Source organism: Oncorhynchus keta, chromosome 2 (assembly GCF_023373465.1).
Source record: "Oncorhynchus keta strain PuntledgeMale-10-30-2019 chromosome 2, Oket_V2, whole genome shotgun sequence".
NCBI classification, from domain to species: domain Eukaryota; kingdom Metazoa; phylum Chordata; class Actinopteri; order Salmoniformes; family Salmonidae; genus Oncorhynchus; species Oncorhynchus keta.
The window spans coordinates 49,870,578-49,942,666 of record NC_068422.1 but is presented as its reverse complement, the minus strand read 5'-3'; the positions used below and the strand labels follow the sequence as shown (position 1 = coordinate 49,942,666).

General features: G+C 41.0%; 2 protein-coding genes and 1 long non-coding RNA gene across 5 annotated transcripts; 2 read left to right on the top strand and 1 right to left on the bottom strand.

The window, feature by feature from the left end:
- Positions 1–18,480: 18,480 nt before the first annotated feature.
- LOC118402068 (pterin-4-alpha-carbinolamine dehydratase-like) lies at positions 18,481–21,392 on the top strand. Its single transcript, XM_035799938.2, has 4 exons — positions 18,481–18,637; positions 20,081–20,212; positions 20,525–20,605; positions 20,831–21,392. Exons 1-4 carry the CDS (start codon positions 18,635–18,637, stop codon positions 20,921–20,923), a joined length of 309 nt encoding a protein of 102 aa, XP_035655831.1. The 5' UTR covers positions 18,481–18,634; the 3' UTR covers positions 20,924–21,392.
- LOC118402054 (sphingosine-1-phosphate lyase 1-like) lies at positions 21,058–41,121 on the bottom strand. Of its 3 annotated transcripts, XR_004829425.2 has the most exons (15): positions 36,652–36,800; positions 36,061–36,226; positions 34,755–34,822; positions 32,484–32,631; positions 31,398–31,477; positions 31,081–31,209; positions 30,857–30,945; positions 30,560–30,668; positions 30,063–30,161; positions 29,288–29,434; positions 28,898–29,136; positions 28,267–28,413; positions 27,955–28,075; positions 27,615–27,831; positions 21,058–27,532 (listed from the first exon to the last, which is right to left on the bottom strand). XR_004829425.2 is itself a non-coding variant. In XM_035799926.2 (14 exons), exons 1-14 carry the CDS (start codon positions 40,964–40,966, stop codon positions 27,679–27,681), a joined length of 1,707 nt encoding a protein of 568 aa, XP_035655819.1. In that variant the 5' UTR covers positions 40,967–41,121; the 3' UTR covers positions 21,058–27,678. The 3 variants fall into 3 exon arrangements, 2 of the variants coding, with proteins under 2 accessions (XP_035655819.1, XP_035655805.1); XM_035799926.2 differs by lacking the exon at positions 36,652–36,800 and adding an exon at positions 40,955–41,121 and having other exon boundaries at positions 21,058–27,831; XM_035799912.2 differs by having other exon boundaries at positions 21,058–27,831.
- A 1,337-nt stretch (positions 41,122–42,458) lies between these two features.
- On the top strand, positions 42,459–43,293 carry LOC127909301 (uncharacterized). Its single transcript, XR_008070687.1, has 2 exons — positions 42,459–42,521; positions 42,666–43,293. It is a non-coding gene; the product is annotated as an uncharacterized LOC127909301 (long non-coding RNA).
- Positions 43,294–72,089: the final 28,796 nt, after the last annotated feature.

The window sequence follows — 72,089 nt, the reverse complement described above, 5'->3', positions numbered from 1 at the left end:
GATGTACGCCTACCACGCTGCACCTTGATCTACTCCTTCCAACGATCGTAACAGAAGATCCTACCACAAACGGACCAAGCAGCATGGCCAGGAGGAGCAGGGATTGGAGGACTTCCTGGACGTGGTAGGAGATCATGGCAGGAGACGAGCCTGCCATGGAAGCAGGCGGAGGCAGCGAACGAGGATCAACGACGACTCCGGGGTTCGCAACCACGACGGGAGCCTGAGAGGCAGCCCCCCCCCCCCAAGAAAAATTGGGAGGGGAGGCACACGGGGTGGTTGGCGGAGCCAGGGGTTGAACCAGAGCCAACTCCCCGTACTCATCGTGGGGAGCATGTGACAGGTCAGGCACCATGTTTTGCAGTGATACGCACTGTGTCTCCAGTGCGCATCCACAGCCCGGTGCGTTCTGTGCCAGCTCCACGCATTTTCCGTGCAAAAATGGGCATCTGTCCAGGACAGGTGGTGTCGGCTCAGCACGCCTGGTTTCCAGTGCGCCTCCATGGCCCAGTATATCCTGCGCCGGCCAAACGCACTGTGTCTCTGGTGCGCCTTCACAGCCCAGTGCGTCCTGTGCCAGCTCCCCGCACTTGCCGTTGCGAGGGTTGTCCTTTGTCCAGGATGTGTGGTGCCAGCTCAATGCTCCAGACCTCCAGTGATGATCCATCGCCCGAGGCCTCCAGTGATGATCCATGGCCCGAGGCCTCCAGTGATGATCCATGGCCCGAGGCCTCCAGTGATGATCCATGGCCCGAGGCCTCCAGTGATGATCCATGGCCCGAGGCCTCCCATGGCCCGAGGCCTCCAGTGATGATCCATGGCCCGAGGACTCCAGTGATGATCCATGGCCCGAGGACTCCAGTGATGATCCATGGCCCGGACCCTCCAGCGACGGATCCCAGCCTGGAGCCTTCTGCGACGATCTACAGTCCGGAATCCCCGGCAATGATCCACGGTTCGATTCTTCCGCCGATGATTCATGGTCCGGAGCCTCCGGCGACGATCCCCGCACCAGAGGCGCCACCAAAGTTGACGGAGCCACTAGCGGAGCGGGGTCTGCGTCCCGCACCAGAGCCGCCACCGAGGGTAGATGCCCACCCAGACCCTCCCCTATAGGTTCAGGTTTGTGGCCGGAATCCGCACCTTTTGGGTGGGGGGGGTACTGTCATGACCTGATCTTTTATTCTCTATTTGGTTAGGTCAGGGTGGGCAATCTATGTTGTCTATTTCTTTGTTGGCCGGGTATGGTTCCCAATCAGAGGCAGCCACCTATCGTTGTCTCTGATTGGGGATCATACTTAGGCAGCCTTTTTTTCACCTTAATTTGTGAGATCTTTGTACTGTTGCTTTCCAGCCCTACAGAACTGTGCGTTTCATTTTGTATTTGTTGTTTTTCCGGTGTCATCGATATATGAAAGATGTACGCCTACCACGCTGCACCTTGGTCTACTCCTTCCAACGACGAGCGTAACATTTAAACATAGTGGTTGTATTCCCTAACCCTATGCATTAACATGTCCCCAAACACACTGTGACATGTCATCTTAGGTGACATACTATATAACTGCAAGGGTTAAATGTCACTACTTTGACATTCTAATGAGACCATGTTTATATTTCAGTCCCTTGGTACCTTTTGTAATTGACACCATCCTGTTTTGCTGTATTGCTGCGTCTCCTAATATATTACAATAATATTTAGGTACGTATTCTTCAAAATACGTGAAATTGCTGCAGGCTTTTAGCAGTGGACACAAGATAAAAATGAAGGTCATTTTAGAATTGTTTTTACGCAGTCTAGCTGTTCTCTATAACTCATGTCAGTGGAGTCTGAGGAATGAGCTGAAAAGTCTTTCAGAGGAGACGAAACCATTTTGGCTTCAAAAAAATGTAGCTTCATGACAGATGACTGATGCCTCCTCTCCTCAATGGAAAGTTGTTACTGGCATCTGGATCATAACTCAGCCTGTTGAGGTGCATTGGAATATGAATTTTGAGCCCTGAGTCAGGTTTTGATTAAGCATGAGAACATCAATATTTTACAGGTTGTCTCAGCAGTATATCCTTTGACATCTTTACATTTGTATTACATAGGATATGAGAAAATACAGTAACACTTTACTTGAAGGGGGTATACATAAGGCATTCATAACACCTTTATGAAACCCGTCATAACACGTGTTGAACACATGTTGTAGTATCATTCATTCACATTGCCGATTATAGCATTTGAATCTTGGTGGGGCAAACTCAACATGTTTTTTTTTTAGATGCATGCCAGCAAAGCCACAACACAACACTAAACAATACATTAGTTGCACTATAGTGGTGACAAATGGTGCCCACAAACTGTTAAGCCCTACATAAATCTGTCCCAACAACAGAGCTTTCTTTTCAGCACCGTGGAGTGAAACCTTACCACTGATGCACCTGGCTATCAGCAGAGCCTTGTCTGGCAGCAAAACAGTTATTCAGACTAATTTTACTCCCTTTATAAAAAAGGCATAACTGATATGGCTGACTTGCTTAAACACATGTGGTTTCTACTGACAATCGAGATGTACAAACTATGGCATAAGGGGATGACGAGTGGATAAGAGACAATCCGTCATTTTGATTAAGAAATTAATGAGCAAGCTACGATGGACGTAGCCTATATAACTGTTTCTTGAGCACTTTCAAAATGTACAGCAACAGAATTCAGAACATGGGCCGTTCTTACAGTATTCTCCCAGCACACCAAGTCAGGACCGTAGGATAAATAAAGGGGTCATATGAGCATACAATGAAAGCTCTTAAAATATTAGATGAAATTTCTTTAAAACAGGCTATAGGCTACGTGTGCACCACCAAGTCAGAACAGTAGGCTAAGTGATGAGGGGGATAGGGACCAAATTATTGGGTGCCGCACATGGACTACTAACAGATTACCACACAACATACTGTACACTTAATATTACTTTCTTAGATACAGTATACATATTTCCCTGGCATATAACAATTTATGAAGCAGCATTACAATACATTTTTGGACTTTTTTGGACTGTGCTCACTTGAACAGGAAGGTGGCGCAGCAGTCCTTCTTGTGGGCAAATTGTCATCAAAGTCTGGCATTCTCTGGATTTATGGTGCTTTCAAGACAACTGGGAACTCTGGGGGAAAAAACAAGGTCGAATCATGACCTCAGTGATCTTCAGGTCGGAGCTTTAGAAAGAGACCAGAGTTCCCGACTTGGATGACCATTCAAAATGTATTTTTCCAGTCGGAGCTAGTTTTTTTCCCATCCTATTCTGGCCCATGTCGTTTCTGGTGAATGTTTATCCTTTTAAGCTTTGAAAAGAGACTCTTAAACCCAGACTTGGACTACACACCCTCTCCAATGAATAGCAGGGGAAGAAAAATAGTCATTCAAATCAAATCAAATCAAATTTTATTTGTCACATACACATGGTTAGCAGATGTTAAATGCGAGTGTAGCGAAATGCTTGTGCTTCTAGTTCCGACAATGCAGTGATAACCAACAAGTAATCTAACTAACAATTCCAAAACTACTGTCTTATACACAGTGTAAGGGGATAAGGAACATGTACATAAGGATATATGAATGAGTGATGGTACAGAGCAGCATACAGTAGATGGTATCGAGTACAGTATATACATATGAGATGAGTGTGTAGACAAAGTAAACAAAGTGGCATAGTTAAAGTGGCTAGTGATACATGTGTTACATAAGGATGCAGTCGATGATGTAGAGTACAGTATATACATATGCATATGAGATGAATAATGTAGGGTAAGTAACATTATATAAGGTAGCATTGTTTAAAGTGGCTAGTGATATATTTACATAATTCCCATCAATTCCCATTATTAAAATGGCTGGAGTAGGGTCAGTGTCAATGACAGTGTGTTGGCAGCAGCCACTCAATGTTAGTGGTGGCTGTTTAACAGTCTGATGGCCTTGAGATAGAAGCTGTTTTTCAGTCTCTCGGTCCCAGCTTTGATGCACCTGTACTGACCTCGCCTTCTGGATGATAGCGGGGTGAACAGGCAGTGGTTCGGGTGGTTGATGTCCTTGATGATCTTTATGGCCTTCCTGTAACAACGGGTGGTGTAGGTGTCCTGGAGGGCAGGTAGTTTGCCCCCGGTGATGCGTTGTGCAGTCCTCACTACCCTCTGGAGAGCCTTACGGTTGAGGGCGGAGCAGTTGCCGTACCAGGCGGTGATACAGCCCGCCAGGATGCTCTCGATTGTGCATCTGTAGAAGTTTGTGAGTGCTTTTGGTGACAAGCCGAATTTCTTCAGCCTCCTGAGGTTGAATAGGCGCTGCTGCGCCTTCTTCACGACGCTGTCAGTGTGAGTGGACCAATTCAGTTTGTCTGTGATGTGTATGCCGAGGAACTTAAAACTAGCTACCCTCTCCACTACTGTTCCATCGATGTGGATAGGGGGTGTTCCCTCTGCTGTTTCCTGAAGTCCACAATCATCTCCTTAGTTTTGTTGACGTTGAGTGTGAGGTTATTTTCCTGACACCACACTCCGAGGGCCCTCACCTCCTCCCTGTAGGCCGTCTCGTCGTTGTTGGTAATCAAGCCTACCACTGTTGTGTCGTCCGCAAACTTGATGATTGAGTTGGAGCGTGCGTGGCCACGCAGTCGTGGGTGAACAGGGAGTACAGGAGAGGGCTCAGAACGCACCCTTGTGGGGCCCCCGTGTTGAGGATCAGCGGGGAGGAGATGTTGTTGCCTACCCTCACCACCTGGGGGCGGCCCGTCAGGAAGTCCAGTACCCAGTTGCACAGGGCGGGGTCGAGACCCAGGGTCTCGAGCTTGATGACGAGCTTGGAGGGTACTATGGTGTTGAATGCCGAGCTGTAGTCGATGAACAGCATTCTCACATAGGTATTCCTCTTGTCCAGGTGGGTTAGGGCAGTGTGCAGTGTGGTTGAGATTGCATCGTCTGTGGACCTATTTGGGCGGTAAGCAAATTGGAGTGGGTCTAGGGTGTCAGGTAGGGTGGAGGTGATATGGTCCTTGACTAGTCTCTCAAAGCACTTCATGATGACGGAAGTGAGTGCTACGGGGCGGTAGTCGTTTAGCTCAGTTACCTTAGCTTTCTTGGGAACAGGAACAATGGTGGCCCTCTTGAAGCATGTGGGAACAGCAGACTGGTATAGGGATTGATTGAATATGTCCGTAAACACACCGGCCAGCTGGTCTGCGCATGCTCTGAGGGCGCGGCTGGGGATGCCGTCTGGGCCTGCAGCCTTGCGAGGGTTAACACGTTTAAATGTCTTACTCACCTCGGCTGCAGTGAAGGAGAGACCGCATGTTTCCATTGCAGGCCGTGTCAGTGGCACTGTATTGTCCTCAAAGCGGGCAAAAAAGTTATTTAGTCTGCCTGGGAGCAAGACATCCTGGTCCGTGACTGGGCTGGATTTCATCTTGTAGTCCGTGATTGACTGTAGACCCTGCCACATGCCTCTTGTGTCTGAGCCATTGAATTGAGATTCCACTTTGTCTCTGTACTGACGCTTAGCTTGTTTAATAGCCTTGCGGAGGGAATAGCTGCACTGTTTGTATTCAGACATGTTGCCAGACACCTTGCCCTGATTAAAAGCAGTGGTTCGCGCTTTCAGTTTCACGCGAATGCTGCCATCAATCCACGGTTTCTGGTTAGGGAATGTTTTTATCGTTGCTATGGGAACGACATCTTCGACGCACGTTCTAATGAACTCGCACACCGAATCAGCGTATTCGTCAATATTCCCATCTGACGCAATACGAAACATGTCCCAGTCCACGTGATGGAAGCAGTCTTGGAGTGTAGAGTCAGCTTGGTCTGACCAGCGTTGGACAGACCTCAGCGTGGGAGCCTCTTGTTTTAATTTCTGCCTGTAGGCAGGGATCAGCAAAATGGAGTCGTGGTCAGCTTTTCCGAAAGGGGGCGGGGCAGGGCCTTATATGCGTCGCGGAAGTTAGAGTAACAATGATCCAAGGTTTTACCACCCCTGGTTGCGCAATCGATATGCTGATAAAATTTAGGGAGTCTTGTTTTCAGATTGGCTTTGTTAAAATCCCCAGCTACAATGAATGCAGCCTCCGGATAAATGTTTTCCAGTTTGCAAAGAGTTAAATAAAGTTCGTTCAGAGCCATTGTCTGCTTGGGGGGGATATATACGGCTGTGATTATAATCGAAGAGAATTCTCTTGGAAGATAATGCGGTCTACATTTGATTGTGAGGAATTCTAAATCAAGTGGAGGCCAGGTCATCTGATGCTTGCCGTTAGCCACTGATTCCTTCCAAACCACTCATTGTTGAATTTGTGATTTCCAACTTGTTGTGTAATGTTTGTCAAATGGCCAATGACCACCAATAAATGTTGTCTATATTTTTTCTTCATATGACTAGGATTGAAAAGGATTTGCCAGTAGATTGTCGACGTGATCCATGTTGATTTTCTAGCTTGCTAGCTAAGATTTTGAAAGTATGATGTTGACATGATGATCAGTCCAAGCAAAGCTACGGTAGATAAAATTAATTCAAATCACGTTATATCTGTGGCCAATTACCTTGAGCCTTCTTGGATGGGCACTTCTAATGTAAATCTATGGCAGCACCCAAGTTGGCTTGAACTTTCTCGCTCTCCCTGTAGATTTTGCGGTGAAGTTGTGTCCTCATGAGTGACAGAACACTGAGCCAATCATGGCGCAACTAGAGAAGATTACTAACCCCTACGCCTTGTTAACTGCTTTTCCTTCACTCTGCGGTCCAACTCATCCCAAACCATCTCAATTTGGGTTGAGGGCGGGTGATTGTGGAGGCCAGGTCATCTGATGCAGCACTCCATCTTTTTCCTTCTTGGTCAAATAGCCCTTACACAGCTTTGAGGTGTGTTGGGTCATTGTCCTGGTGAAAAACAAATGATAGACCCACTAAGCCCAAACCAGATGGGATGGAGATTCGCTGCAGAATGCTGTGGTAGCCATGCTGGTTAAGTGTGCCTCGAATTCTAAAGAAATCAGACAGTGTCACCAGAAAATCACCCCCACGCCATCATACCTCCTCCTTCATGCTTCACGGTGGGATCCACACATGCAGAGAACATCCGTTCACCTACTCTGCGTCTCACAAAGCCATGGAGGTTGGAACTAAAAATGTCAAATTTGGACTCATCAGACCAAAGGACAGATTTCTACTGGTCTAATGTTCATTGTTTGTGTTTCTTGGCCCAAACAAGTCTCTTCTTCTTATTGATGTCCTTTAGAAGTGGTTTCTTTGCAGCAAGTTGACCATGAAGGCCTGATTCACAGTCTCCTCTGAACAGTTGATGTTGAGATGTGTCTGTTACTTTAAATCTGTGAAGCATTTATTTGGACTGAAATTTCTGAGGCTGGTAACTAATGAACTTATCCTCTGCAGCAGAGGTAACTCTGGGTCTTCCTTTCCTGTGGCGGTCCTCACGAGAGCCAGTTTCATCACAGCACTTGATGGTTTTTGCGACTGCAGTTGAAGAAACTTTAAAAGTCCATGAAATGTTCTGTATTGACTGACCTTCATGTCAGTAGTGATGTACTTTCGTTTCTCTTCGCTTATTTGAGCAGTTCTTGCCATAATATGGACTTAGTCTTTTACCAAATAGGGCTATTTTCTGTATACCAGCCCTCCCTTGTCACAATACAACTGATTGGCTTAAAGCTGTCCTCAAGGCAAAGGGTGGCTACTTTTTAATCTTTCAACATTTGAACATTCTTTAATTGTTTTGATAAAAATAAAAAAATTATTTCAGGGAAAGTAAACAGTTTTGGACAAATAACAATTGCATTGTTAGAGCACATCCAACACATTTCAACATTCTGACATATTTCTAATGAGAGGTCTGTTGTTGACTATATGTGAAAAGCCCAGAGAAAAGTTAGGCTACTGGTTCGTATCAGGGAACAGCAGTTAGAACACTTGTTTTCACAAGCTTCTAATTTGGCTTTTAACTTGTACTTGTCTTCTCTAGAGCATTTGAAAATGTGATTCATTTAGATGTATTATACGGTATCTACATCACGGTCATTTCCTGGTACCTAAAAGCATTTTGAAACAACGTGATGTTGAGCAATTTAATTTCTCCAGTTGAGGAAGACTTGGTATGTTGATTTGAAGATATACAATGTTACCTTTTTGTACTTTCTGATGAAAGCCTATACTGAAATCCTTCTGAGTTTTAAAATCTTTGTTCCATGCCGTAACAATAAAGGCATTTTAAGTACATGAAACCCTTGGTCCTCGTTTTTGTTGATGACCAATTAAACCCTTTACCAAAACAGATAGGACAACCGCCAACACAAAACACTGCAAGTTCTTTTTAAAGATCCTTACTGTCATTGTTCTTTTTTGTCATTTTAATTAGTCTAAGTCTGTCTATTTCTAAGTCTTTTTGTTAAATGATTGTAAAGCCCAATTTATTTTTATTTTTTATCCTAGCAGCGCTCCCTTTCTTATTTTTTGTTCTATGACAATATTAAGTCAGATTGAGCGGACACAGTGAATGAGATTTCAACATTTCCAAAATAATCTGTCCAATATATTCTTACAGCTGACAAATCATTTCCCCACATTAAAGTGAAGGGAGCAGACATGGAGCAGTCTGCACGGTACTAAAAACCTCGCTCTGGGAAGCTCTTTCCTTTCTATCTCAGCTGTAGATCTATGGTTCAGTGAATGTGTGCTGATATGTTGACGGTATTATTACATCAATTATTTGGCAAGGGGGAGGTAAAACCCACACCAGCTTCCTGTTTCCAGAGAGAAGAGCAGGGATCCGAGATTAAATCACATCACTCCTGTCCAACAGAAATACACTCGTCTCAACGGTAGATAGACAACAAGAGATATTACAAATCGTGCCCAAAGCGATTGCATGAAAACAAAGGCTTAAGTGACCATGTAACCAGACAGTGACCCCAATGATCTTTCATTATACAATACACACTATGTTTTGTGTTCTGTACAACTTCAGCATGCTTTTATGATTAGCCTGAAATCAATTAGCTTGTAAACATGTGTATGTGGCGCTAGAGAGAAACAATTATCCATGTACATACCCTCAGAAAGTATCAAGGGAGTGCAGTCGTGTTGATTTTGGTTTGGCAGTGTTAGCCTCATCCACACAACCTTGGGTTTCATCCTGAACAAAAACATTTCAGTCAACAAAGTTTCATTTTTGGGTACTTCTTTATGATACTTAGGCCTTATATCAAAGTAACAACCAGTTATAACCATGTAACAAGCTTGTAAGTACATGCCATGACTTAAACACATTACATAAGTTAGGCCCTAGTAAATAAATACCCTGTAATAATGTAAACAGCATGTAATGTTCAGTGTTGCCAAAAACATGATTCTGTTTATTTTACAATCGTCAAATCATGCTTACTTGATAGTATTGCCTCTGCTAATGTGTAACAAATGCAAACAAAACTTGAATTTGCAGTTTCAGAGTACCAAAATGAGTCAGATGGATCGAGTTGGACTTGTATGTCTCTATCCTTCCTTCTAGCTGTGGTGAGTAGTAGTTGGCCACTACTTCCTTGTTTTTTGATTAGCAGGCTTGGATTACTCTGGCCCTCTGCTCTCCCAGTTTGATTACCCTGGCCTGTTGGCCTCCATGCTGCAGTTTGTAGGGCCAGAGCAGGAAGACACTAGCACTAATTCTGTATGATGGATCTGACTGCCATCATGAGAGCATATGGGAGATGAAGGCCTCTTCCTCCAGAAGATGAGAGGAGCTATTCATGCTCTCCAAAAATACATATGAACCTGTCAGGCTGTCACGTTATGGACTAAAACAAGAGGATAGACACAATGCTTGATCTATCACTCTAATGTAGGTCTGCTGACTCCGCTAGCATTTTTTTAATCAATTATCATATTAGCATCTCACAAATGACTTTGACTGGAGTCTGGAGGCTTTCAGTAATTTCAAATGCCTCTCAAATGTCATAGAATAAGTTGACGAAAACGTCTCAATGCATTTGGTAAATCTCAGCTCGTTGAGTTTTGATTCCAAAGGTCAATGCGTTCTTTAAGACGAGTGATGTTTTGGATGTATAAACATAATATATTGTATAGAGAACATAGTAGGGTGAAAGATCCAATGCAACTTTTTTTTCATCTCAATGTCTAAACACAGAAAAATCATGTTTTTGACTGCACTTTCCCTTTAAATCCTAACTTGAGATTTGCATTGCAATAAGTGAATATTAATATTATTACCAACATCCATTGCATACTGTGGGCCTTTGCAGCAAACGGTCTCGATACGCTTTGTCATACAGCACCTCCTGTAAACAGATAACAAGGAGCATTTACAAAGTCTTCTGTAGAATTAATCAAATACAGTACCTGTACAGGTAGGGAGCAATGACACATAGGCGAGCAATGTGTCAGCAGCACAATCAAAAAGGTAAGCGTCTTCCTGTGCAGATGGGAAGCGGAGAATGGACCTCCCTTGTAAATTTGGAAGATATAAAAATAAAAATAAACATATATATTTTTAAATAATTCAAAAAAAAAACTATAAACGATGAATACATAAAGTTTAAAAGACCCAAAGCCTTTCCGACTGAACTGAACAGAGAAACCAGACAACAAGTTCCTAGGTTACATCACAGCCCTGTCTGGATGTCCATGTCAGGAGTGTTATATACTTCTCTATCAAACCAGGATCTGACTAGAGCTGACTACCACTTCCAGGCCAGCTCAAATGATTTTCTCCCTATCGTCTGTTTCTAGGCTCCCCAGTGGCGTTCTGTCACCCAACCAGTGTCACAGGGGGTCCCTTGAGGGAGAGAAACAGCCCTAATATGAAACACTAGACCAATCCATCACAGAGCAGTCAATCTAGGTAATCTGAGCCTTAAGGTATCCAAAAATGAACATTCTCTTAGGCTACTTTATAACAGAACAAGGAAACAAAGATAGATTGAGTGTAGTGGACTGTCATCAATGATACAGAATGCTTTTGGGGAATACTTATATGTATGTGCAGTAGACTAATATGTGTCAGTGGCAGGGCACAGACAGAATAGCGATACTGCTTTTTTGGATAGGTTTCAAATCTTAATAATGTTAATCTGTGAAATCCTATGAATCACCTACAGATAAATTTATATCAGCAACAAAAATCTGCAATCACTACACTGGTTTATTATGACTGCTGTCTTGTTTAGTAAGAAACAGTGAAGTTTAAACCACTGCATTAACACCTTAATGTGCTGTTGTCACATATACTCTCTCTCCGGCCTCTAGGTCAGGCTTCTGATTATCCCACACACCTGTCACCATCGTGTCGCGTACCTGCGCCCCATGACACTCGCCTGGACTCAATCACCTCCTTGATCATCTTCCCTATATCTGTCACTCCCGCTGGTTATTTCCTCAGGTGTTATTGTCTCTGTTTTCATGTCGGTGAGTTGTTTGTGTTTCGTGTTTATTTTATTTATTAAAACACTCACTCCCTGAACTTGCTTCCCGACTCTCAGAGCACTCGTTACAGCTATATTGAAAGATAATAGCCATATAATATAAAAGGTCAACTACAATAAATTGGCCAAACAAGTGTCATTGACCTGTAGAATTTGAAAACAGCTATGTTATTAGAGGCATCAAAGCAGAGGTTGAAAGTAAACAAGGTGCTCCCTGTCTGTCGTAGAGTGGAAAAACAATGAGTGGACATTTAATCTTTGGTTGAATAAACCCTATGACATCCACTCTGAACAAAGAATGCGCACTAGATCACTTCTGAAAAAGTCCAACCTCTCTGTCAGTCACTCATTAAAAAGCCATATTACTCTCAATACATGCTGGGGTAAATGTGGGCATGGTGCGTTGGCCCTAGTTCCTTATCCTGATATGAAAGGAAATTGTGTCTTTGCTAAAGTCATTTAAACCCTTGACATATGTACAGTAGAGTCATCTTTATTGTCAGCTAAATAGCTGACAGAGTCTGTGTCACGTTCTGTCCATCGTTCGTATGTGTTTTCCTTGTTTTAGTGTTGGTCAGGACGTGAGCTGGGTGGGCATTCTATGTTGTGTGTCTGGTTTGTCTATTTCTATGTTTGGCCTGATATGGTTCTCAATCAGAGGCAGGTGTTAGTCATTGTCTCTGATTGGGAACCATATTTAGGTAGCCTGTTTTGTGTTGGGTTTTGTGGGTGATTGTTCCTGTCTCTGTGTTGTGCACCAGATAGGGCTGTTTTTGGTTTTCCATGTTTATTGTTTTGTAGTGTTCATGTTTATCTGTTTTTATTAAACATGAATCAATATAACCATGCTGCGTTTTGGTCCTCCTCTACTTCACCACAGGAAAACCCTTACAGTCTGGATACATTTAAACTCAAAAATGGTATTGGACATGGAAATTAGATCCTAAAATGACTTTGTCATGTATATTAGTTTAATTAATACTGAATAATCGTCACTATATCACAAACCACTCTGGAAGCATTGTGGCTTACGTTAACCTGGCAGGTGACTTGTGGTCTGAGGTACTGTATGTGCAACACAAGTCTCCTAGCAACAAATTCCATGAGCTCCTCCTTAAATAGCATTTTCTTGTTGTAAAAAACACATTATATTTGAACAGTTGAGTCATGTTAGTGCATTGCTATGTTCTGCACATCTAGAGGAATTGGGAGAAACTTGTATTTTGTGGAAACAGTTTGGAGAGATTGATCGACTTGGTTCTTGCAAGGCTCATCTACTGAATCATCAGGCAACACAAGGAAGGAATGGGATTGGGGGACTCTAAACCCAACAAGGACAACAATAAGAATTAGGACATAGATAAACAAACACAAAACCAACAGAGGGAGAAAGAGGAAGGATTCCTGAGGGATCTCTGAACGATAGTTCAGGCCGTGGTAGTGAAACAAGCTTTCAGACAAACAAACACAAAAGTAAACGAGCACTTGGAAAGGAGGAAGGAACATTCTGAACATTGGGAGAGTATCTTCATTTGTGTGTAATGTGTTGTTTATAGAATTTCAAAACCGCTATGAAAATAGAGGCCTCAAAGCAGAGGGGACAGGAAACACAGTGCTCCCTGTCTGTCATAGAGTTGAAAAACAAACAATGAGAGGCCATTTAATACTTGTTTTAATGGGCACCATGACATCCACTCTGAACAAAGAATGCACACTAGATCACTTCTGAAAAAGTCCAACCTCTGTCGGTCACTCATTAAAAAGCCATATTACTCTCAATACATGCTGGGGTAAATGTGGGTATGGCGCGTTGGCCCTAGTTTCTTATCCTCCTGATAGAAATGTGACATGAAAGGAAATTGTGTCTTGGCTAAAGTAATTAAAACCCTTTATATATGTACTGTACAGTAGAGTCATCTTTGTTATCAGCTAAATAGCTTACGGCGTAGGGATACATTTAAACTCAAAAACAGCATTGGACATGGAAATTAGATCCAAAAATGACTAAGTCATGTGTATTAGTTTAATTAATACTTAATAATCGTCACTATATCACAAACCACTCTGGAAGCATTGTTGCTTACATTAACCTGGCAGGTGACTTGTGGTTTGAGCTACTGTAAGTGCAACACAAGTCTCATAGCAACCAATTCCATGAGCTCCTCCTTAAATGTCACTGTTTTGATAAATGATTTTAGTATATGTGAACAGTTTATTTTAGTGTATTGTTGTGTTCTGCACATCTAGAGGAATTGGAAGATACTTTTATTTTGTGGAAACGGTTTGGAGAGACGTTGAGAGATTGATCGACTTGGTTAAGTCAAAAGTTAAGTTAAGTTGTAAGTCGCTCTGGATAAGAGCGTCTGCTAAATGACTTAAATGTAAATGTAATGTAAATGGTTAGTGCCTATTCAAACAGGAATGGGATTGGGGGACTGTAAACCCAACAAGGACCACAACAAGAATTAGGACATAGATAACCAACAGAAGGAGAAAGAGGAAGGATTTTTGAGGTATTTCTGGAAGATAGTTCAGACAAACAAACAAACAAGAAGGCAAAAGAGCACTTGGAAAGGAGGTGGGAACATTCTGAACATTGAGAGCGTATCTTATGTGTAATGTGTTATATATATAAATATATTTATTTGTATTATTCCTAAAAAAAAGTGCATTTATCTATAGGCACATTATTTAAATAGGTGCTTTCATCAATAGGCACGTGCACATCATTCTATAGCAGAGTGCATTTTTAAAATAGGTCACCATGGAGATGAAGATGGATGTATTCTCTAAGCATTTCTATCATGCAGATAAATGAAAGTCAGATAAATTAAAATACAATTTTTTGCTGGGGTCTCGAGACTGATAGGGTTAAAGTTAACTTTTAAATTGCAAAGGCTAACTCTAACCTGCTCCTCTGCCTTTAGCTTCTGCTGATGACCAGCCCATTACTTAATGCTGTGAGAGCCCTATGGGGCCTGACTATAATCACCAGACAGTGAAGCTAATGGAAGCTCATAATACTGTGGGGGGGTGCTGTCACACTAGCCATATATCTGTCAGATAATGGCTACTTGGCCTTAAAAGTCTGATCTACAACATAATCTGAAATATTGTTAAGTAGAGTGTACATTATGGAGTGACGCTTTCAAAATCCCATTACGGCTTAATCCCTCCATGCTCCCTAATGTATAACCCACAATCCCTTTCCTGTGCAGAGCACCATCCAAAACAAACAGAAAATCTTTTATTTTATCCGCTTCAAGAAAGACTGTCTTATCTAATCGATACACATCTTGTCCCATGAGAGGAGAGAGAATTACTTCTCAATAGGAGTGTACAACACGGCTCCTCTTTGCTGACTCAATTAGGAACTGTGAGGATCAAAGTCTCAGGCTTAGCCTTACTCCTAGAAGGATTCACAAGTACTTTAGTACTGTCTACTTTCACTTTTGTTGGCATTTGCCATTATTAACAGTTATCATCCACTGTACTAAGTAATTGTGATGTCACAAAAAGTACATAAAACGTAAATAAAAGTCCATATCTTAAATCATCTTGTCCAGTTGATTGGACATTGTCAGTAAAATTATTTATCTATAGTTAAAAAAAAGTATCCAAAGTAAAAAATATTTTCTACGGATGCTGTTCTAAATATTTTGTTTTCAAAATGACAGGAAATTGTTTTTGTTTACACAAGCAAATTAGTGTTACTTGGACTGACATGCACAGTATGGTAGCAGGTGACATTGATGGGAGACTACGCCTGTATCAACAACAATGCACTCCATAGGGGGAAGACACAAAGGCAACGAACGACCAGCTCATCATTACGATTTTTTCAGTGATCATCAAAAAGCATGCATTTGATTGTCCTTTGTATCTGTCACACATTCACTCGACATTGCTGCAGTACACATTTGTATGAATTTCCCATAGTGGTAAATGGTCCTTTCCACACCCTCCCCTCTGAAGGGTCCTCACAGGAACCAATGTATAGCTCGTGGGGGACACCTAGTGTCCATAAGCCAGTAGTGCAGCCTTCAGCTGTATCCTATATGTCTCCAGTTTCACCCCCCTCCCCCAAAAAATGTGCATTACAAGCTCCTCCTATTGATCGACTGGTGGATGACATACTAGCTATCACTTGGAGTGTTTTTCTTAAGGGGGAAAGGAATTCGATAGTGGCTCACTCTGGTTAGGGACCTCGGCATTGATCTATAGGAAGTCCAAGACTAGACCCATACTGAAGAGGAGAAGATAAACCTGCCTTGTCCTGTGAAACCAGATCCCTTGGAGCACGTTTAAGGTGACCCCCAAATGTCAATGCTCTACCCTGATGTCTTGTAACGCTCTGATTGTTTATAAATACGGCCACTGCCGTAACATGCCTTCTGAGGTTTCCACCGGTATCTTCGCAGGCTTAATGTCTCTTTCCATCATTATTGGCGTGTCAGCTCCTATTAACCCCACAAAGGGCCTCTGATCAATACGTGGCGAGGTAGTTTCAGCAGAAGCATCTGTCAGGCTCAGAAAGCAGGTCAGGATTACACTCCCACCTCAGGAAATAATCTCATGGATTGCAAATGCAATCATCAGAATGCCAAAGCAGTATATTCTGCTCTGTGTCAGGATCTGGGAAGGTTACAGACCTGCAGCCAAGAGAGAGGACTCTTATTATCAAAAACACAAGGAACTAGAATGTGTAGTGATTTACTTACAAATCATGATGTTATGTGGAATGTTCAGTATACTAATTCAAGTCTATGTATATCATGTTTTAAGTCATGTATGTTGCTCATTGTGGGCAACAATGCCTACGGCAGTTGATATGTTTTGCTTGTGTAGATGTTATTGTCTTATGTTTAATTCTGTGCTCAATATCTGTGAATACATTACCTGCAGAGAGTTGTGTCACCCCCCCATTGGTTGTAACAGCAAAGCTGTGACAAACACTGACCAAGGGCTGGTACAGACCCTGCATGGAAGAGAACAGGTTAAGTAGATTCTAAAAATGCACTGGTTTGTGATGTTTGGGCATGATGTCACCGTCAAACACTGTATGCATGAAGTTCTTTGTTTTATACAAATATGCAAGCATGTGCACTCAGAACCAGATTTACTGAGCATTGTTACACCTGTGAACGAAGCTAAAATATGAAACTGTCTTTTTGCATTTTTATCTAACAATATTGTTACCTCTCTGTAAATCTCTAGTTGACATTTGTACCCCTTTTCAACCTTGTAGAATTTATAGACAAACACTGTACCTTGTAACAGTAGTCAAAGATGTCGAGGACATCAACTTTGGTTGGTAGAAGGTTATGGAGTGTAAAGCCATGTCTGGTCCATTTTCAATGCAGGCAGTCCTAAAACAATGGATTCATAAAAATATGAATACAGTCATTTACAATTCCACGAAAAAGCTTTATCTGAATCATAACGATAAAGCAGGCTTAAAACACTGTAAATAACATGCTTATATAACGAAGATGACCGCGCAGTAAATTAAGTGAAATTAGTCACAACTGACAACAAATGACAATTTGCAAATTCTCTTTCCTCTTTTAAATTATATTCCATGTAAAATCTACACATTTCATTTTACTTTAAGATATGGCAAAGCTGTGACAATATTTTTTTTTTTAAAGTTGGTTAAAAAATGGTAACAGTAAGTACAGAAAAGTAAACTGACACATCATTTTATGCTGCCTTGAAGAAAATGATCTAATATGTAAAAACGTTGCTCATTTTGGTTACAGTTGATAAAGTGAAGCCACGGTACTGTATATACAGCCACGTGGATTGAACTTTGCTGTTCTACTATGCAAACACAGTCTTACACATTCTCTGTTGGACATCAAAATAAGACCACCTCTTTCGCCCTTACCCCTGAATGAGAACACTCACCTGAATACAACTTTGCATTATGCTTTTCTTCATTTAGCTTGGTTGTATAAGAAGGAGCAGAAAAACGGTGTCTGTGTTGGAATTCTTCTAAGCTCCATTTCCTACTACAAAACAATTCCACTGCCACTCGTCTTTATGACAGACAGTTACAAATAGTGTTTAAAGGGCAGTATGCATGCGTGCAGAGTAGTTCCCCTCGTTTGGCTTGGAGTGTCTTTGGGTTTGGATTGAGAAGATAAGACAACATAAACAGTCACATAAGGAGTTATACATGTGCTTATCATGTATTATGAAGGGGGTATTCATAGTACATGTTACCTAAAGGTTTTACCCACACATTTGAAACCCATTGCAATATGAACATGAATGTGTACATTGATATGATGGTACTAAGACTCTATTGGTGTACCATCCCAGGGAGCCATATTCTAAGGTGATATCATTTGGGGGAAAGAAGAGAGCTCAAACAACCCTCTATCAGTACAACAACCCCCATTACCCATCTACCTCGAGTTCTAGCCACTCAATATATGCACATTAACAAATCCTTTGCAGTGCAAATCAAACCAAACCACTGAAGCAGCATATTCATTTCCCACACTCATTCAGCCATTTAACATTATCCCTTGTCACATCCTCTCCCTCGGTTAATTTCATTAACTAGTTAATTTCCATGAGCGCTCCCCGTGAGGGCTGAGTTCACAGGGGTCATCTCACAGTAGGGCAACTCATTAAACTTTGACCTGCATTGGACCATGACAGTGGGACAGAGGTAACCGTCGACTGGCTCAGAGACATATACTCGCTCAGACATCATTTAGCTAAGTCTACGTCTCCATCGCAGTAAACCATTGAACATTATTATACTGCACTCATGTGAATGACATCAATCAGTGATTTTTGTTTACAGTGAGTGCTGTTGTATATGAGCACATAATGTGTGATCATCCTTTCATGAAGAAAACATAATCCTACATGGATGCCCTTTTCAATTTTCCCTCATAAAGACTGGCTAGAGAAATGGCGTTGTTATGGGCAACGGCAGAGGATTTATGATGATTGCCATGCTGAAGACAAGCTGGGCAGTATAACCAGAAGAGGGCATTTCTCTTCAGGCTTCTGCATGGACAGCTGAAACAGGACCCCCGCTTGCATTCCAGCTGCTAACTGCAATAGCAGATTGACTCACTGCAAGTGAAACGAGCAGAAGCCGAGCCCTCTGTCTCTCTGAGAATAGACAAAAACCATGGTGAGTGAATTGCTTCAATCTTATCAGGGGGCGCTGCTCATAGCCAAGTGCCAACTGTATTGTTATGTTGCTGCGTTGTCTTCAATAGATATTGAAGATGAAGCAATATGAGTTTTTACTGTTGATTGATAATTTGATCGTGCCAAATAGAATATTTGACGAACAGAATACTAACTCAATATTATAACATGAGATGGCACCTAAAGTGTATACGTTGTTTTGCAATAAAACATATTATTGTCCTGACAGGAACTGTCTCTATGCAGCCAATCATTGGATGAAATGAGATGAGGTTGAAGCCTCAGGTTATTGTATGCCTGTGCTCAATGTGCTGTCCCCAAAATCTGTCAGCGTTTCTCAGATAGAACAGATTAGCCTGTTGCTAAGATACCTGTTGACTTCGTTCCACTTTATCAGCAGTATCGACTACTTCATTGTGACATGTTTGCTTTGTGTCTATGTTGGCATAACACCATTACGTTCATTTGGGGGCATTGACAAATCCTCTAAAAATATCCCCCTTCATTCATTCAGTTGCATGCCTTTTAATCTATAACACAAATTAGTTGAAGATGAGTAATTTGCTTATTATTGCACTCCATAGTCTGTGCCTTTTCCGTTCACAACTGCAGCTGACATAAGCCTCCTTTTTTGATTTACCTTTCAGAATGAACTGAGTTTTAAGCTCATGTGATACCACATCATGTGTGAAGCGCTGTGGGATTCCCATAGACTTAGACATTGCATCATTATATCTGTCCCATTATGGTGTCTGAGAGCATGGGCAGCACCTTTGATGCCATCTCCATTTTGAAATGGCCCATTTTCTTCTTCCACTACTTCTATGAGTTGGTAAACAAACTGAAAGTGTGCACACTGCCAGCTAGAGTGTGTTGTTTGAACAGGTATAAAGACAAGGTTGGCGATTTACTGCCATCTGCAGTTATGGAATGTTTCATCACAAGTATAATTAATTGGCTGAGCCCTCCTGGTGACCAGGATGGAATTGTTGATCCTTCCTTATCCCATAGGAAGTCCCACCCAGTTGACTACTTCCAAATGGTGAAAGTCCTCGACCCATCCTAAAATGGGCTTTTGGGCACTTGAGTCCTCTATCTCTATGGGAATTCTATTGAAGCGATATGGAGAAAGCAATGAAGCCTCCCCCTTTTTGAAAACCAGGGTGTTTGCAGTTAGGGTGAATTTTTATTTTTATTAATAAAGCTGACACAATTCCCAATTCTACATAACAGGTACTTGTTCTACAAAACACATTTCTATCTGAACGTTCTGTAACATTGCACCCTTATGAACAGGCCTTGGGAATGCTATGCACCACTCTATTGATTCCAGATGGGCTTCTTTGTAACCAATCACAGTTTGCATTTGTGCAACTGCCCCCTTTACATTGGAATCCGGTGAATGTTTGCTTTGCTCTTCCAGGCCAGTAAAATCCAGGGTTTGAGTGAGGAGGAGAGGGACCACTTACTCCCCCTGCTACGGAACGCCCAATGGGTGGAGGTTGTGGGCAGGGATGCCATCTACAAAGAGTTCATCTTCAAAGACTTTAACCAGGTCAGAAAGGCTTGGACAATATACTCAAACTAGAGCTCAGGGCCCATTATTTATAAAGTGTCTTTTATCTAAGATCAGGTGCTCTCTGTCCATGCTATATTATTCATTATGTTCTAAAAGTCAACACTGATCCTAGCTAGATCAGCACTCCTACTCTGAGATACTTTTTGAATACAGGCATAGATTATTTTCTGACAATGTGACGTCAAACAAAATAAGAAACTTGCTAATAAATGGCTGTAGGCTATACAATGCATATTACTTGACTGTGACAATAAGACCTTGGAAGTATAATCTGCTACTTTATCACAGGCCTTTGGTTTCATGTCCAGGGTGGCACTACAAGCTGAGAAGATGGACCATCACCCTGAGTGGTTTAACGTGTACAACAAGGTATTTTAATAAGCCCCTGCACAAGGCCCACTGCCTGGGGTAAAATAGGTATAGACAAACCTGTTAGCATCACTCGTTGTAAAAGGTATGTTGTGACTTGACATTTTTTAAATGTAAATGTCCATCTCTCATTCTCACCCATTCCTGTCATTCTGGTTTCCATTTACCATGTCTTGCCTGCAGTCTCTCATCCTTATCCTCACTCCATCTTCCCCTTTCCCCCAGGTCCAAATCACACTCAGCACACACGACTGTGGGGGCCTCTCTCAGAGAGACATCACTTTGGCTACCTTCGTTGACCAAGCATCGGTCCTCTAAACAACTCGTGGCCTGCTGCCATTTCAGTGGTGGAACCCAGAGCAGAGCCTGCCTATTAATCGCTCTCCATACATACATTCATTCAGATGACTAACCTTTAACAGGAACAGGAAATCATCAAACAGGAAATTACATCAGAATCCCAATTAATATTTAATGTTTACAGGTCACTTTTAATTCAAACATTTTGCTGGTGTGGTGTTTGTTGCTTGACTGATGAAGCCAAATATACCTTTTTAAAAAATGCTTTGGTGGAAAGTGGATTTATTAGCAACCAGTGATTAGCCAGTAAAAATACCATAGATACTGTATATCAAACATTCCTCTGTCCCCAACTGAGCAGAATCAGGTAATGTAAAATCAAGTGTCTAATGTACATAACTCTAGCTCAGACTCGAAACCTTTGAAATCTGGGGAAAATCGATTTGATCATTCCAACAATTGCTATATAAAACACTGACTTTGTCTAGTCTGTGTGTCTGAAATGGTTTTCTTGTGTAATGTTTTGTAAGTGACAAATAGTTGTTTGAATAACCAGTAAGTGTCTGTTTATTCATTTGTCCAAAGTGTAGCCTACAGACAAATGGGGTCAGCCTCAATATTTCACCCCTCCTAGAAATCATATTATAAAAACAAGGTTATCACATTGAATGAATCTCTAAAAACAACAAATGGAACAGCTGTTGTAGGTTTATTGTAATTGTTATGGTGCTCAGCTTCCTGTGAGCTGAAAGTATTTTGGAATCAATTGTTGTGCTGAAAGGAGTGTAACCATGGCCAACAAATGCTTTCCAAAGGGTTTTTTTCTGGAATAATGAAGGGTAGCAAGAAACTACAAATAGCTACAAATTCATGCTACTATATTTTTAGATTTTCAAAAACATTTAATGATATTAAAATTGACATGTACAGTATAAATTAACTGGACCTTACTGAACTTGATGTTGCGAAGCCAAATCCCTAAGGCTGATCGATACATATAAATAGAATCTACATTGAGATTCTATACATTGCTATTACCCAACAGCCCTCATTAATCTGGGCTCGAAGGCATACAGGTGAATGTGATTTATTGCTGTGAAGATTATTCCCTTAGACAATAACAGAAGGCATGATCTTAACCCTACCTCCTTGAGGGCAAGGCGCTTTAAGATTTACACTGTACAATTTAGACTATAGTGGGGTAAGCACTAAGCAGCAATTCAGGTACTATCACAATTTACATTAAATTACCTTTGTTTCTTTTGCAATTTAATATACTCCTGGCTATTAATGTCAACAGTGGTTATTTCTCCATTGATGGCTCCACCTAGAAAATAGAAACTACCCATTGTCAGATCTTTGACCCTTTTGTTCAGTGGTACTGTATGGTTCCACTAACTACTATATTTACTGTATATTTTCAGGTAATCCAGCTAGTGTCCTCAACTCGTCTGAGGGCCACCCTGTCTATTGGTTGTCATAGTTGCTATATAATCAAGCATTGATTTTAAAATAGAAAACCAATCAAAAGAACAAACTAGACACCGCAGCCTTCAAGGACCAGGATTGACCCACAAATTAGTATTTACCCCAAAACACAATCGTTGCAGATAAGAAAAATCACAGTGATTAATAAGAATAAAAAAAGTGGTCACACAAAAAATGCTTAAGAATTATACAACAGGACTGGGCTAAAAGTTAAATGGTATGATTTAAAAGCCATCGCATCATCATAACATTGTCAGGTTATTTCCCTTTTTATGACTCCAGAAGGTAAAACATCTACGACACAAACCACATTTCTATCCACAGTTTTGTGAGTAAAGTAAAAGTATTTTTTTTTTAATGGAAGTTTCGGTACAATTTTATAAATACGACAGATCATATGTTTGTTCGGCATGGTGTGATCTTTTTGTGTCTGTAAAATGTACGATGAGAGAAATGGCGGTGGAAACGCCTTTATGCGCCAAATAGAAATATAATAATAGTGTGTGGTCCTCCCACTACGACTTGGAAAACCATACCGTTTATTAAATTACAGATTAAATAAATGGTGATGAACATCACAGCGTGGTGAAAGTGCACGGTGAGCATGATGCTCCTTCCCATTAAATATCGATGGTTATTATCTGGTAACATGATCATCGATGCTTGACAAATAAAACATTCATATGCATAATATCGTCATGTAGACTAGCCTACCCGCACTTTATCTGTGAGCTGTTGGCTATAGCGGAAGTGTCAAGACCATATTGCTAATTAACGCAACAGTTTGTGACAAAACTATCAGTAGAGTTGAAGATTGCGATGGAAACACATTGAACTTTAGATTATTTTTTGTCGGTACATAAATTTCAGCGAAAAATAAAAGTTGTGCCCTACGTCATCACGCAATGAGTTTTATCCGCAACAGGTCTGTTTGGTGGAAACATAACTGGTGGGAAAATGAGCATGCAATATTTTCTTTGTTAATTTTTTAAATATTCGTATGAATCTGTCAATTGGATAGAAACCTAGCTACAGACATGGAAAGAAAAGTGGATATTCACTTAAGTTTGACTGCAAACACAAATGTGAAAGCACATGGAACATTTTAATGGAAAGATCATTTGAAGTGTGTTTTGGGGGCATACCAAGTGTACATCCAGTAGTTTTTGTTTTTTTGCGAACAGTTTTATACCAGTATTGCTTTTTTAAGAACACTGCAGTTTCTCAAATGCCATACGTTTAAATGTTACATGAAAAACTGAGGCAGGCTTTTCCGGTATTCTTTAGACCTATAATGACTGAACAAGCAACACAATTGCATTGAACAGAAACTGAGGTAGATAAAATTAGAAGCCAAATCAATTAGCTACAAGAACACATAATTGAGATGGAGACTTTACAACTTCTAAAGATATTTCAGTGTGTATTCTGTTCTTTGAGATCATTTCAGGTCTAAACCATTCAATTAAGGGCTAAACCATTGTCTCAAAGAATAGAGGGGGTAATGAATATGTTGTCAAATCAGTGGATTGCAGTCTCAGATTCATAATAACATAGTGGCGGTGTACAGTATACTAGGTAATGTGTTACAGCAGCCAGGGTTTCTTGCAGTCTAAATTATTACTGAAAGATTGCAATTAGCCACAAACAGACCGCAATTAGTCATACATGTATATATGCAATATAGTACAAGAGCCTAGGTAGGTAATGTTAAATTCAAAATGGGCTCAAGTCTTAAATGATTCAAGTATGTTGTCCTTACAAATACATGCAGAGAACATTGCTCCCTCCTGTTCACTGGGTAAGTATTTATTTCACTAGGACATTAGTGCTTTTCAGTTAACCATTATTTGTTGTAGAAGAATCAGAGACTGACAAACACGGTTGTTTGTACCTGGAACATTGAGTATGAAATGTTTTACTGTTAAAGTGATATCCCAAAGTACACACTAAAGGGTAAAAAAAATTAAGTCAGCCTCTCCCTTGCTTGAGGAAAAGTAGAGGCGCAATAGAGAAACATAGGAAAGTCCCCCTTTAGCGATATCATGATTTACCTGAACCACCTATTTTTGTTAAGTAAATCAGGTGTTAAACAAGGCAACAATGAACATGTGATCCTCCACAAATGATGCAGTGCAGTTGTCTGATATATCGCATGTGACTAATGTACATACAGTTGATTACTGTAGTGCCTCCCTTGGGCCAATGAGTAATTCTGTAAATGCTACATCTCTAGGGCAAGACATTTTGATAAAGAGGGAGTTGGCTTTAGCACCGACCTATAGGGAGCCGGCGGAACAGGAATTCCCTGTTACGCAGAGATAGGGGGGCTCATAAGGGTGTAAGCTATCAGCCAATACAGTGCCTTGTAAAAGTGTTCATCCCCCTTGGCATTTTTCCCATTTTGTTGCATTACAACCTGTAATTTAAGTGGATTTTTTTTTATTTGGATTACATATAATGGACATATATATACAAAATAGTCTAAATTGTTGAAGTGAAATGAAAAAGGTTATGCCTTGAAGAATGGGCAAAAATCCCAGTAGCTAGATGTGCCAAGCTAATAGAGACAACCCAAGAGACTTGCAGCTGTAATTGCTGCAAAAGGTAGCTCTACAAAGTATTGACTTTTTTTTTTTGGGGGGTCTTCTTTCTTGCTTAGTTTCACAAAAAAATATTTTTCATCTTCAAAATGGTAGGCATGTTGGGTAAATCAAATGATACAAACACCCCCCCAAAAAAAGAAAAATATATTTTAATTCCAGGTTGCAAGGCAACAAAATAGGAAAAATGCCAAGGGGGGTGAATATTTTGGCAAGCCTGTACAGTCGCATACACAGGATCTGTAGTACACAGAGTGATTATGACAAACAAGCACATGGTCTGGATGAGCACTTCAGACAGCAAGGTAACCCAGAGGAATGGCTGCATGGGACCGTTACAAAAATATGACCCAGGATGACACTCACTCCCAAACCATCCCGCCCCCGACTAACGAGTCCAATTGTTCCAATTACTCCCCACTAGACAAACAGTTCAACAATATCTTAAATTTAAAATGAAAAAAAAATCCACATCTTGAGCACTGACCCCACGACTGGAAAAGACATTTAAAGAACCCTCCCGGGGAGTCTTCGGACAAGTCTCCAAAAATCAGCCAAATGGTGGTGAGGTCTGATCTTCCACCGTGTGTCACGTAGTACTTTCCTAGACAATGTGCTGGATGGTAATTAAAGATGTGGCCGATGTATCCCGTGTAATTTCACTAACAAATGCACAATTTTCAATCACCCCATTAAGATTAACGGTATCATTACCTGTTCTACTAATGTGGTATACCTGAGAAAGTGTATTTGTGGTCTATGCTATGTAGAAAAAAACAAAACGATCTCTGAAAACAAGGATAGCAGAACACAGGAGTAATATCAGGACCCTTGATCAGAGAAACACCGTGGCTGCGCATTTCACCGAGGCTCGTCACTATCAAAACAAAGTCTCACACTCCCAGTAATTTATCGGGTAAAAAAAAACACCAATGTTTTGGCAATCACTGTGCCTTCTTCAGGGTAATGTCATGAATGTTTGAACCAGGTTATGTAGACAAACAAATGCACAACGTTAAATTACCCCATCACAGACAAGGCCATTGAGATGAAGGGTATCATTACGTGTTCTACAAATGTGGTATATCTGATAAGTGTATTTGTGGTGTATGGTATGTAGGGAAAAATGAAATGTTCTCTGAAAACAAGGATAGCAGAACACAGGAATAATAGTAGATCTCTTGATCAGAGAAACCCTGTGGCTGTACATTTCATGGAGGTTCGTCACAACATCAGATCTCTGAGATGCATTGGTATTGAACATGTTAAGGTTACTAGGAGCAGGGGAGATACTGATAATCTATTACCGAGAAGAGAATTGTATTGGATTCACCGTTTGCCCACCATTTCTCCTAAAGGTTTGAACCAAGAGTTTGATAACAGACCATTTCTTACATGAATATGCTACGTTCAATTCGTCTTGCCATCCAGGTCTCCACTTGGTCATTTTGTACATTTGATTTTCTGTAACTACTACTACATGTGCCCATCTCATTGATATCAAATTATTAGAGGTAGGCAAGTTGTTTTAAAAAAAAAATAGGTAATTGTAATTATATCTACGGCCACTGCACGACCTGCGCGTAATGGTCATATGGTTGGGTATTCCAACAGTTTCCAAATCTTTTTACTGTTACCCATGTTTTAATTTGTATGCATTTAATCCTTTATGACCACGAGTACCTCTGGGATTAATTATATGATTGACTATACGCAAAAGTTAATTGAATTGTTTCCACACCCACCATGCGTCATGTGATGTGAAATGTGTATATTTTGGGATGTGAGCACTCAGTCTGTTTGACTGGATGAAGATCTGTTTTGGATCGAAACATTGTAAATAAAACTGCGAATTGGGAGCTTTAACAGGGTGCAGGCTTTCCTGTTCTTTACACATTCTTTATTAGCCCAGCCCCTACGTTGTTAAGGATGTGCGTATGACCACAAACTTTTCTAAAAGACATAATTCCCCCAAGTTCCATCAAAATATTGCGAGGGTTAGCTAGACTCAATAGTGGCCATGTTGTTTTAGGTACTAGTCTGGAAAATATTGCGCCGAGAGACCTTTGTTCATAGATGTTTCATGCAGATCGCTCATTTGGTGTCAGAAGAGTAGCATTAAGTGTTTTTTATCACGGCAGACGCTTCATTCACACAAGTTGTCAAAATCGGGCCAGTGCTGTCGGAGATATCGCGTGTGACTAACGTATGAACGTACGGAGACAGATCAATCGTCCCATCGCTGATTTCATCGTGGGGGACATTTAATACAACCAGACCAAAACCCCCAAATGGTTAGAGCAACTATTCTATATATTTTTGTACAATAGGTGCTTTCACTTTCTACATATTTGAAGAATTCTCCTCACGATAGCTAAAAACAATGGCTTGTGCTTCAGAACATATCTGAAAAAAGTAGGTAGATAAAAGGTGGGCAGGATAAGGCAAATGTTGAGTGATGTAGTGGGTGGACCAGAGGTGAGGCAGGCTGGTAACCAGGGCCGTGTTCATTAGTCACCGACCTGAAGAAAATGGACTGAAACATGGAAGGACTACTTGAGCTTATCCAGTAAATGCTCCTTTTCATTTTCCGTTGCAAAACGTTTCACAACGCTTACCATTATGTTCCCTAATGAACATGACCCAGGTGTGTGTCCAGGCCACAGCCAGCCTTCTCCTGACTCAGTGGGCCTTGCCGTTGCCATTCATATGGGTCTTCTGAGGCTGAGACGACTTGGGCTCCTCTGTGCTGTAGAGGCAGTCCAAGAAGCCTCGGGAGATCTCGGTCACCATGGATCTGTCAGGAATGGACTGGGCCATGCCATAGATTGCTCCCTAGAACATGAACACATGAATGTAGAGCCATTTATGCAATTTATACGACATAAAATGAATGGATTAATATGGTGCACTGCTGTGTAGTGTATTCCAGGTAACGGAGTCAGCATTAAAAATCACCATTCCAGTGGTCTTCTCATTGGGGTTTTTCAAAATGAGAGCCACCTGCTCTTTGATGTCATTGATTAACTGTTTGGCCACACCTTCATGTGTGTGCAGTACAGTACAACAGATATGGATGCTGTGATGGGAAAGAGAATTTGGTTTAAAAACACAAAAGTACTTTTAAAAAAAAAATCAACATGGTGATGTCTTTGCTTGCTGGTATTACTTCAAAATAAAGTGCATAGTCAATATTCTATGAAATGTATACATTATAACTGATAAGTATGACTGAATTTCAAAGATGAGAAAAAGGCGAGGAAAACATACCTGGATGGATACTGTAGCATGTTGAGATTCCAACCCTTTGAAGTCAGTGCGTTGGATAAACGAAAAACGTCGAAGACGTCAGAGCCTATTGCCACCACAGACACTTCAGGGTCTCCAAACACAAACACCCCATTTATCTTTCGGATTCTGTCCGGAAATAAACAAAAACAAAACATGTTTATCTCATCCAAAAATAGTGAGATCACAATGTGCTTGCCAAGAGCTCTTATAAACAGTCAAATTTAACAACATTTTATATATAGGTTGACAGACGGTTTAGGAATCAACACAAAGAATATCAACACAGGTAGCCTAGCAGTTAAGAGTGTTGGGCCAGCAAACTGAAAGGTCCCCATTTCGAATCCCTGCCCAACTAGGCGAAGAAAAAAAAAATCTGTCAATGTGCCCTTGTGCAAGGCAATTAACCCTAATTGCTCCTGTAAAATCGCTCTGGATTAGAGCGTCTGCTAAATTACTAAAATGTTAATATCTTGATGAGAAAAACTACCATAATGTTTCAGATTATACCTATAATAGTCTCGCTTTACCATACATCCAAGTCTTGTTCAGTGAGAAAGCCAGAAATCAAGGTTCTGCCAATAAAGACTGCAGTAAAAGATGGGTCTCTTACTCGGTCTTGATGGTACGTGCAGTGTCAATTATCTTCTTGGTGGCCTTTATGTAGCCATCCTCTCCCATGTGCATCATGGTAGCCCAGCACGCTGCGATGATACCGCCTGGCCGAGATCCTGCCACTGATGGGGACGCATAGATGCCCCCTTGCCAGTCTGGAGCCACAAAGTACTGGTAGTGCCTGTACTTCTTGTCACTATACAGGATCACTGATGAACCTTTAGGGGCGTAGCCATACTGGAGAGTAGAGGTAGATCAACAAAAACTATTCTTAGTCAACACCATAACTGGTTAAACGACAAGTCTATGGAACAATGAGCCTCTTATGATCGAAAATCAAGAGGGACAAAATGTTTGGTAAGACAGCCTGGGATCCACACCCTCTTACCTTGTGTGTGTCTGCAGATATACTAGTCACACCCTTTACCCTGAAGTCAAAGGGAGCCAGTGGATAATTGGCTTTGGCCATGAACACGATGAGAAACCCTCCCAAACAAGCATCCACATGCAGAGGGATGTTGTACTTTAAAGCCAGCTGAAAAACACCATGTGGGATGGATTAGGTCATTTCATGTAAAGTACTATGCCACAACAATGTTGTTATTACAGTGTTACTACAGTACTCAGGTATACAAGCAACTTAATGTTAAAGATTCAATGCACACATTTTTGGTTCAATATCAAATCATTTCTGGGTAACATTAAATACCTTACTGTGATTATTTTCAAGAAAAATTGTTACAATTTTTGTTACAATTTATTTTTATTTTTTTAGCAAAGAGTAATTTCTCAAGCGATAATTTTGCTACAACTATGTGGGAGTAGTCTGAGTGGGAAGTGGAAAACTGAAAATTTGCTGTTATCGGCAGAGAGGTTGGGAACTTAAATAATTTACCATATGGGGATGTCGCCATGAAAGGCCAAAACTCCCTCCCACCAAAATAGGCTGAAATTTCAGGCGGCCTTTTCAAAACAGCCTCGACACTAAAAGGCCCTTGTCATTATTTTCACAATTTCACAGTATTATTCCGACCTCCTAGTGTGAAAATATATATAAAACCACAGGAACATTACTGCACTGGACCTTTAAGCATTACCAAAAAATAGAAACTTTACTTACCATGACTTTCCTTTTACAAGTACATAACAATGAGACAATTTACCTTTCCTACTTCCTCAATAGGATCAATGATTCCATGCGGGAACTGGGGTGCGGAGCATACAAGCATGGCTGTGTTCTTGCTGATAGCTCTCCTCATCGCCTATACAAAACAAGTTGGAGTTATAAGGAGTTGAATGTGTCACAATATTGCTTTAAGACAAATTATTATGGTGATGATAAGTCTCATCTACACTCACTAAGAACGAGTAATTCTAGTTGTTGCCACCATGTTTTTTGTAACTACTGCGGTCATGTCTGAAATGTTCATCTTGAACAGTCCAAACTGAGGATGTGATCCCCAGTCAGTAACGGAGGTGCCATATACATCACACCATACTCTCGTTACCTAGAGTAGGCTGGGGTCTAGGCTACAGTTCAATTGGGAATTTGTACACCAACAAACGTACATTTACTCGGACTTTTTCAGCGCATGTTGAGCACCGATTGAATTTATTCTTTAGAATAACCATTTGTACAGGAACTAATAAATATACACACCTTAACATCCACTTTCATTGTATTCTTGTCCAGGGGGATGTGAACAAGCTTCATTCCAAAGTAGTTTGCTGCTTTGTCAAAGGCGGCATGGACACTGATTGGTGCAATGCTGCAAAATTAGGGGAGGAAATACAACACAAATGATTCCCAGTACTATATAAAATGTATTTCACAGGTGATATTACCATTTATGAGACAGACAACATCTCAACAATGCAAATCAAGCTTGTTCTGAGGTCATCTAGTGTGCCAGTTCAAAGAAAGAGAATCTGGAGGCTACATTGACAGTGAACTTACATTTCAGGATGTTTCACACCGCGCTCATAGGCCATGTCTCTGTACGCCTTGCATGCCATCAATATGCTTTCAGTTCCCCCAGAGGTGACCTGAACAAAGTAGAAACAACAAGGAACCATCAGTGTTCAGAATGTGCCAGTGCATAGGTTGATTATTCTCTCAAGTAGAATATTTCCCAAGCCCTGGGTCAGTGAGTCTTGTGGGAGTACTGAAGGTAAACTCACTGTGCCACAAGTGTTGGGCCCACCGTGGAAGAGGGTACACGTCATTCTTACAACCTCTGCCTCCATCTTCCTCACACCAGGAAAGATGTCTGGGTGAAGTGGGTTGCTCCATGCAAAGTCTCCATACACCTAGCGACAAGAGGAAGAATATCAAAGGGAATCAGTAAGATATGGGATTTGTCATACAAACAACAAGGCATATTCTGACTGTAGTATGAGCTCTACATTCCACGTATTTCAGGGAAAACGTATTACTCAGAATACTACACACAGAAGTTTAACAAGACAAAAACGGTTGGTTTGTGGACTAGACATACCTTCACCAAAAGTTTGGTAAGTGTCTGATCTCCCCAATACACTGCACCGGACACTCGTCCATTCTCCCAATCCACTTCATCTATGAAGAGCAGACAACAGCAATGCCTCAGGAAACAACTATATACTGTAACTCCACATCAACTACAAATTTAAAAATAAAATATGCTAAAAACACCCTGGCACACATGTCACATATTCTAAGGATAAAAGTAGTCAATACAAAAAGGCACTGTAGGTCATTGGCTCCATAATAGTCATTAAATTGCATTATGGCTCCACAGAAGAAGAAAAAAAAGCAGTCTAGAACTTGCCAAAGCAACTTATTAATTAACCAGGTTCCCATCCAAACTCTTTATCCGAGTAAAGTACATGTTGTATAACAAAAATGTTTTAATGACAGGCCTGAAAAATGTTGACAAAACACGCTATAGACAAGGTGGGATCTATTTGTCTGTAAAATGCATTATGCAAAAAATGTAGGTGAAAATGCTTTTATGCGCATATATTGATATAATAACCATCATATCGAAGTAAACTTGGATTCACATTATGACATGTTGTGTGGTCTTCCCACTACCACTCGTTGGGAAAGCATGCAGTTTATTAGGCTAAAGACATAATAATGTGATCATTTAGGCTATATGTGTGCTCTAGCCAACAAGCGTGAGCACACGTGCCAATACCAGAATGGGCACACTTGCTATATTACACAACAATTGTGAGAAAACCATCAGTAGAGTTGAAAATGCAATGGAAACCCATTTTTCATTAAAAAACAAAATGTATTTGGTACATGGGAATATAACCGCAAAAGGTATTTTTAAGTGCACTATGTCATCACGCACAGCCTTTTATCTGCAAACAGGGAATTTGATGGAAACACATCTCTGGTGGGAAAAGATTGTTGAATTATTGCATGAAAATCTGTCACCAATTGGATGGAAACTTAGATTAAGTTTCATTTTCTAGGATCTAGTCAATACAAAACATATTAGGGCAGTAGGGCACTGTAGGTCATCGGCCCCATTTAACTACAAAGAAACAATGCACTCCAGAACATGCCCTGGGATAACTCTGTCACTTACTCAGTGTTTCGTACTCGCTGATCCTGTCTAGAACTTCAGCTTGCGTTAGCCCTTGTTCAGGCAGCTGTTTGGTGTAGTTCATGCCCTCCTTCAGTGCACAAAGACTGACAGACATGTCATACAGGGCCTTGTTCAGCTGGGTCTGGATCTGTCACAAAGACACACCGAGTCAGTCACATTACACACATCACTGCTCAGACAACACAAACCATTTCCTAGAAGCAGTGACCCATTATGGCATTGAGAATGTCTAGGCTACAACACTCTGGCATTGACAACTTATCTAAAATATGGAAAAATCAATGAAAGCAATCAAAACTGGCTTGTTTGTTTTTGTGAAAGTAGAGGTGATAGCAGTGTTGTGTTCGAGACCAACTAAAGCAAGACCAGTTCCAGACCAAGATCGGTGTAAATCAAGACCAAGACCGGAGGGGTAGGCGAGACAGAGTCAAGACCGGTAGGGGGGCAAGGGTTCAGAGACCCGAAAAAGTCAAATTCAAGACCATGATTGTAATTGTCAAAACAACACCATAAGAGTCTAAAATGTCCAGTATTCCTGTGTTCAAAATTCAGAATGGTGAAGACATTCAGAATGGTGAAAAAAAAATATGTTGAAGGACAAGGACATTCCTGTTTTTGTATTGGAGCTCGCTTGCCGTTAATCATATCTTTGAAAATAACTTGTGTGAAACACTGTTGCATTGAAACTTTAGGTCACTGTGTGCTAAACATTAAACCTTTTTTTTTGCAATGGGAAGTAATAGTTGCACATTTAGATTAGGAAACGTTTAGCCTAATGGTTGTTTGTGTGTTTTGTATTCTTATGATTGGGACCCACTGGCTTATTATGTCCGAGTGAATGGACAGTTTATCATTTAACATCATGCTGTGTGTGACTGCTGTCTTTCCATCATCCCTATGCAGGGTAGTGGTGCCTGGAGAAGTAGGTATAGTCAAATTGTAGGTATATTCAAATTGTACATAAAAAAAATCCCAAACAGACTGCCCAGTTTTCCATTTATTTTTTATTTTTTACACAAATTAGTTTTCATAGTCGCGCTCTCAAAACCCCACCTTTTTTTATGTGACATCCACAACAATTCTTAAACCACATCAAGAGACTATTTTTCGAGGACTGGGAATATAATAATGTAGTCTTTTTTTTGCTCAAACCTACACCCCTGATGCAAACAGGTTATGATGACTGAATTGCGCAACAGAAAATAGCCCACTAACCAAGACCACTGATCAAACTTTCTCAATACCTGGTTTGCATGCCCATTGTTGCCTTAGTTAACATTTAGTGGTAGATATCATGAATTGAAACGTTTTTCCTACCTACCGGCTACCAATATCATTCTTCTGTGAGCTACTCCATGCTAAAACCAGTGCGCTCTCTGCCTGCAGATTATATTCTGCTGAAACAAGGCTGAGTGCAGCACGCATGTGAATATATTTCATTTTGTGTGCGATTGTGTAGGCTACTTTGCACATGATTTCTCGATTGTACTACATCATTGATAAATCGTATACTTCCACTACACCACTTTGATACGTATCAGTGGGGATTAAGGAGTATACGCAATGCCCGTAAAAAAGTGTGTATACGGCGACTGCAGGTATTCATGTTTAAAGAAAGGAGTGAATACATTTGACCTGGCAAAGAAGTTTCTTTATTATCGTTTTTATTTAACCTTTATTTGACCTGACTAGGCAAGTCAGTTAACAATAAATTATTATTTACAATGTCGGACTACACGCATTTATGCGTTTACTGAATGGAATCTGATAATTATGAGTTTTTTTTAAAAACTCTGCTGGTTTTGGGAAGAAATAGTCCTCACTGCCCGAGACAGAGTCAAGGCCGAGTACAAATGTATCCGACACAAGACCGAGACACTCAAAATGTGGTCTCGAGTACTACAACACTGGGTGATAGCATACCAGGAAGATCTGGGCTAGTATTTGTGGCAAGAGAGCATTTAAAATAAGATATGCAAAATCAGTTATGTGAATATACCCATTTGATTAAAGTGTAGCCTATTCACACTCTTCAGTTGAATCAAAATACAGTTTAGTCATTCCGTTAGGTTAGACAGTAATGACCAATAGTAACCCAGCATTATCACAAATCCATGATGTAAACCGTGTCAAAGGTCTCACCACAATGCCGACACTCAGTCATTAGTGAGTGACTCAACCCACACTAGACAAGGAAGAGTACGAGCACATCTGTAGAATAGAGGAACAAAATAACCGCTTGAAACTTACTGCTGCGCCAACAAAGGGTATTTTTCTGATGAGTCGAAAGCACTGCTTCTTGATTCGGGATGTCAGGGCTATTAAGCAACAAAGAAAGAGACGATTGTGTTGAAAGAATGCTAGATGAGCACGGGAGAAAACCACAAGCTGAATTCAATGGGGACTTTTTGATTAATAAAAACAGCTGATTGGAGATGGCAGACAAATCAAAAAGGCCAACAGCTGGCCCAAAAGCTAATACTGGAACACCGTTTCTTGCCAACAATCCTGCCAAATGAGATTCAAAAAAAAAAAAAAAAGTAATTTCCCCTGATTTGGAATATGAATATCACTAATCTGTGGAATTCTAGAAAACGCACAAAACATCAGTGGGAACACAACATGTCTGACATGGCTATGTCACTTGTAATAGCTGTAAAACACATGTACTGTACAAAGAGAGCCAAACTGAAGTTTGGAGCAAGAAGAAAAATAGCTACTAAAGTTCAAACGTATTTCAAATTGCTGGCCAGCACACCTCTGATTAAACCAAAAACAACTCTCCTTAAAGTGCTTTAACTGATCACAGAGATTGTTTTGTCAGCTGATCTTTGCTCACAATTGTATCAGGAATAAGTATTCAAGGCCATACAGGGATTGACATTAAGGGTTGCCCTATTGCTCAGGGCAAGTGATAAGTGCAGTTGTGCAAGTTGAGCCTGCTCTGAGGTTGGGGATTGACAATAAGGGTTGCCCTATTGCCCTGGATAAGTGATCTGAGCAGTTGTACAAGTTGAGCCTGCTCCCATTGAGCAGGGGATTTTGACTGATAACAACCAAAAAGGAATGAATTCTCAAAATCTGTTTTTTCTGATTCCTCCTCTGTGAGTAGCCAAAAATAGCTACTTCAAACAAGTAACCATAGTCTTCAGGCAACCCCAAAATACTCCTGTGCCTTTCGGACCTTAATGTCAATCCCTGCCATCATTCAAATTCAACTCTGGGTGTTTTAATGCTGACACCTTTCCCTGCGTCTAAATTCTCTACCAGCCTACACTTGAGCACTTCACCCAACACATTTTCAAGCATTGGATTGACATAAGCATGAGCTAGAGAGAGTTTATACCATATTATTGTGCCAGTCCTTTTAAATCCATGAGAGGAAGTGAACAAGTGCACACTTACTCAGACTGGTAAAGAATCATGAAGCAGCATTGTCTGAATAAACTAACAACAAAAAAAACCTCCCCATAATGTAGAACACAAAAACACCCACGTCACTTTTTATCCATGCATATAATAAACACATGCCTCATTAATAAATCTGAAAACGTACTTTCTTGCTGAAACAGGAAGCCTTTGACCCAGACTGCTCCTAAGGTAGATATGAGAGTGGCTCCAATGATCTGCCATGGTTCCAACGCCTCACAGTTGGTGTTCACAAGCCGCCTGCCTTCCTCCAGGTAGAGCAACAACATCTCCTTGTACACCTCCAAGGCACTCTAGAAACAGAGAGAGATTACATTGCAAATTAACAATGGTCTAACAATTGCAGATCCATCTGCACTGCTATGCAACGTGTAAGGATGTCATGGAGGATTCCAAGGACTACACATGCATATAGATAAAACTGCTGAGAAAAGGAAAATATGGTCACGGCTATATAAAAAAATAGACTTTGTTTTAAAGATCGTACAAAAGTAAAGCTTTCATCCTACAGTGTCTTGCTTTGGGTTGAATATTTTCCCCTTATATGATCAAAATAGTGCAAGACAGAAACATGTCCCAGCATGGACATCAGAGACACTGACTGTCCCCGCACATCATAGTCAATTATTCACATGAGTACTCATAGCAGCTTCACATCCCATGCACAAAATGTTAATGGAAAAGTCACAACACACATATTACAATGCAATTTGCCTACCTTGTAATCAATTGACATGTTCACCACACTTTCAATCATATACAGTTCCACACACCATCTGTCAACTAAACATTTGTGAAAGTGGGAATACAATGCCCAACAAGCAATAACAAGTCTACTTCTGATTAGATTTCAATTGCTGTGGAAACGTGACATAATTGCAGTTGTGAAATTTGGTCAGAGAGAGAGAGAGAACGTGACTAGGACTGACATATAGCTAATATTCCTGAACCAGGACCAGGTGAGGAGGAGGAATAAGAGTCAGCTGACTAAACTCTGCCCCTATCAACCATTCGACATAACATATGTAGCCAATGGATAGGAGAAACCTTTCCCCTCCAAACAAATTCTAATACAGAGAAAGTGCAATAACTTTTGCAGTCGCATGTTCGTTATCAATCGACTTAAAAGCTCATCGCTATCTGTGAACATTGAAAGAAGTGTCACTATAATGTATTCCAAATACAAAGCACAGCATGAAAGAGAAATACACTGTTTTAGGTGTGGACTATTGACTAACTGCTCGTATCATATTTGCATTTGACAAATAAACAGGAAATAGGCATAATGTCATTAATTTTATGAAGCAGTAAAGATGAGCACATCTATTCTCTCTTCACTTCTCTATCGATCACTGGTTTTTACAACACTATGCTTGATAACAAAAAAAAAGATTGCATCCATAAAAGGTTCACATAATCAAATAGAGAAAAGCTTAAGGTCCATAGGACCGTAAGCTTACACAACCACTATTCATAACCACTGGAACTAACATCACATAATGCTTTGGTGGGGATATATAACGTACTGGTGATGCATTCCCATGACATCATGCAAACTAACCATGCTAAACTCAAAAGTATTTGTTTGCAATGCAAACACTGAGGTACTTTGTTTGAAATGTAGGCTTTAATTGACTTGATGACTCATTGCTTAAGTGGAAGCACATCATTCCAGGTCTAGTAAAGTCACAGAAAACAAAATAGCAACAGTATGACATAAACAAAAGGTTTACATAATAAAGAGTACTGACATTTTACAGACGGAGCCTTTGTGTCTTTGCATAATGACAAACCCAAATTCGACAATGAATGAACCTGAATAGAAGCTTTGCCTTTCAATGACAATACACCCCCTGACGACAGTTACTCAGTCTACTTGTCTGTGTAACATGCTCTACGACAGGTTTGCCAAGGTTAGACAAGTAGAGCAGAGTCGGGAGCAACGAAAGAACCATACCATGTGACCAGCCATGTTTCAGATGGGCAGCTTATCTAAATGCCTTATCATAAGATTAGGCTTCACTGTCCATCTTAAATAGTGTTACATGTTTGTTTTTTTAATTACATTTTGGACTCTGAACACTCAGGACTCTGAAATATGTATGCAAAAGCTGTAGTACCATTTGAGTTCAGTGCTGTAGCACAGACAACAGAGCTGAGCATCCAGTGCCAAATCTCAGTTTTCATCTTTCATAAACTGGAGAGATTACATTTTGTCATCATGCTTCAGGGCAAAAGGCAAGTCCTGATGCAACAGGTACATGAACCATTCGCCACATATACTGAGTGTACGCAACATTAGGAAAACCTGCTCTTTCCTTGACATAGACTTGTGAATCCAGGTGAAAGCTATGATTCCTGATTGATGTGACTTGTTAAATCCACTTCTATCAGTGTAGATGAAGGGGAGACAGGTTAAAGAAGAACGAACTTTTAAGCCTTGAGACAATTGAGATATGGATTGGAGTATGTGTGCCATTCAGAGGGTGAATGGGCAAGACAAAAGATTTAAGTGCCTTTGAAAGGGGTATGGTAATAAGTGCCAGGGTTTTTCATGCTCAACCGTTTCTGATCCCACAGGACATCCAGCCAACTTGACACAACTGTGGGAAGCATTGGAGTCAACATGGGCCAGCATCCCAGTGGAACTCTTGACACCATTTAGATTCCATGCCCCGATTAATTTAGGCTTTTCCGAGGGCAAAAGGGGGTGCAACTCAATATTAGGAAGGCGTTCCTAATGTTTTGTACACTCAGTGTACATGCTCCAAGTTATCCAACACATTTCTTTCTGACATTTTTCAAATAACCTACTTTGCCTGTTACAAAACATTTGTTCCGGCCATCTTTGTATTAGGAGAGCAATGCAGTGCTGTAGCCCGGCCTTCACGCCTATTTTGTTCTCCCTATTGTTGCGTAAACACCCATGCCCCTGGTTTCCCAGGCCAGCCGTATTCTGTAAGGAGACCTTTGTTGTGTCCAAAGGGAGGTCATATTTCTCCTGGGAATGTGCTGGGTGTGAGGAGGAGGCTACTGCTATGGAAGACATCAAGGAGAAAATGGTGTGATAACATACACACACTCAGAGTTTTTTCTGGATCAAAAAGAGGCTTAGGGGGTGGGCGCAGAAATGTCTGCGGCTGGCCCGTAAGCACGGCTGAACTTAGGATATATTTTTTAGAGGCCCCCCATCTTGGCGGTGTAGAGACATTTTTAAGCCAATTTCTTGCAGATCAAGGCATTTTGTCAAGGCTAAATGCTGTTTTTTTGCTCAAACATAATAAAATCAATACTCCTAAATTAATTGTTTTTGGAATTGTTTTCTTCTCCACAACTGTCTAGCTTTTATTTTGGTGATTGTTAGTTCTCAGAAATGATATTATAAAAACATACAGATGCCCATTATCTTTTCTACATACTTTTTAATCTGATTTTAGTCATTTAAATTTACACTTGAAGTGTCCCCCAAAAAAGTTCAACTTAAATGTATTTTTTAACACGGTTTGGAGTTATGCGGTCCACCCAATGACATTAGTATCAACACTGGTTTGGAAAACACATTCTATGAATTCTTAGGTCTGTATCTTATGGAAATTAGACCTTGTACAAATAATCATGTCAAATAGCAACATCTGAGTGTGTGCAATACTTAAGAAAATATCCGTTATAATCAGTAACATGCATAACATTCCACATTGTACTAGGAATGTGATTATACAGAATCACTTTCGTGGTTTTGGCACATTTCCTTTTCTTTTCATTTAATGTCGACTGGATTCGTTGTATGACCGTAATACAGTCGGGGTTTGACCTAGAGTAGAGTACAACACACCACATGAAGAGTGGTTTCTGGGAATTTACAAAACTGAGCAAATCCATGAAATTCAGAATGGGGGGGGAATTTCTTTGCCTTTAGTGCCTGGGTTTGGAGGCTGCATTCACTATGACCTAGATAATACAGTGCTGTACAAGTGATAAAAAAAAAATTTAAAAAGCAAAGTTCCATAGCAAAAAAAAAAAAAAAAAAGTGTTGAAGGTACTGATGTCCAAAGACGAACATGTGGCTGCTGATATCTGTATCCACCGTATTACAGTATATAAGCCTATAGCCACATAGTATGTTGGTGCTAAACAGGAAGTCTAATGATAGGCAGTGTAGTAGGTAGGGTACAGTACAATACAATGAGGCTCAGTGTGGAAATCTCAGTGTAAACCTCTCTTCATTTGTCTTCAATCACTGCAAATGAGATTGCCTGCAAGTTTTGTGGCGCAAAACCTGTCAAGCTACAGCATTAGTGATGGCTATACTCCATAATAAGAACACTGAATTTTATGACAATTTTGCCCCATTTCTATAATGTATTTGGCCAATTATTCACTTGAACAAATGTAATAACACCCTGCATTATACTGCAAACGCAGGGGTTATAAAATTAAAATAAAACCTACAACTAGAAGGCTATGCCTACAAGCATGAATGGTTGTTGAGGCAGTTAAAACCAAATGTTGTTCACAAGAATCAACACCTCTGGAAGATGCTTGAGGTTTCCATATCAGATTCATTTATATTTGTTGTTATGCCACATTATTCTCTCTGAATATATACAAAATAAAAACTACCCTAAAAAAAATTATCCTCACACTTGAAAAAGGTTCGACCTCGAAATAATTATAAATGCCGGGGGTGTTATTCAACTCGTAAGTCAATAGAAACGTGCTATAGTCACTGTAACAATGCGCGAGCAATGGCAACATTGTAGCGCTCCAGGGCAAGCAATATGATTGTGTAGACAAACTTCTCTCACTCCACTGTTCTAGACACTTTACTAGGCTATAGGTTGCAGCAATACTGTAAACATCATGATTATAATGTAAATAATTTGTCAACAAGACCTACTGCTCGTATTCTTTGACACACGGAGGTAGCAACATGGCTCAAGCTAACGTTAATTGTACATGTATTCAATACCATGTAGGCTACTTAGAGAAAGAACATGCATCTGGGTATATTATTTACTTACCCAATAGTCCATAGTTAGTGTCAAGGCAAGCCTTCAGCAAATGGTTGTCTTCACTTTTTAGTGGTAGCGAAAGTCACTCCAATATCTTTGTATAGCGTGCTTTGTGATCGAGGATCTGATTTACATGGCACTATATCACAGACAATCGTAACCTAAATTCAGGAAGCGACAAGCAAGCAAGGAAACAACCGTGTCCCGTCTTAAAGGGGAAGTTCACCAATTGGAATATGTAGACTTATTTTCACTCCTTCTGTGATTGTAGTTGATCACTAAAACCGTTTTTTTTTTATATATTTTGTTTCATTACAGAGAAAATTGGCAGACACATTGTGCTAAATTATCACTTTCCGTTGACTACAATCCATTATGAAAATATGTCTACCAATGTGTCTACCTCTACATAGCCCTTGATCATAACCCAGTTCCATTTAAACATTTTTTTTAACATTTAACCATTTTTATGTAACCGTTATTTAACTAGGCAATTCAGTTACGAACAAATTCTTATTTACAATGATGGCCTTCCCAGGCCAAACCCGGAAGACGCTGGGCCTATTGTGCGCCACCCTTTGGGTGTGCCACCCTACGAACCAGGGACTGCAGTGACGCTTCTTGCACTGAGATGCAGTGCCTTAGACTGCTGCGCCTCTCAGGAACCCATTACACATAACATGCTGACCACACCGTGCACGAGCGTTGCAAAAGAAATGTACACGTACATGTTATTCAATCATTGCACCCACACTGCTCCTGCGCGTCAACGAGCGTATGCGTAGCCAGGCACGCTAAAATAGAACTTGATTCTATTTGTGACGCTTGTCCCGCCTCTCCCGGCTCCTCAACAGTTTTTAGGAGCCTATACCCACTCCCGGCTCCTCAACAGTTTTTAGGAGCCTATACCCACGTGGGTGATTGAAAGATAAACGGAGGTCCACACTTCAGTCGATTGAAAGATAAACGGAGGTCCACACTTCAGTCGAGTTGGTGGTGGTAATGCACCTTAAAGTTGGTTGCCAACCGCCATATAAAGTCCAAAGAAGAAGAAGAAGAAGAAGAGAAATAAAAACATACAAAATCATCTGGTCAAAAAGAGTATAGCATTGAATGTAAGGGAAGCCAGCGATCATTTGGCCTCCCTTGATAAAAAAATAAATAATAATAATAGCCAATTAGCATTGAGATCGGCCCTTTCCTAAATTAGCCAAGGATGAAGATAGAGATTTGGACTTTGGGTTTTACTTAATTTACCTTACTCACCAATGGTTATAATGGCGATTCTGATCCTTCCATAAATTCATACATTGTGCCCCTGGCCTGAAAGGGAGGAAGTTTAACATGTAGCTAGATATAGTAGGCTAATATTAACTAGCTGGCCTGGTGCATCATTGCCCATGAAAGGAAGAGGAAGTTGGTGATTGAAGATATCCCTCTAGTGGTGTGGGGGCTGTACTTTAGCAAAGTGGGTGGGGTTATATCCTGACTGTTTGGCCCTGTCCGGAGGTATCATCGGATGGGGCCACAGTGTCTCCTGACCCCTCCTGTCTCAGCCTCCAGTATTTATGCTGCAGTAATTTATGTGTCGGGGGGCTAGGGTCAGTCTGTTATATCTGGAGTACTTCTCCTGTCTTTATCCAGTGTCCTGTGTGAATTTAAGTATGCTCTCTCTAATTCTCTCTCTCTCTCTCTCTCTCTCTCTCTCTCTCTCTCGGAGGACCTGAGCCCTAGGACCATGCCTCAGGACTACCTGGCATGATGACACCTTGCTGTCCCCAGTCCACCTGGCCGTGCTGCTGCTCCAGTTTCAACTGTTCTGCCTGCGGCTATGGAACCCTGACCTGTTCACCGGACATGCTACCTGTCCCAGACCTGCTGTTTTCAACTCTCTAGAGACAGCAGGAGCGGTAGAGATACTCTTAATGGTCGGCTATGAAAAATTAACTGACATTTACTCCTGATGTGCTGACTTGCTGCACCCTCGACAATTAATGTGATTATTATTATTTGACCAAAATGGTCATTTATGAACATTTGAACATCTTGGCCATGTTCTGTTATAATCTCCACCCGGCACAGCCAGAAGAGGACTGGCCACACCTCATAGCCTGGTTCCTCTCTAGGTTTCTTCCTAGGTTTTGGCCTTTCTAGGGAGTTTTTCCTAGCCACCGTGCTTCTAAACCTGCATTGCTTGCTGTTTGGGGTTTTAGGCTGGGTTTCTGTACAGCACTTTGAGATATCAGCTGATGTAAGAAGGGCTATATAAATACATTTGATTTGATTTGATTTGCCAGTGAGCAATCATTTTAGGCAGGTAGCCTAGGACAATAAAAAATTTAAATGTGTACTGTATGACAGAGTCATAAACCGTTTAAGCAACGTGAAAGAGGATGGCATTGGCAATTCTCTACAAATAGGTTGAGTCAACATGTTTTTTCTACTTGCAAGCATGCACACAAGTGCATACACACACATACAGAAATCAGTACCATCGACACCGACATCATATTTAGCTGACATTTATTGGACTAAATCGTTTTTTACATGTTTTTGTTGTCATTGTATCAGACTATGCATAGGTGATTAGATTATTTTAACATTTTGAAGTTGAAATGATGCTGGATTAGTGGAGGCAGCTCTTGTTTTCTTTGCGACTTGTAATAACTCTCCATTGTTATAAATCAATAGTGATTTAGTAGTCTAAAAATGTCGGAAACATTAACTTTCTTGATCATGCTGTAGGTCATGTAACGGTTTATTACATGCCAAATGTTTTGTGGACTTCACCAGACAGATGTTGCTCTCCGGATTTGTGATGAAACAAAGGTGTGGTTGAATTTATTCTGCCACTGTGTCTTCTTATTGTCTCAGCCTTAAGCCTACATATCCTGGTGTCAAGGCATATCATTGGACTAACAGGTTATAGAGCAAACAATGCAAATACCACAACACATAGGTTGTAATATTACTTTTCTCCCCCTGGAATGGCTTCCCCAGGGATTTTACCCACACACCTCTACTGAGTAAGTGCATATTTTGCATTTGTGAAATTATTTTGATGTGACATGAAAGTAAAGGGCTTTACGTTTCTAGAACCGTATCGCAATTGACAATCGATTCAGACCAGTCTGCCTCTGAAAAGACCACAGAAGTTCCTTGGACATTAAGGAGTAACAGTAGGCTCCATAAGAGTACATCTTGGGCTAACCTCTACCTAACCCAATAATGGACTAAAGTAGCCTAACGTTAATAATCCTTATAGTAGAAGGATCTTTACATGCTTGTCCTGCCTATCCTATCTCCTCAACAGTTTTTAGGAGCATATACCCGCATGGGTGGTTGAAAGATGAACTGAGGTCCACACTCCAGTCGAGTTGGTGGTGGTAATGCACCTTAAAACCTCTTAAGGATTGGACCCTTTTTTTAAATTGTCACCTGAAATGACATACCTAAATCTAACCTCCTGTAGCTCAGGCCCTGAAGCAACGATATGCATATTCTTGGTACCATTTGAAAGGAAACACTTTGAAGTTTGTGGAAATGTGAAAGGAATGTAGGAGAATATAACACCTTAGATCTGGTAAAAGATAATACAAAGAAGAAAAAAAACGTTCTTTTGTCTTTTGTATTTGGGAACTGCACCCCTTGATTTGGCATTGTTTTTTGGCTTGCTCCTCAAGAAATAGTGGCCATGACAGAAGCCAAATGTGAGTTGGCTTGGGGGTGTGGTTTGTTGTGGGCATTTTCTTGGGTGTGTCCTTGCCACCACAGACACACCCTCTCAATTAGCCACCTGCAGGTTGAGTTCAATAACAGTCAGGACTCCATCACATTTTCTTGAAAGTATCCAAGTGCTGCCAACTTTGAAAGCTCATGCCCCTCTTCCTGTGTGATATAGAGTCATGAAGTTTGGTACATAGGTCCCTGTCCTCACAAGGAACACATTTGCCTCAAGAACTCACAAGGTCTGCCATGATGGATCTTCCAGCAATTAGAGCTTTGTGAAAAACACGTAAAAACGCTACTCCTCCGGCACCAAATGACCGATCTTCATAGAACTTGATATAGAGCATCTATGATCAAGTTTTCTAAACACACTATAATCCTTACTAGTATGTCAAACAACATGGCTGCAACTGATGAATAAACATTGACGTGGGCATGGTCTGTCACATACATGCATTTAAAACAGTCATGGATATTTCTATTGTAACAAAACTTGATATACATGTTCCAAACACTGTGAATACTCTACACTCAAGCACATTCATATCAACTACATAGTGGCGCTATAACGGGCACATTTTTATATATCTTGATCTATTTGACTTAGAGTGATGCAATTTGTCACACGTGTGTGAAGCTAACTTGAGTCAAGCTAACTTGTAAAATATGGTTGAGTTTGGCTACATTGTGACGCTGTTGGACAGGAAATATCACATTCTGTCACATTCTGACCTTTATTTCCTTTGTTTTGTCATTATTTAGTATAGTCAGGGCGTGAGTTGGTGTGGGCAGTCTATGTTTGTTTTTCTATGATTTGGGTAATTTCTATGTTTCGGCCTAGTATGGTTCTCAATCAGAGGCAGGTGTCATTAGTTGTCTCTGATTGAGAATCATACTTAGGTAGCCTGGGTTTCACTGTGTGTTTGTGGGTGATTGTTCCTGTCTCTGTGTTTGCACCAGATAGGGCTGTTTAGGTTTTCTTACGTTTATTGTTTTGTTAGTCTATTAATGTATAGTTTTCTTTATTAAAGAACCATGAATAGAAACCATGCTGCATTTTGGTCCTCCTCTCCTTCACCACAAGAAAACCGTTACAGGAAAAAACATTCATGCAAGCTCATTGGCTCACAGCAGCCATATTGTTTCAGCTCGAGTCTTGGAAAATAGCATGTTTAAAGATGTCGATTCATAGATGCTGTATACAACATTTTGTTCCAATCGGCCCAGCGGTTTTGGAGAAGCTGACGTTTGAAGTAGTTAATCATCATTGAAATGGTCCAACATACATCAAACGCATATTATATTGCATCAACAGTTTGAGTTCTGATGTATCTTTTTGATGTTGAGTTCTGAGATTTGGCAGGCGTGGTAAACAGTACAGAAGTAGCTCATCCTGGACCAATGTGTCCAATTTGTCCTGATCGTGGCACAGTGCACAGCTGAACCCAGCAGCTTTGCAGCTTCAATTATTATTATTATACCAGTTCTTGCGAAGAAAATTAACATGCAAATTCCTGTGAGATGGTAAGGCCGTGGAGGGTGGAACTTGACATGATGGTAAAGGCCGAAAGTCCACACCTTCTCATGCAATGCCATGCCAATTGGCCAAAAGGTGTCGCAATAAAAGATGATTAAAATGGCAAACTTTGAAAGATCACAACCCTCAACCCATATGACCTAAAGTCCTGAAATTCAGCGCATAGGTCCCTCTTCTCACAAGGAATACATTTGCCTAATGGACCCAGGTCTGTCATATTGGATTTTCCACCATTTAGAATTTTGTGAATAACACTTAATTAAGGATTCGCTTAAAATGACATACCCAAATCTAACTGTCTGTAGCTCAGGACCTGAAGCAAGGATATACCCATTCTTGATACCATTTGAAAGGAAACACTTTGAAGTTTGTGGAAACGTCAAATGAATGTAGGAGAATATAACACATTAGATCTGGTAAAAAGTAATACAAAGAAAAAACTATCCATTTATAAAAACAAATTGTACCATCATCTTTGAAATGCAAGAGAAAGGCCCTAATGTATTGTTCCAGCCCAGGCACAATTTAGATGTTGGCCACTAGAGGGCAGCAGTGTATGTGCAAAGTTTTAGACTGATCCAATGAACCATTGCATTTCTGTTCAAAATTTAGTATCAAGACTGCCCAAATGTGCCTAATTGGTTAATTAATAAATTTTCAAGTTCATAACTATGCACTCTCCTCAAACAATAACATTGTATTATTTCACTGCAATAGCTACTGTAAGTTGGACAGTGCAGTTAGATTAACAATAATTTAAGCTTTTTGCCAATATCAGATATGTCTATGTCCTGGAAAATGTTCTTGTTACTTACAACCTCATGCTAATCGCATTAGCCTATGTTAGCTCAAACGTCCCGCAGGGGACCCACCGATCCTGTAGAGGTTTTAAATGACATCTCCGGAACCACTGGGCCAATCCGGATGAGCATTGACATATGGCATCTATGGTCCAAGGTCTCTCAATACAATATCTTCCAGACTAGTATGTCAAACCACATGGCTGCTACTGACCAATAAACATTAATGTGGGCATGGTCTGGTACATTAATGCATATAAATCAGACACAGATATTTGTATTGTAACCAAACTTGGTACAGATGTTCCAATACTGTAAAGGCTCAACATATTTAAGCATATTTCGAGAACATGTTTATATCTCTTGATCTGTATGACTCAGAGTGATTTGGCTCACATGCTAAGAGATATGACTCTAGCTAATCTGTAAAATATGGTTAAGTTTGGCTGCATGGGGGCGTTGTTGGATAGGAAAAATCATTCCATTTGCATGTTGCAGCCATATTGCTTGAGCAAGAGTCTTGGAAAATGTAGTGCCGATAGGTCCTGGAGAAGAAGATATTTAAAGCAGTCAACGTTATAACATGTTTTCCAAAATACGCATATTGCATGATCTGTTTAATTTTGAGTTGTGATATTTGACAAACTTGGTAAGGAGTACAGAAGTAGCTCCTCCTAGGGCGATGTGTCCAATTGTCCTGATGGTGATACAGTGGGTCCACAGCTTGAACCCCAACATTGCTGCTGGCAGCTATATTTACTATTGTTCCTGTTCTTCAATCATGGAAAATTAACATGCAAATTCCTCTGAGATGGTAACGTTTAAGAGGGTGTAACTAGGCATGATGTTAAATACCCATAGTCTACATGCTCTCTGGCAATGCCATGCCAATTAGCCACATGGTGGTGCTATAACAAGCAATTGTAAATGCAAACTCACCCTGCGTGACCTAGAGTCATGAAATTCGGTACATAGGTCTAGGCCTCACATTAAAAATATTTGCCTAAGGGACTATAAAGTCTGCCATGATGGAGTTTCAACCATTTTTAATTTTGTGAAAAACACTTAAAACGCTACTCCTCTGGCACTGAATGACCGATCTGCAGGAAACTTGATATATAGCATCTATGGACCAAGGCAACATTTTCCAGGCTGGCTTCTCCAACAGTATGGCAGCTATTGACCAATAAACATTTACATGGGTGTAGTCTGGCACACAAATGCATGTAAATCAGACACGGTTATTCGAATCATAACATAACTTGATGTACATGTTCAAAACACTGTACTACATAAAGCCATGACTACATGGAATCTATTCCACATCAAGTAACTCATGCAAGCAATAAAATTAGGGAACAAAAACTGAGAAAATACACCTTAATGTAACAGCGGGGACTGTGAAGCAACACAAACATAGGCACAGACATATGCATACAAACACACGATAACATACGCAATATACACACACACGTACACATGGTTTGTGTTGTAGATATGTGGTAGTAGAATAGGGGTCTGAGGGCACACAACTAATGTGTTGGGGGAGATGTCGCAGGAATACTATCCACCAGTCCTGGGATTCATCATTACGCATAACTGGCACTCATCATTACGTGCACCTGTTAATCATTATGTTTCACACCTGGTCTTCATTACCTTCATCATTTCCTCCCCTTTATACAGTTGAAGTCGGAAGTTTACATACACCTTAGCCAAATACATTTAAACTCCGTTTTTCCCAATTCATGACATTCAATCCTAGGAAAAATGCCCTGTCTTAGTTCAGTTAGGATCACCACTTTATTTTAAGAATGTGAAATGTCAGAATAATAGTAGAGAGAATGATTTCTTTCAGATTTGATTTCTTTCATCACATTCCCAGTGGGTCAGAAGTTTACATACACTCAATTAGTATTTGCTAGTATTGCCTTTAAATTGTTTAACTTGGGTCAAACATTTCGGGTAGCCTTCCACAAGCTTCCCAAAATACATTGTGTGATTTTTGGCCCATTCCTCCTGACAGAGCTGGTGTAACTGAGTCAGGTTTGTAGGCCTCCTTGCTCGCACATGATTTATCAGTACTGCCCACAAATGTTGTATAGGATTGAGGTCAGGGCTTTGTGATGGCCACTCCAATACCTTGACTTTGTTGTCCTTAAACCATTTTGCCACAAATTTGGAAGTATGCTTGGGGTCATTGTCCATTTGGAAGACTCATTTGCGACCAAGCTTTAACTTCCTGACTGATGTCTTGAGATGTTGCTTCAATATATCCACTATAATTTTCCTACCTCATGCTGCCATCTATTTTGTGAAGTCCACCAGTCCATCCTGCAGCAAAGCACCCCCACAACATGATGCTGCCACCCCCGTGCTTCACGAGTTGGGATGGTGTTCTTCAGCTTGCAAGCATCCCCTTTTATCCTCCAAACATAACGATGGTCATTATGGCCAAACAGTTCTATTTTTGTTTCATCAGACCAGAGGACATTTCTCCAAAAAGTACAATCTTTGTCCCCATGTGCAGTTGCAAACCATAGTCTGGCTTTTTTTATGGTGGTTTTGGAGCAGTGGCTTCTTCCTTGCTGAGCGGCCTTTCAGGTTATGTCGATATAGGACTGTTTCCTCCAGCATCTTCACAAGGTCCTTTGCAGTTGTTCTGGGATTAATTTGCACTTTTCGTACCAAAGTATGTTCATCTCTCCGCTTCCTAAGCGGTATGAAGGAGGAAACTTTGTAACATTGCAAAAATCAGAAACCTGTCCAAAAATGACGAAGAAAAGTTAATCCATGCTTTTGTCACTTCTAGATTAGACTACTGCATTGCCCTACTTTCCGGGTTACCCGGATAAAGCACTAAATAAACTTCAGTTAGTGCTAAACATGGCTGCTAGAATCTTGACTAGAACCAAAAAATGTGATCATATTACTCCAGTGCTAGCCTCTCTACACTGGCTTCCTGTTAAGGCTAGGGTGATTTCAAGGTTTTACTGATAACCTACAAAGCATTACATGGGCATGCTCCTACCTGTCTGTCAGATTTGGTCCTGCTGTACATACCTACACATACACTATGGTGTCACGATCGTCATAATAACTGGACCAAAGCACAGCGTGATCTGGGTTTCACATCTTCTATTACTATGTGAAACTCAAAGCAAAACAATAAACGAAACGTGACGAAAATGCAGTGCTCACATGAACTCACAAAAACATGATCCCACAAAGCACAAAGGGGAAATGGCTTCCTAAATATGACCTTCAATCAGAGACAATGATAAACAGCTGCCTCTGATTGGGAACTATACCAGGCCAACATAGAAATATAATTACCTAGATGACCCACCCTAGTCACAACCCGACCTAACCAACATAGAGAATAAAAAGCTCTCTATGGTCAGGGTGTGACAGTGTGACCCCCCAAAGGTACGGACTCCGACCGCAAAACCTGACTCAATAGGGGAGGGTCCGGGTGGGCATCTACCGTCGGGGGTGGCTCGCGAATACCTCATCTTCAATGGCGGCTCTGGTGTGGGGATCGTCGCCGGAGGCACCGGCCCAAGGATCGTCGCCGGAGGCACCAGAACGTGGATCGTCGCCGGGGACTCCGAACCGTAGATCGTTGCCAGGGACTCCGAACCGTCGATCGTTGCCAGGGACTCCGGACCGGGAACCTTCGCTGGAGGCTCCGGACCGCCGACCGTCTCTGGAGGTTCCGGACCCGTGGACAGTCTCAGGAGGTTCCGGACCGTGGACCGTCTCAGGAGGTTCCGGACTGTGGACCATCGTTGGAGGTTCCGGATTGTGAAATGTCGCCGGAAGTCCGGACTGGGAACTGTCGCCGGGAGCTCTGGGCTGGGAACTGTCGCAGGAAGCTGTGGACTTGGGGCACAGTAATTCACTTAATTTACTGCCAATGTGCGGCTGCCTGCTGGAATAATGCAGTAGCCAATTGATTTTATGGGAATGCTCACAGCACATCAATTATTTTTTGCTGCTGGTGTTATGTTAAACTATGCTGGGTTTCATAACATGGGGAGTTATACTATTCCTAGAATAGTATTGGCCTGATAGGAGCATTTATATGACACCATAAAGGCCTACATGACCTTTCAATGTGTGCCATGTAGGCTATCTGCCACTGTTCTCTGATGTTGATATCCTGTCTGAGCCATGTTCAAGAGGAACAACAATAATGCCACCTACTGGCCTTACTAACACCATTAGAGCAAGTTGATAGTAAATAGTCTCCCATGAGAGTAAACAACCAAGCCAGGCCATATTGCTAGAGACGAAGAGAAGTACAGGCTATTGATTCCATAACAAATCATTAGCAATAAAAATATACTAAATTAAATCTATTTGCATTTTTTTCCTGTTTATTTGAATTTGCAGGATTTGGTTACAAAAGCAACAAAAGTTTGGATTTTACAGTCATAATGATTAAGTCATTTTCACAGTCACTCCTAGTTTAATTTGGTAGGCCTACAGCTCAGTCAATTTCAAGGCATATCAAGCATAATCCATCAACATTTCAGATGTACAGTACCAGTCAAAAGTTTGGACACGCCTACTCATTTCAGGGGTTTTCTTTATTTTTACTATTGTCTACATTGTAGAATAATAGTGAAGACATCAAAACAATGAAATAACACATTTGGAATCATGTAGTAACCAAAAAAGTGTTAAACAAATCAAAATATATTTTATATTTGAGATTCTTCAAAGTAGCTACCCTTCACCTTAATGACAGCTTTGCACACTCTTGGCATTCTCTCAGCGTCATGAGGTAGTCACCTGGAATGCATTTCAATTAACAGGTGTGCCTTGTTAAAAGTTTATTTGTGGAATTTCTTCTGAGGCAGTCGGTTGTGTTAGGACAAGGTAGGATTGGTACTGTATACAGAAGATAGCCCTATTTGGTAAAAGACCAAGTCTATATTAAGGCAAGAACAGCTCAAATACGCAAAGAGAAACAACAGTCAATCATTTATATATTAAGACACGAAGGTCAGTTAATCCGGAAAATGTCAAGAACTTTGAAAGGTTCTTCAAGTGCAGTCTCAAAAACCATCAAGCGCTATGATGAAACTGGCTCTCACGAGGACAATCACAGGAAAGGAAGACCCAGAGTTACCTCTGCAGCATTGGAAATATTCATTAGAGTTACCAGCCTCAGAAATTGCAGCTCAAATAAATGCTTCACAGAGTTCAAATAATAGACACATCTCAACATCAACTATTCAGAGGAGACTGCGTGAATCAGGCCTTCGTGGGCGATTTGCTGCAAAGAAAACACTACTGAAGGACACCAATAAGAACAAGAGACTTTCTTGGGTCAAGAAACACGAGCAATGGACATTACACTGGTGGAAATCTGTCCTTTCGTCTGATGAGTCCAAATTTGAGGTTTTTGGTTCCAACCGCCTTGTTTTTGTGAGACACGGAGTAGGTGAGCGGATGATCTCTGCATGTGTGGTTCCCAACGTAAAGCATGGAGGAAGAGGTGTGAAGGTGTGGCTGTGCTTTGCTGGTGACTCTGTCGTTGATTTATTTAGAATTCAAGGCACACTTAGCCAGCATTGCTACCACAGCATTCTGCAGCGATACGTCATCCCATCTGGTTTGCGCTTAGTGGGACTATTTTTTTGTTTTTCAACAGGACAATGACCTAACACACCCACAGGCTGTGTAAGGGCAACAGTATTTGACCAAGAAGGAGAGTGATGGAGTGGTGCATCAGATGACCTGGCCTCCACAATCACCTGACCTCAACCCAATTGAGATGGTTTGGGATGAGTTGGACCGCAGAGTGAAGCAAAAGCAGCCGACAAGTGCTCAGCATTACATTTACATTACATTTAAGTCATTTAGCAGACGCTCTTATCCAGAGCGACTTACAAATTGGTGCATTCACCTTATGACATCCAGTGGAACAGCCACTTTACAATAGTGCATCTAAATCTTTTAAGAGGGGGGTGAGAAGGATTACTTTATCCTATCCTAGGTATTCCTTAAAGAGGTGGGGTTTCAGATGTCTCCGGAAGGTGGTGATTGACTCCGCTGTCCTGGCGTCGTGAGGGAGTGTGTTCCACCATTGGGGAGCCAGAGCAGCGAACAGTTTTGACTGGGCTGAGCGGGAACTGTACTTCCTCAGTGGTAGGGAGGCGAGCAGGCCAGAGGTGGATGAACGCAGTGCCCTTGTTTGGGTGTAGGGCCTGATCAGAGCCTGGAGGTACTGAGGTGCCGTTCCCCTCACAGCTCCGTAGGCAAGCACCATGGTCTTGTAGCGGATGCGAGCTTCAACTGGAAGCCAGTGGAGAGAGCGGAGGAGCGGGGTGACGTGAGAGAACTTGGGAAGGTTGAACACCAGACGGGCTGCGGCGTTCTGGATGAGTTGTAGGGGTTTAATGGCACAGGCAGGGAGCCCAGCCAACAGCGAGTTGCAGTAATCCAGACGGGAGATGACAAGTGCCTGGATTAGGACCTGCGCCGCTTCCTGTGTGAGGCAGGGTCGTACTCTGCGGATGTTGTAGAGCATGAACCTACAGGAACGGGCCACCGCCTTGATGTTAGTTGAGAACGACAGGGTGTTGTCCAGGATCACGCCAAGGTTCTTAGCGCTCTGGGAGGAGGACACAATGGAGTTGTCAACCGTGATGGCGAGATCATGGAACGGGCAGTCCTTCCCCGGGAGGAAGAGCAGCTCCGTCTTGCCGAGGTTCAGCTTGAGGTGGTGATCCGTCATCCACACTGATATGTCTGCCAGACATGCAGAGATGCGATTCGCCACCTGGTCATCAGAAGGGGGAAAGGAGAAGATTAATTGTGTGTCGTCTGCATAGCAATGATAGGAGAGACCATGTGAGGTTATGACAGAGCCAAGTGACTTGGTGTATAGCGAGAATAGGAGAGGGCCTAGAACAGAGCCCTGGGGGACACCAGTGGTGAGAGCGCGTGGTGAGGAGACAGATTCTCGCCACGCCACCTGGTAGGAGCGACCTGTCAGGTAGGACGCAATCCAAGCGTGGGCCGCGCCGGAGATGCCCAACTCGGAGAGGGTGGAGAGGAGGATCTGATGGTTCACAGTATCGAAGGCAACCGATAGGTCTAGAAGGATGAGAGCAGAGGAGAGAGAGTTAGCTTTAGCAGTGCGGAGCGCCTCCGTGATACAGAGAAGAGCAGTCTCAGTTGAATGACTAGTCTTGAAACCTGACTGATTAGGATCAAGAAGGTCATTCTGAGAGAGATAGCGGGAGAGCTGGCCAAGGACGGCACGTTCAAGAGTTTTGGAGAGAAAAGAAAGAAGGGATACTGGTCTGTAGTTGTTGACATCGGAGGGATCGAGTGTAGGTTTTTTCAGAAGGGGTGCAACTCTCGCTCTCTTGAAGACGGAAGGGACGTAGCCAGCGGTCAGGGATGAGTTGATGAGCGAGGTGAGGTAAGGGAGAAGGTCTCCGGAAATGGTCTGGAGAAGAGAGGAGGGGATAGGGTCGAGCGGGCAGGTTGTTGGGCGGCCGGCCGTCACAAGACGCGAGATTTCATCTGGAGAGAGAGGGGAGAAAGATATATGTGGGAACTCAGCATATGTGGGAACTCCTTCAAGACTGCTGAAAAAGCATTCCAGGTGAAGCTGGTTGAGAGAATACCAAGAGTCTGCAAAGCTTCCATCAATGCACAGGGTGGCTACTTTGAAGAATTTATTTGTTTAACACTTTTTTGGTTACTACATAATTCCACATGTGTTAGTTCATAGTTTTGATGTCTTCACTATTATTCTACAATGTAGAAAATACTCCAAATAAAGAAAAACATTTGAATGAGTAGGTGTGTCCAAACTTTTGACTCGTACTGTAAATGGTCCTTCTGTAGCTCAGTTGGTAGAGCATGGCGCTTGTAACGCCAGGGTAGTGGGTTCGATTCCCGGGACCACCCATACGTAGAATGTATGCACACATGACTGTAAGTCGCTTTGGATAAAAGCGTCTGCTAAATGGCATATTATTTTTTTAAATATTATTTAAATAGAATAGAGAGACTATTATTACAGCTCAGTATTACAAATAGTGTTATTAATTCCACTGTAGGACTCCAATAAGGACAACAGGTAAGAATATTTTGTATAGGATAAAATATCAAATTTACTGTAATGGAACACTTTTGTTGTATGGAAAGTCTAACAAAATCGTCGTTGTTTTTTTTTTTTACATTGTATGTTTTTGTCCATCGACTATGGACAAAACCCCATGATAAAGATCGACCAGTATTCGTCAAAACACTATTCCATTTAGATTTCAAACCGCAGGGCCTCAAACCTGTACAAGCAGACAAAATAACTGTATTCATTTGACCCTGAGACCACAGAGAACATGTTCAAGTCGGTTTGCTATTCCTCTATAATTGGTGTATTGACATCAAAAGCTATAGGTATTGGAACACATTAAATAGCATGTGAAAATAAATCTCCAAAGCACATCAAAACCGAATTACTTCTTGCGATAAGTGTACTCAGGGTCATTCTGGTCAAGATGCGCACACCTCTCCAAAAGCGCACGCGTCTCCAAAGGCGCACATACTACTTTCTAAAGGAGAGACACTGTTAGAATATACACAAAAAGGTGTACATATGACCTCCGGGTTGTAATTAAATGTTTTTTTTAAGTTGTTTTTCTTTCTTAGGGATGTTTCTCTTTTTTCTCTATATGCAGGCCCTTTTCGTGTCTGAACAAGAGGGGACAAATTCAATTGGTCAGCGAGTTTTTAGACTTTGATTGCCCTCTCCAAAGGTCCTTCAAACAAAAGCTTAAGACGAAAATAAAGCCCCACCTGGTACTTCTGTTTGCTAAAATAATAATAAATAGATTTCGTTTAATAAATAATTACAACAGATGTAAAGTGAAGTATTCGAAGTGTTAATCACGAGACTGGGGCAGGTATCACCTGCTCTCGAGCTAGCTTAGTTTATTGTTAAATATTGTTAAATCACTTTCGTACCAACTCTTTCCCGATATCTCCCATTTCCACAGCAACTGGGCTGTCTATGTTTGCCTATACTTTGCATAACAAGCAAGACACTACACAACACTGATAAAAATCAAGGGGGAAGACTGACAGCTCACACCTGTCCATTGTATCCGAATATGGATTTGGCATCAATGATTATTTGTAAAGCGGTAATATTTAGTTTACTTTGGACTTTTTCTGCCTTTTATAACAGCAAGGCAACATCTCCTATCTACTTGGCATATTTGTCCATTTTATTGAAAGCATATGGTTATCAGAGTGCTCCCAAAATACATATTTAGATAGAAAGTTAAGGTTTGCTTTTGTGTTCACTTGTAGGCAATCTAAAATGATAGCCTATACTGTTTGTCTTACAGGGCTACCAAACGCTTTCTCTATATCATTCACAGAATGGGGAACATATATCTTGACAATGAAGATACAATTGAAGTATGTTTTAATTTTTAAATTAATTTTTATTTTATAAAAATAGAATGCGCTCTTGATTTTCAGGTGATACAGTTTTTTTGGCGATGTCAAAGCGCACAGAATCACTACCACGTTAAAGCATACACAAAGCTTTTATGGACAAGACAAAGAGATAGAACCTTTGTCTTGTCACCACAGACCAAACGTTTCACTCCTTCAATAATTGTTTGTGACGTGAGCCTCCGCGTAATGTCGCGCAGCACAACACCTGTCCAAGCGCAATCTCCTTCAAAATGTAAATATTCGAAAGCACATTTGTAGATTAATTATTTGTGGGCACACATGCCGTATCATATAGATGATTGTGAATGTGCATTTTTTTGTCATTTTTGTAAGCGCCAAATTGTTTGAAAAATAAACAATAACTGCTAGAGAGGAAAGCTGTTGTTTGTCACGGTTCAACTAAAGTGCCAAATAGTTTTCGCGCACGGTCCCTACAGTGTCTCCAAGCAAACCCAGTGATCAAATGTGAAGTTTTAATGATGTTTGAGATTTTTGGGGGAATTATACAAGAAATTACAGTGAAAATTTGAGAACGGTTTTGCTGTACATTAATCAAACAAATCATTATGAATAAATCACCATATATAGGCCTATGTAGGCTACCCATTATGTGTCCAATTTATCCAAACTGAATTAAATGATACGGGGTGGTGGATGATATTTGAATAGCAATTCTGTTCTACACTCACAGATAAAATCACGAAAATGTGCTGAAACTCGAAATTAACGATGGCATAGCAGAGGGAATACTCTTATTTTGCTTTGGTCGTGTGCGTATTGGGAGGAATAACACACACCATCAGTTTGTATCCAAGTGGAGCAATTAAATATATCACTTTATTGGAACATAAATCATTTCAAATCAAATCAAATTGTATTGGTCACATACACATATTTAGCAGATGTTATTGTGGGTGTAGCGAAATGCTCGTGTTCCTAGCTCCAACAGTGCAGTACTATCTAACAGTATTTACTGGTTTTAGATTAAGAACCACCCGAAAACGTTGCTAAATAGCTGCTTAAACTCATTTTTAGATGTATCATTAGGGAAATGCTTTATACATCTCCAAGCAATGCAAATGAGTCTACTTGGCAAACTTGGCAATTTAGGGTACTTGGCAAATTATGCACTTGGCAGCTGCTGTTGATCCAGGCGCACTCTATAGAGACAGATAAGATAAAGGGGACATAAAATGGCAGAGTTGCGCATCAACTCTCCATTGTCCGCAGCACTTATATAGCCTACAGAAAGTACAGAAGAACCCTGAGATGAGAGAACGGACGCCTGTCACAAATTAATACAGCCAGGCAGTGCATCAACAAAGTGAAGCCAAAAGACACGCGACTCCTTCCCACTCAACCCAAGCTGTATCTGTCATAGGTAAGTGATGTTGTACATCAGGGCACATATACATTTTTCCTCCATGTATGTTTGTAAAGGGTATTTGGGATTTGGGATTTTGTTGATAAACACTTCAATTTATTTTAGTAATAATTTAATGTAGGCCTAATCTCATTATTTTCATGATCTCGTTTCAATGCCATATCATGATTTTATTTTGCAGAATGTCACCCAAATTGCTGTACGACTCTGTTAAGCGGTGCCTAACTAAAGAAGCAGTGACGGCTGACGTAAGTTCTCCAGAGGGCAAGCCAGAGGAAGAATTCACTGTGGTCAACATCAGTAATTACAGAAAAAAATTGACACATCATGGGGAAAAATACAAAAATCGAATGAAATCAAAAACGGGGTTAAAACTTCCCAGACAGAGGGTAAATCGTAGGACGAAAGCAAACAACAGGGAAAGGCATCGCATGCACCGTCTTAACTCCGCATTGGATGTTCTGAGAAGCATCCTTCCTGCTCTGCCGGACGATGCTCAACTGACCAAGATTGAAACGTTGCGTCTTGCGCACAACTACATTTGGGCACTGACTGAGACTTTGCGCATGGCTGATCACTTCGGTGAAATTCCTGACTACCTTCTCCACCACCATGAGGCGTACTTACCCGTATCACAGGTTTGCATGGAACATATGGGGAGTCCAACAAGTGTGAGCTCCCCTGAGTGCGATTCAACATCCACATCGTCCACTTGGCATGGGAATTCAGCGGACACGTGGGTGGATTTCAACCATCGAGAACATAATAAACAATATTGGGATGAGTCATACGGTTTCTACAAGGAGGAATCCAGCGCTTTTCCTTTGGCATTTTAGCTCACAATTTTAGCTCACAATCAATGATCGATGAAAGGCAATGGCATCTAATCAAACCAAAGCTTGATTTCATCTTTAATTGATTAATTTAAATTTTAAAGCTTGATTTAATTGTAATGATATATATTTGATTAGCACTTAAATCACCAATATTTTTGTACTTGTTATTGTTAGTCTCTCTTGCACTTAGCAGAGGTAAATTGGTTGTAGCCAAGAAATGAATCTGGACAGAAATACCTTTTACTGCATGTAAGCCCCCCCCAACATGAACATTTCTCAGGACAATTCTTGTTGATCTAACTGCACTTCCCAATTTACAGTAGCTATTACAGGGAAAGAATACCATGCTATTGTTTGAGGAGAGTGCACAGTTATGAACTTGAAAATGTATTAATAAACCAACTAGGCACATTTGGGCAGTCTTGATACAGCATTTTGAACAGAAATGCAATGGTTCATTGGATCAGTCTAAAACTTTGTACATACACTGCTGCTATTTAGTGGCCAAAATCTAAATCGTGCCTGGGCTGGAATAATACATTATGGCCTTTCTCTTGCATTTCAAAGATTATGGTATAAAAAACAAAACAAAGAAACACACGTTTTTTTCTTTGTATTGTCTTTTACCATATCTAATGTGTTATATTCTCCTAAATTAATTTCACATTTCCACAAACGAAAAAGTGTTTCCTTTCAAATGGTATCAAGAATATGCATATCCTTGCTTCTGGTCCTGAGCTACAGGCAGATATATTTGGGTATGTTATTTTAGGCGAAAATGGTGGAAAATAAGGACGGATTAAGGAACTTGTCTGTTGGCCCTGCATTAAAAAACAAAATTGGTTAAATAAAATTGTGATAAATAAAAAAAGTATATCAGTTTCATTTAAGGATGAAACATTTTACAGCTGTGCCATATAGAGTGCAAAATAGTTGGGAAGAGATTTTTGATGTACCGATTATATGGCACATGGTTTATGAACTGATACACAAAACAACACTGGATTGATAACTTAGAATTTTCAATTGAAATCATCACACAAAATTCTTGCAACCAATAGAATGTTATATACAGTATGGGGGGTACAACCATTCCAGCTCTGCAGATTTTGCTGTGAAGAGCCGGAACCAGTAGGTCATTTGTTTTGGTACTGTCCATATGTAGCTTGTTTTTGGTCGCAGGTCCAGGAATGGTTGAAGAAGTGCAACATTTACCTGGAGCTAACTCTGCAGATAGCACTCCTGGGTGTTTTGAAAAGTCAATTGATCAATAATATAATAACACTTTTAGCAACAAAAAAAATCTTTAATTTACAATGTAGAAACTATGAGAATAGAAAGAATCAGAACTTTTGTGAACATCACAGCACACAGTTGAAAAAATAAATGGCAAATAGAAGATGGATGGTGTTACGAGATAGATGGGAGTGGTTGAGTTAGCTGAAGGATGGGATTAAAACCAACAAGATAATTAATGTAAAATATACTGTGACAGTAAAATGTATATAGGTTCAGAACTTTTGTGAAACAGCATAGTTAAAAATATTTGGAAAAATAGAAACTGGATGGTCTTCAGAGATAGAAGGGAGGGGTTGATGGTAGCTGAAGGGTGCGATTAAAAACAAACAAAATATAACTATTGTAAAATACATTGTGTCCGTAAAATGTATATAGTATGCATAAGCTGGAAGTAGAAGCCTAAGTGTTGTTGTTTATTAGTTTACTCCAATTAGGGGAGGGGTAGTAGGGTTAGGGGGAAATAATAAAGGAAATATATTTAATAAAGATATGTATATATATTTAAATGTTGTACTTTTCTTAAATGTAGTTTTGTAACAAGATAATTGTGTTTTAAAAAGGTACATTTTTTTGCTGTGAGCCAATGAGGTAACCTAAGTAACCACAGGTTGTTTTCCGCACAGGCAGGCATAATGTTCCATCTAATACTAATGTTCTATCTAATACGGACTGGAACTTGGGGCGAAGCATAAACAAAAGGCTCATCCTATTTTAAACATTGGGTGGTGGAAATTATGTAGAATTTATATTTGATAAGACACATTTTATTTGACATTGTTTCAATGTTGACAGTAAAATGGTATGTTTATATCAACATCATGCCATCTACCTAAATAAAAAGGTACATTTAAATCAAATGTGAAGCCACCACCTCCTACTGACATATGAGGGGTAATACACTTCAGTGCAAACAAGTTTACCATCCAGATGCCTACCTCTATGTACCCTGCTAAGCTTTGGAAACAAGCTATGTTTGTTTCAGATGAGCTGTCTTGTCAACACATGTAGATGGTGATTAGCTTCCATACTCATTTGTGTAGACAACCTAAACAACGTTAAACGGTTGAACGTAACTAACTTTTCTTACATAAGCTGTATGTAACAGTAAATTCAGAGTGAAGTTGGGTTTATGTAGAGTACATTGACATCTGATTTGCCCACTGGACACCATAATTTCAATGTGAAGCTAGGTATACTATCATTCATCCATGTTTGATTGGTTCCTTTGGAAGTAGTTACCATTAGACCGATAAATAGGATTCCTAATTCATGATATTGATAATAAACGTTTATCTTTGGATATTGTCTTGTATATATGTTATTCATAATATACTACATATACACAGTGCATTTAGAAACTATTCAGACCGCTTGACTTTTTCTACATTTTGTTACGTTACAGCCTTATTCTAAAATGGATTAAATCATGTTTCTTTCCTCAATCTACACACAAGACCCCATAATGACAAAGCAAAAACAGGTTTTTAAAAATAAAAAACAGAAATAGCTTATTTACATAAGTATTCAGACCCTTTCCTATGAGACTCGAAATTGAGATCAGGTGCATCCTGTTTCCATTGTTAATCCTTGAGATGTTTCTACAACTTGATTGGAGTCCACCTGGGGTATATTATAGTGAAACCCCACCTCTTTAAGGAATACCTAGGATAGGATAAAGTAATCCTTCACACCCCCCCCCCACCTTAAAAGATTTAGATGCACTATTGTAAAGTGGCTGTTCCACTGGATGTCATAAGGTGAATGCACCAATTTGTAAGTCGCTCTGGATAAGAGCGTCTGCTAAATTACTTAAATGTAAATGTAAATGTAAATATTCACTTGATTGGACATAACTTGGAAAGACACACACCTGCCTATATAAGGTCCCACAGTCGACAGTGCATGTCAGAGCAAAAACCAAGCCATGAGGTCAAAGGAATTGTCGTAGAGCTCCGAGACAGGATTGTGTCAAGGCTCAGATCTGGGGAAATGTACCAACACATTTCTGCAGCATTGAAGGTCCCCAAGAACACAGTGGCCTCCATCATTCTTAAATGGAAGAAGTTTGGAACCACCAAGACTCTTCCTAGAGCTGGCCGCAGTCCAAACTGAGCAATCTTGGGAGAAGGGTCTTTTGGTCAGGGAGGTGACCACGAACCTGATGGTCACTTTGGAAAAGCTGGAGATGGTGGAACCTTCCCGAAGGACAACTATCCCTGCAGCACCCCACCAATCAGGACTTCATGGTAGAGTGGCCAGATGGAAGCCACTTCTCAGTAAAAGGCACAGCCCACTTGGAGTTTGCCAAAAGGCTCGCTCAGTTGGCGAAAAATTATTACCTCAGAATTTCTCAACAAGGACGGTGTTTCTGATGGTGACAACCTGCTGACTACATGCTGCTTCAGAGGACCAAAAAGACTGGAAAGAGAACAATTTATTTACCATGTATTTGTCTTTATATGAGTACATATTGTTAAATAGGAATAAATCATTGAAGCTGTTGTTACATTGATGTTGCTAGCTACTGTACTTAGTTATATAACACAGCCTGCCTAGTCAGCTAGCCAGCACAGTAGTTAGCCAGAGTTTTATTTAGCTAATGTTAGCTAGCAAGCAAGCTACAGTGACTGTTATTGCAGCTTTCTGTTTGTATGTAGCTTGCACTTCAATGGCATCCCTCTGAGATTTTCCTTTCAACCAGGCGAAGTACTATGAAGATGTAATGGAATTGTAATGTTTGTGCGTTTCTTTTAACTAATTTCTGTATTCTATTCATGTGCTGTTCTAATAACCAATTTATTTGTTCAAGTGGCTGACTGTACTGACTCACTTATCAGTAGCAGTACGCCCAGACCTTGTTTTGAGAACAAACTAAATATATCTCCGTTTCAAGGTCTCAGCTTAGAGAGAAAGAAGTCCTGTGAGGATTGTGAGGTATTGGTCTGTCACATGGATGAAACAAAATGATAATGATTAATTCATTATGCCAAATCATGCAAATATAACTTGTCTGTGTATCTTCATATATAAGACAACTGCTGGGACTGCCCAAAGAGAGCTCCTGATTGACATGTGTACTATGGTGCATTGAGTTGGTTAGAAACACTCCAGCGAGCTGACAATAAACAATGATTCATTTAAGATTGACTTCGAGTGTCCCTGTGTAAGAATTTCCACGACAAAGACATAACTGATCTCGACAAGAGGCGCAACATTCAGAGAAATTCACAATTCAGGGTAACATTAAGCAGTTAACTTCAATTAGGTAACTGGACAACCATTTTTCAACAATCATTTTCCAGCTAACGCTAGCTAGTTGCAAGCTGTCATATTGAGGTGTCTAGCTATAAGTTAAACCTGATTAATCAAATGGATAGGTGTAAGCAATTATGGTAATTCAAAATGCCCTTAACGAGGTGTCTTCGCCAGACAGACACGGGGGAGGAGGGGTATTGATGAAGAGGAGAAGGAGGCCGTGCTGACCGAGATGCATGCTGGCCATTTCGAAGCGCATGATTGCCAAAATCAACCTATGCTTATTCTGACCGGGAGATGTCAAGGAGGTGGACAGCTGGGCAAGTGAATTAACCTTTTGTTTATCAATCACATTCTATTATATCTGAAATTATTATGATTTCAATGAATGTCATATCAGAGAGCACACAATGTTTCAATTTGTCAGTTTTTGCTTAAAGGTCAGTACCCTGTCTAGCCTGCCAGAAGTTTGAGATGGCGAAGACTGTGAAGTCGGAGTTGAAGCCCATCAAAGTTGTTTCACTATGGAACATGATCAGTAAGTGTCCCAATTCAAATGATGCCCTGATAAGTTGTTTTGTAATGGTTTCTTTATTTGACCACAGCAGGGTTCAATATTATAGAATGTGTGTGTCAGTATCCTTACAATTATGAAAACCTGCATACTGTATGACACAGATACGGGTAAGAATAACACTAACACTTTAAAAGTTAGGGGTAGACCTCCTCGGACCCGTCACAAAATCCAGGAACGGCAACAGCTGGTGTCTGACGGCGACCGATCACTACCAAGTGGGTGGAAGCAATACCCATTAAGGTCAGTAAAGGAAGAGTACGTGCTTAACTTTCAATTCCCTTCTGAAACCCATTAAAAAGGGGGCTTGGAACCAAAAATAGATTTTCGTTTTGTATGATACCCATCAAGGACGAGACTAGAGGCCACCGCCAAGGCGATGGTGGACATCTTCAACACCCACAGTTCTCCTTGAGTGACCAACGTCATGAACACTGGAACAAGGTACGGATGTTATAGGTTATATTCTTCCACCAATGGTTTGTTTAATTTATTTTTTGTATATACAATTATTGCATATACTGTAGTCTTTTAAATTTTTGATTGACTTAGTGTTGTTGTTTGTCTATTGCTATTTTTGTACAACGTACTTTCAGATCACTGAAACCCCACCTGATGTGGTGGAAGTTGTCGAACCAGATCAGAACGTCTTGGAGTGCTACCTTCAGACATGGACTGATAAGGATGTGGAGGTTTTTAAAAATGATTTTCTGCTGTTAATTTATTTTCTGGCCCGCCAATAGATATGTAAAAATGTGTTTGCAATATGAAATATAATTGCATGTATTCCTGTTATCAATCAAGGTGAGACTCAACATGGATAGGGAGCAGGAGACACAGAAGGAGAGCCACCAGAGCAGAATCAAGAAGGGGATCAAGTGCTACGGCATCCGGGAAATTTACTTGGTTTGGAAGAAGGACGAAAGGAAGGCGAGACCTGGGAAACCTCGCTGCTCTTTCGCTCTTAGCTGGGGTCACCATCTGTTAAAGTGAATTTCAAAAATCTCAGATAATAACTATTTGCATACAAAATAACTTTAAACTAGTTTTAGTTTCCCTAACACTGATATCTTTCTCTTTGTCTTCCTAGGGTTACTTCGGTGGAAGCCAACCATCTTCTACAGTTGGAGCAGTCGGACAGTCGACCACTGGAAGCTCTGAGGCTTTACACATCAGTGAAGCCCAGTAGACAAAGTAAGTTAAGCTTTGGTTGACATTTGAGGAAGCAAGAAATGGGAGTTACGCTAAGGTTATAAAAATGTACCTCTTCAATTTCTCTCCAAATGACTTTTGGACCATCGACTGTCCGAGTCCCCCCAGGAGGTAACCCGTCCACCAGAACCAGTGAGTTCGGATCAGTCTGATTCTCTGTGCTTAGAGTCTGAGGGAGACCAGCTTGAGGTAGGCTATACCTTCCAAAAGGGTTGAAAAGTACATATCTCCCATTTATAACACTGCACTAATCCATCAAACTTTCTCACAGTAAAGTGTGTTTGCTTGTTTGCGTCTCTGTCTCGTACCCTGTTCCCTTTAACTCTGCTCCTGTTCTTCAGGACCTAGGGGTTCTGCCCAACACCCAGACGTGGATCCACCTGATGTCCTCCATCACCAATCACCCTCCAACTTTTCATGACATCATCTACAGCTACTGTTGTTGTCATTATCTTTTCAGAATGTTTTCTTGCTATATCATACCGGGCACATAATATGTGAGACACACAGATGAGCTAAAAAAAAACTAGCACCGCAAACACTCAGAACAAAGAGAGCAGCAGTAACTGGACTTTGCAGTCTCCTCTTCAAGTCCCCCTTCTGAGACTGGCTGTCTGTCGAAAACAAGTGTCAGCCAGAACCTCCCACTCACACAGCAACCACCTCCTCTATATTCCACACACCATAATTCAGTATTTTAGTCTGATTGCCATGTGAGTGCACAAACAAATCTGTGAAAATAAATGAATGACACAACTGTACCAAAACCTATCAAAGTTTATGTATTAAAATCTTAAATATTGCCAGGTTGGTTTTCACAGCTGTTTCACAAGGTGTTCATTATTGTAAGTTGTAAGGTATCCCTTGATGCTATTTATTTGGTCTACATTATTCATTGTTGTATCCTAGGACCTAGAATAGATCCATATATATTCAACCACAAGGGTGTACCAATGAGCTCTGCGAGATATATATATATTTTTTTTATAATAGAGTACCACTGAAATTTCATTATTTCAGTGAGGAAAGGGCAGGTTAAAATTAAACATGACAGCCAGACAAGCCAGTGTATGAATCAAACGGATTTGCATATAAATGGAGTGGAAATTAGCTGACTTCCTGATTTGTAAGGTAAGTAGCTTTAATGTGTCAAGAAGATTACACATTTTCTTTACCATTTTCCGAAACGTAGCTATGTTTAAGACATGGATTTCATGTTGTAATGTTAAAACTTCTTATGGCTGGGGGCAGTATTGAGTAGCTTGGATGAATAAGATGCCCAGAGGTGCCCAGAGTAAACTGCCTGTGCCTCAGTCCCAGTTGCTAATATATGCATATTATTAGTATATTTGGATAGAAAATACTCTGACGTTTTTAAAATTATTTGAATGATGTCTGTGAGTATAGCAGAACTCATATGGCAGGCAAAAACCGGAGAAAAAATCCAAACAGGAAGTAGGAAATCTGAGGCTTGTAGTTTTTCAACTCAGCCCCCATTGAAGATACAGTGGGATATTGGTCATGTTGCACTTCCTAAAGCTTCCACTAGATGTCAACAGTCTCTAGAACCTTGTTTGATGATTCTACTGTGAAGTGGGGCTAAATGAGACGGGAATGAGTCAGAGGTCTGCCTGAGTCCCACGAGCTGAACATGCGAGGTCACGTGAAAGTTAGTTTGCTTTCCATTGTATTTCTACAGACAATGGAATTCTCCATCGTTTGACATGTTTTTACAGACTGTAACGGAACTTTTCGACTTTTCGTCTGCTTGCGCGTCATGAATTTGGATTACTAGACTGAACGCGCTAACAACAAGGAGGAATTTGGACATAAATGATGGACATTATCGAACAAAACAAACATTCATGAAGATCATCAAAGGTAAGTTCATATTTACAATGCTATTTCTGACTAATGTTGACTACCCAGCATGGAGGATATTTCTTTGGCTCTGAGCGCCATACTCAGATTATTGAATGGTATGCTTTTTCCGTATAGTTTTTTAAAAATCTGACACAGCGGTTGCATTAAGGAGAAGTTTATCTAAAGTTCCATGTATAATAGTTGTATGTTTCATCAATGTTTATTATGGGGGCTCTGGGTGTCTCCTCCACCACCCTGCCCTCATCCCTACAGGGCCAAACCGCTGGTACCCCTAGACACTTCTGACAATAGGTCTCTATGGGCCCACAACTTCTCCTCAGTCAGCCTCTTCCTCCCATCCTTTTTGGCCGTCCAATCATCTTCTTGTCTCTATCCTGCATGGTCTTTATCTTTATGCTCTTTGGGCGCCTGAAGAGGGCAAAGCAAGACATGTTGCTCCCTTGCTTTTAGAAACAACGGTGAGCACAATATCAAAACAGGGGTGTATTGGTGTTGTGCCACAGAGCATCATGTGTTGAGATGAACATGTTTCGATAAATGGTTGAACTAATTCCCATCTCATCATTATTGAAGTCTTATAAAGACGTGGTTATGAAACTCACGAGATATAACATAAGATTGGTGACTACTAAGTCTGAACCTACAGGAACTATTCTGTCTGGAGGAAGTCGGTTTTGACATGTTTAAAACTGTTATTTTCTGTGGTTTTAGTCTAGGCTAATGTTAGCACAGTGTATTGCTAGCAGAAGCAAGTGCATAGTCGAGCGAGCTAAGAGAGAGGGTTAGCCTCAGCAGAAAAGGTTTAGAGATGAACGCTGGAGCGGGAAAACAAAATGATTGAAAAGGGAGGAATATACAGTGAGTAAAGGAAAGGACGTAATCAACTGTGAAGATGAACTGTGGAATTAAAAACTACTAAATGAGTGAACTTGAAGATAAAACATTAGTGAATTAAGTTCACATGACTGAGGAAAATATTGCCGTGGTTGAGGACTATATTAAAGTGAATGACAATCAGGAGCCTCTTGAGAAACAAAAAAAATTGCTGAAACATTGAACAGTTGACAAAGGTATTGAGCAGTGGAGCACATATACAGAATGGCTTGAATATTTTTGTTCTTGCAAATGACATTGATGAGGACAAAATTGTGCTTAAATGTTTTTGTGTTATGGGTCCAAATATATATGATTTACTACACAATTTACTGGGGATATTGTGGAAATACTGAAAGGAACACAACCATTTCACCACAACCATTAGTTATTGCTAAAAGGTTCCACAGAAGAAATCAGGAAGAGGCAGAATCAGTGACAATGTTTGCTCCTGCGTTAAAGAAACTATCAGAGCACTGTGAGTTTAATAATGTTCTAAATGACACCATTAGAGACACACTAGTACAGTTGAAGCCGGAAGTTTACATCCACCTTAGCCAAATACATTAAAATCAGTTTTTCACAATTCCTGACATTTAATCCTAGTAAAAATTCCCTGTCTTAGGTCAGTTAGGATCACCACTTTATTTTAAGAATTTTAAATGTCAGAATAATAGTAGAGAGGATGATTTATTTAGCTTTTATTTCTTTCATTACATTCCCAGTGGGTCAGAAGTTCACATACACTCAATTGGTCTTTGGTAGCATTGCCTTTAAATTGTTTAACATGGTTTACATTTACATTTAAGTCATTTAGCAGACGCTCTTATCCAGAGCGACTTACAAATTGGTGCATACACCTTATGACATCCAGTGGAACAGCCACTTTACAATAGTGGATCTAAATCTTTTAGGGGGGTGAGAAGGATTACTTACCCTATCCTAGGTATTCCTTGAAGAGGTGGGGTTTCAGGTGTCTCCGGAAGGCGGTGATTGACTCCGCTGTCCTGGCGTCGTGAGGAGTTTGTTCCACCATTGGGGGCCAGAGCAGCGAACAGTTTTGACTGGGCTGAGCGGGAACTGTACTTCCTCAGTGGTAGGGAGGCGAGCAGGCCAGAGGTGGATGAACGCAGTGCCCTTGTTTGGGTGTAGGGCCTGATCAGAGCCTGGAGGTACTGAGGTGCCGTTCCCCTCACAGCTCCGTAAAGCACCATGGTCTTGTAGCGGATGCCAGTGGAGAGAGCGGAGGAGCGGGGTGACGTGAGAGAACTTGGGAAGGTTGAACACCAGACGGGCTGCGGCGTTCTGGATGAGTTGTAGGGGTTTAATGGCACAGGCAGGAAGCCCAGCCAACAGCGAGTTGCAGTAATCAAGACGGGAGATGACAAGTGCCTGGATTAGGACCTGCGCCGCTTCCTGTGTGAGGCAGGGTCGTACTCTGCGGATGTTGTAGAGCATGAACCTACAGGAACGGGACACCGCCTTGATGTTAGTTGAGAACGACAGGGTGTTGTCCAGGATCACGCCAAGGTTCTTAGCGCTCTGGGAGGAGGACACAATGGAGTTGTCAACCGTGATGGCGAGATCATGGAACGGGCAGTCCTTCCCCGGGAGGAAGAGGAGCTCCGTCTTGCTGAGGTTCAGCTTGAGGTGGTGATCCGTCATCCACACTGATATGTCTGCCAGACATGCAGAGATGCGATTCGCCACCTGGTCATCAGAAGGGGGAAAGGAGAAGATTAATTGTGTGTCGTCTGCATAGCAATGATAGGAGAGACCATGTGAGGTTATGACAGAGCCAAGTGACTTGGTGTATAGCGAGAATAAGAGGGCCTAGAACAGAGCCCTGGGGACACCAGTGGTGAGAGCGCGTGGTGAGGAGAAAGATTCTCGCCACGCCACCTGGTAGGAGCGACCTGTCAGGTAGGACGCAATCCAAGCGTGGGCCGCGCCGGAGATGCCCAACTCGGAGAGGGTGGAGAGGAGGATCTGATGGTTCACAGTATCGAAGGCAGCCGATAGGTCTAGAAGGATGAGAGCAGAGTAGAGAGAGTTAGCTTTAGCAGTGCGGAGCGCCTCCGTGATACAGAGAAGAGCAGTCTCAGTTGAATGACTAGTCTTGAAACCTGACTGATTTGGATCAAGAAGGTCATTCTGAGAGAGATAGCGGTAGAGCTGGCCAAGGACGGCACGCTCAAGAGTTTTGGAGAGAAAAGAGAGAAGGGATACTGGTCTGTAGTTATTGACATCGGAGGGATTGAGTGTAGGTTTTTTCAGAAGGGGTGCAACTCTCGCTCTCTTGAAGACGGAAGGGACGTAGCCAGCGGTCAGGGATGAGTTGATGAGCGAGGTGAGGTAAGGGAGAAGGTCTCCGGAAATGGTCTGGAGAAGAGAGGAGGGGATAGGGTCAAGCGGGCAGGTTGTTGGGCGGCCGGCCGTCACAAGACGCGAGATTTCATCTGGAGAGAGAGGGGAGAAAGAGGTCAGAGCATAGGGTAGGGCAGTGTGCGCAGAACCAGCGGTGTCGTTTGACTTAGCAAACGAGGATCGGATGTCGTCGACCTTCTTTTCAAAATGGTTGACGAAGTCATCTGCAGAGAGGGAGGAGGGGGGAGGATTCAGGAGGGAGGAGAAGGTGGCAAAGAGCTTCCTAGGGTTAGAGGCAGATGCTTGGAATTTAGAATGGTAGAAAGTGGCTTTAGCAGCAGAGACAGAGGAGGAAAATGTAGAGAGGAGGGAGTGAAAGGATGCCAGGTCCGCAGGAGGCGAGTTTTCCTCCATTTCCGCTCGGCTGCCCGGAGCCCTGTTCTGGTTCAAACGTTTCGGGTAGCCTTCCACAACCTACCCACAATAAGTTGGGTGAATTTTTTCCCATTCCTCCTGACAGAGCTGGTGTAACTGGAGTCAGGTATGTAGGCCTCCTTGCTCGCACATGCTTTTTCAGTTCCGCCCACACATTTTCTATGGGATTGAGGTCAGGGCTTTGTGATGGCCACTCCAATACCTTGACTTTGATGTCCTTAAGCCATTTTGCCACAACTTTGGAAGTATGCTAGGGATCATTGTCCATTTGGAAGACCCATTTGCGACCAAGCTTTAACTTCCTGACTGATGTCTTGAGATGTTGCTTCAATATATCTACATAATTTTCATTCCTCATGGTGCCATCTATTTTGTGAAGTGCACCAGTCCCTCCTGCAGCAAAGCACCCCCACAACATTATGCTGCCACCCTGTTCTTCACGGTTGGGATGGTGTTCTTCGGCTTGCAAAACCCCCCTTTTCCCTCCAAACATAATGATGGTCATTATGGCCAAACAGTTCTATTTTTGTTTCATCAGATCAGAGGACATTTCTCCAAAAAGTACAATCTTTGTCCCCATGTGCAGTTGCAAACCGTAGTCTGGCTTTTTTTATGACGGTTTTGGAGCAGTGGCTTCTTCCTTGCCGAGCAGCCTTTCAGGTTATGTTGATATAGGACACGTTTTACTGTGGATATAGATACTTTTGTACCGGTTTCCTCCAGCATCTTCACAAAGTCCTTTGCTGTTGTTCTGGGATTGATTTGCATTTTTTGCACCAAAGTACGATCATCTCTAGGAGACAGAAGGTGTCTCCTTCCTGAGTGGTATCATCGTGTTTATACTTGCATACTATTGTTTGTACAGATGAGCGTGGTACCTTCAGGCGTTTGGAAATTGCTCCCAAGGATGAACCAGACTTGTGGAGGTCTACAATTTTTTTTCTGAGGTCTTGGCTGATTTCATTTGATTTTCCCATGACGTCAAGCAAAGAGGCACTGAGATTGAAGATAGGCCTTGAAATACATCCACAGGTACACCTCCAATGGACTCAAATGATGTCAATTAGCCTATCAGAAGTTTCTAAAGCCATTACATCATTTTCTGCAATATTCCAAGCTGTTTAAAGGCACAGTTAACTTAGTGTATATACATTTCTGACCCACCGGAATTGTGATACAGGGAATTATAAGTTAAATAATCTGTCTGTAAACAATTGTTGGAAAAATTACTTGTGTCATGCACAAAGTAGATGTCCTAAACGACTTGCCAAAACTACAGTTTGTTAACAAGACATTTTTGGAGTGGTTAAAAAACTAGTTTTAATGACTCCAACCTAAGTGTATGTAAACTTCCGACTTCAACTGTATGTGTGCTACGGAGTGAAGCTACACAAAAGAGACTATTGACAAAGTAATCTGACCTTGGCAAAAGCCATTGAAGTCAGTGTGTCCATGGCACTA

Bases quoted from the DNA above. Each gene is read 5' to 3' on its own strand.
- LOC118402068 (XM_035799938.2), top strand. The intron at 20,213-20,524 runs GTCAGAAAGGCT...ACTTTATCACAG, and splicing joins TCTTCAAAGACTTTAACCAG to GCCTTTGGTTTCATGTCCAG. The intron at 20,606-20,830 runs GTATTTTAATAA...CCTTTCCCCCAG, and splicing joins GGTTTAACGTGTACAACAAG to GTCCAAATCACACTCAGCAC.
- LOC118402054 (XM_035799912.2), bottom strand. From the start codon at position 36,690: ATGATTGAAAGTGTGGTGAACATGTCAATTGATTACAAG. The intron at 30,669-30,856 runs GTAAGTTCACTG...CTAATTTTGCAG, and splicing joins GGTGTGAAACATCCTGAAAT to CATTGCACCAATCAGTGTCC. The intron at 27,832-27,954 runs GTGATTTTTAAT...TTCATGTTCTAG, and splicing joins ATGAGAAGACCACTGGAATG to GGAGCAATCTATGGCATGGC.